The sequence below is a fragment of the Trachemys scripta genome, chromosome 8, assembly GCF_013100865.1.
Source record: "Trachemys scripta elegans isolate TJP31775 chromosome 8, CAS_Tse_1.0, whole genome shotgun sequence".
Classification (NCBI taxonomy): Eukaryota; Metazoa; Chordata; order Testudines; family Emydidae; genus Trachemys; species Trachemys scripta.
The window spans coordinates 45,701,360-45,773,240 of record NC_048305.1 but is presented as its reverse complement, the minus strand read 5'-3'; the positions used below and the strand labels follow the sequence as shown (position 1 = coordinate 45,773,240).

The 71,881-nt window shown below is 46.7% G+C and overlaps 1 protein-coding gene across 1 annotated transcript; it reads right to left on the bottom strand.

Moving 5' to 3' along the window:
* Positions 1-27,574: 27,574 nt before the first annotated feature.
* VAMP4 (vesicle associated membrane protein 4) lies at positions 27,575-61,231 on the bottom strand. Its single transcript, XM_034779390.1, has 8 exons — positions 61,098-61,231; positions 59,014-59,143; positions 53,684-53,730; positions 53,164-53,214; positions 40,397-40,497; positions 37,295-37,374; positions 36,590-36,641; positions 27,575-28,187 (listed from the first exon to the last, which is right to left on the bottom strand). The coding sequence occupies exons 2-8, from the start codon at positions 59,077-59,079 to the stop codon at positions 28,159-28,161; spliced, it is 426 nt and encodes a 141-aa protein (XP_034635281.1). The 5' UTR covers positions 59,080-59,143; positions 61,098-61,231; the 3' UTR covers positions 27,575-28,158.
* Between the last annotated feature and the right edge of the window lie 10,650 nt (positions 61,232-71,881).

The following is a 71,881-nucleotide window of genomic DNA, read 5'->3' as shown; positions in this document are numbered from 1 at the left end:
CCAGGGGGTGAAAAATCCACACCCTTGAGTGATGTAGTTCCAATCCAGTGCTTTGTCTACTAGACCACACCAGTAAACAGCAGAGACTAGAGACTTGTTTGCAGGAAATGTGGAAGCAATCAACACAAAAGTGTCCAACCATAGGTCTGCAGTATTGTACGTGCATTATAGACTCATAGACTTCATTGAGTCTGACCTCCTGTACATTGCAGGGCACAGAACTCTTCCACTCCTATAATAGATACTCCTGTGCCACTGCACATGCACAGAATATATGTCCTCCACAGATTTTTTGCTTTCCTGCAACAAAATTACTTTGACGGAGAAGCAAAGGGAAGCTACAAGAGTTGTCATGCCACCCTCCCCAGCAGTATATTTCAGGGGCCCAGGGTAGCCAGTAGAGCGGTAAATCACTGTGGGGCAGGAGGCGGGACTGGGGAAGACCCGGCTAGTGGCTCCTATCCTGCGCCAGGCTCAGCTTCTAGTCCCATATGGGCTGGAGAGGACGGGACTTCCTCTTCTCCTGCACAACGTCCAGAGCCGGGTCAGACCCACCAGCTGCAGGAAGCTCTGCAAACTCTCCCTGCCCCCTTCCTGCACCCATTGCTCCTCAGCTGCAGGGGGAGAGGTCCCTGTACAGATAGCTGCTCCCCCATTCACCCAACCCCCATGCATCCAGACCCTCCTGCCGAGCCTCACCCCCCCCACACTCAGAACCCCGCCCACGACTCCCACTCCTCCTGCACCTGGACCACCCAGACAAGCCACCAGCACCCAGATCCCCACCCCACTGAGCCCCAACCAGTTGCATCTGGACCCCCACTGAGCTCCCCCACACCAACCCCCCCAGCTGAGCTCTAGCTCCCCAGACTCCCCCCGCTGAGCCTCAACCACCTTCACCTGGACCCCCCTGCAGAGTCCCATCACTGTTTCACCCAGAACCCCCCAACAAGCCCCTGTGCATCCAGATTCCCCCCTGCACCCAGATCCCCCACTGAGCTGCCCACACCCAGATTGCCCCCCACAAAACCCTCTCCATTCACACCTGGATCCCCCCCACACTAAGCCTCTCCACACTTGGATCCTGCCTTGCTGAGCCTGCCTGCCCGCACCTGGCATGGAGAAGCCCTAGGGTGTTTCTGGGGCAGGCCCATCCTTGCACTGTGTCAGGGTTGGGTGCAGCCTCACTGCTGAGTCCATGTCCTGGGGGGTGGGAGCTGCACAGTGATCTCCTACCTCTGTGCAGCTGGTGGCCTGTGCTCCCCAATGCCATGCTGGAGCCTCCACATTTATTTGACAGATATAATTTGCAGAATTTTAAAGTAGCGTGTGCAGAATTTTTTTTTTTTTTTTGGCACAGAAGTAAATAGACCCCTAACCTGTGGTTGAATTAGCAAAGTCCTCAAATCATGGTTTAAAGACTTCAAGTTACAGAGAATCCACCATTTTCTCTAGTTTAAACCTGCAAGTGACCTGTGCCCCATGCTGCAGAGGAAGGCGAAACCCCCCCAGGGTCTCTGCCAATCTGATCTATGGGAAAATTCCTTCCGGACTCCAAATCTGGTGATCAGTTAGACCCTGAACACATTGGCAAAACCCACCGTCCAGACACCTGGGAAAGAAATCTCTGTAGTAACTCAGAGCCCTCCCCATCTAGTGTCCTGTCTCCAGCAGTTGGGGATTTTTGCTACTGGCAGTCGCCAAAGGGCCATTAAATGCAACCATATTGCAAAGGTGTGTTGCTTTGTATGCAAATTACAAATATATAGGTACCCCCATATAAAAGCATATAGTTAGAGAAGAAAGCAGTGATGCAGAAACAGAGCTCTTTGCTCGGTCACAGTACAGTTACACAGCCAAGTGGTGGTGTACAACAAATCGGTTTGATACTGGAAATAAATAAACACAGAGTGACTCTCCGAATAGATACTGGAGTTATAAATTAAAATAAATAAATAAAGGGCAATGTAAGCCCAGCAGGTGTGTGAAAGATGATTGACATCACAGCATTGTCTGGGAGATTGTAGTGGGGCGGATTGGCCGCCCACAGACCTGGAGGGGGAGGAGCCCTTCATTGAACCCTGGTGGGAGAGTCACGCCATGCTAAACCCTCCCGCCAGAAGTTAGTGAGCAGGAGCGGAAGTACAAAAGGCGGGCCGGAGAACTCAGTTGGGAGGTAGCCGCCGAAGAAGCCAGATGCCTCCTGTGAGCTCCTGAGCTGGGAGGCTGCTGCAGACCCCAAGGGAGCCAAGGACTGGCCAGGGCCATTTACAGATCCGAGCACGGAGGAGCTGCAAGCGCTGACAGAGGCCTTCTTCCCGGATGACCCTCTACAGAGCCAAGTACACCCTGAGGGGGAGTTAGGCAGTGGCCCCAGGGGAGCCGACCGCTGTCTGGCTGCAATGTTGACAGCAAGTGAGTCAGCGCATTGTAGTCAGGATCCCCGCTGACCCAGTGGCAGACCGCTCTGGCACTGCTAGGGGCCTGGGCCGGGATGCAGTGGAGTGGGTGGGCTGGTGTCCTCCCTGCCACCCCAATCCGTGGGTGGCAGTCTCCACATCTCTTAGGCGAGAAGCCTGCGCTTGTTGGCCCTCTGCCAGAATTAGGAGGCCCGACTGTTTGCCGCTCAGCCTGAGTGCAGGCCTGAGCCACAGACTCTTTGCTGCCCTGCCCTGACCAGGGGCTGGGACTCCGTAACTGTGTTTGTTGTTTGGCCCTGATCACAGGCCTGAGCTCACGTCTCCCATCGCCCCACTGATTCCCCATGTCAGGCGACCCCCCCCAGAGATGTAGTGGGGCAGCTTGGCTGCCCACAGACCCAGAGGGGGAGGAGCCACTCCCCCCAGCGGACTACAGAGATGTAGAGTCTACTTATGAGGAGAAGCCAGGCAAGTAAGTGTGGCTGAGACAGCTTGACTGAGTATGGGATGGGCATCCTTGTAAAGTAGGAGAGTTTAGTGGCCAGGGATCTGGGTTCAACTCTCAGATTAGCCAGCCCTCCAGTGTGACCACGGGCAAGTCACTTACATGGTCTTGTGCCTCATTGATTTAAGAACTGGGCAAACTCTAAGTTCTTAAGCAGCAATTCTCTTACTTTGCCTAGCTGTACATTTCAATTATTATTGATGGAAATATTTTTTGTTGGTTTGTGTGTGTGTGGGGAAACCAACACTCACTGACAAAAAACCTGCTCCTTCCAAGCCCACGTATGGCCAAAATATCGAAAACCTTCCATTCTTGTTCTTTACAGTATTGGAGCAACGTTCCTATGGGGGTTTATTAAGACTAGCTCCTTCCAAATTTGCAGTGACTATAGAGGTCACTCTTTGCCTGAGAGCAAGTCTACACTTAAAACACTGCCTTGGCACAGCTGCGCTGATGCAGCTGTAGTGCTTTAATGAAGACGCTCTAAGCCGACAGGAGAGAGCTCTCTTGTCGACATAGTTAATCCACCTCCCCAAGAGGCAGCACCTATGTTGATGGGAGAAGCTCTCCCGCTGACATAGCGCTGTCTACAGAGGAGGTTAGGTCGGTGTAACTACGTCGCTCAGAGGGGTGGGTAACTTGGTAAATGCCTGACGATAATGGTGCCAAAATATAGACTGGAAGCTCTTTGGGGCAGGGCCATCTTTTTGTTCTTTGTTTGTACAGCACTAACACAGTGGCATTGTGGTCCATGACTGCTGGAATTCAGAGAACATAGCAGAGACTGAAAGTATGTCTGCACGGTAATTATTGTGGTGGTTCATGTCGATACTCCTTGGGTCAGTGGTGTGCATCCTCACCAGGGACACTTCCACCGACCTAAGAGGGGCAGTGGGGCAGGGGGCGGCTGGGAGCCCAGTCTCTCAGCTCCGCCGGCAGCTCCCTGCCAGGAGCCTGGCTGCCCCACAGGCTCCTGGGCTAACAGTGGGCTGCCCCCGCTGCTCCCCATTGCCTGCAGGGAGTGGGGGGAAGCCACCCGGGGCTTATCGCCCCCCTCCCTCACTCCCGACTGCTCCCCACAGGGAACCGGCCAGCCTTGTCAATTTCACAGCTCAAGATTGCCTGGTTCCCGGCAGGGGGACTCTTGGGCTTCTCCAGGGGAGCCAGGGCGGGGTGGGGCTTTCTTGTCAATTCCACAGCTCCTGCGTCACCGTAACTACACCGATATAAGCCCTATGCCTCTCATGGAGGTGGAGTTTTTATGTCGGTGTAATAGGGCATTTACATCAGCGGGAGCAAGTCTGTAGGGGAGACACTGACATAGTTAGGTTGACATAACCTGCCTTACCTTGACCTAACTGTGTAGTGTAGACCAGCCCTGAGAGAGGATGATTAGGAGGGAAGTTGAATCAGTTGGTGTTAATCTGGTGTAAGGCATGAGCCAGAGGCAGTGACTGAGGAGCAGCACTGGTGTTCCCGCAGCCAGTCAGCTGGACGAGTGGTGCTGCATTAAAGCCCACACCCTGACGCCTCTGGAGAAGCTGCAGCACCAGCTGCATTGCCCTGCAGCACCAGCTTGGCTTTACAAGGTCTGCAGGCTTCAGCGATGTGTTCAAATCCCTTTTTCTGCATGGTGGGATGTCGAGACAACAGACTCGGTCCTATTGCTGGCACAGGGGCTCAGCCTGCAATCTCTCCAGAAATGCTGAGTCCACAGTCTCCCTTGGCAGTTCGTTCCATTGATTAACTGTTCTTATTTTCCTGCGCTCCAACCTATTAATATTTAATTTTCCCTTCTGCAGCGTAAGCTTATTTCTTCTTGTTCTGTTCTTAACAAGTGAATAATCTCTCCCTGCCCTTTTCATAACCTCCACCGATGTTCTCTGCAAATTATCCTCTCCCTCCTTTAGTTCTTTAGCCTCAACATACCCAACCTCTGACACCACATTCATTTTAGTGCCATTTTCTCTCCTGTGTGGACCATATTTTTTTTTTCATAATGTGCTCTCAAAAACTGATCTGATTGCTCTACCTAATTATAGCAGGATAATTACTTTGCTCATCTTGCACACCATCTCATTAATATCTCCCAGCAGCCGTATTGCCAACTCTCATGACTTTATTGCAAGACTCGTGATATTTGGTGGGGGATTGTTTTTTTTTCCTTAAAGCCCCAGGGGCAACAGGCTGACCCATTTTTTTTAAGGAAGTCTCTAGCTCTCACGGTTACGTGGAAATGTGACAATGTTCACACTAAAGAGTCAAGCCCAAAATTAAGTCAAATTCCTGATTTCTGGGGACCTGACCCATGACTTTTGAGTGCGGGAGGTTGACAATGTTGCAGCATGACATGGCATTTTGTCCCAAATGTCACATGTTTTAATGTTCATCCAGTTCATCTGGTGACGCCAATTCATACAATTTTCTCCATGGTACTGTCTAGGCCAAGCTAATGTTTCTGGGTTTTACCTTCTAGCAAACACTTGTATTTGGTCTCGCTGATTTTGGGGGCAAATTTTCCCAACCGTATGAAGGTGGTAGTGCCAGAGACTCCATGAAATCCACTAGTACCATAGTTATTGCTATGGATTTCACATGGAAGGTGCTCTGATACTATGGTACTGGGCAGCAGGATAAAACACTAACATCATTTTTGTTTGCTTGCTTTTTTTTTTTTTTTTAATATTCCCATTGGCCATTTCTATTAGGTGCCTACATGGTAGCTGAGCAGAGTAATCTTGGAAATCTAATCCTGCACTTCACAAGCTGTCAGATTCATATTTATAGATTGATATTCACAGATTTCCAGGCCAGAAAGAACCATTGTGATCATCTAGTCTGACCCCCTGTGTAACACAGGCCAGAGAACTGCCTCTAAATAATTTCTAGAGCAGATCTTTTAGAAAATCACCCAATTTTGGTTTAAAAATTGTCAGTGATGGAGAATCAACCCTTGGTAAATTACTCCAATGGCTAATTACTCTCACTGTTAAACATTTACACCTTATTTCCAATATGAATTTGTCTAGTTTCAACTTCCGGTCAGATTGTGTTAGATCTTTCTCTGGTAGATTGAAGAGCCCGTAATTAAATATTTGTTCCCTATGTAGATACTTTTAGACTGTGATCAAGTCACCCCTTAACCTCCTCTTTGGTAAACTAAATAGATTGAGCTCTTTGAGTCTAAGGCCTGGTCTACACTACGACTTTAATTCGGATTTATCAGCTTTAATTCGAATTAACCCTGTAACCGTCCACACAACGACGCCATTTAATTCGATGTAAAGGGCCCTTTAAATCGATTTCTGTACTCCACCCCAACGAGCGGAGTAGCGCCAAAATCGATTTTAGCAATTCGAATTAGGGTTAGTGTGGCCGCAATTCGATGGTATTGGCCTCCGGGAGCTATCCCACAGTGCATCATTGTGACCGCTCTGGACAGCAATCCGAACTCGGATGCACTGGCCAGGTAGACAGGAAAAGCCCCGCGAACATTTGAACTTCATTTCCTGTTTGCCCAGCGTGGAGAGCACAGGTGACCACAGATACCTCATCAGCACAGGTAACCATGCAGGCTGATAATCGAAAAAGAGCACCAGCATGGACCGTGAGGGAGGTACTGGATCTGATCGCTGTATGGGGAGAGGATTCAGTGCTTGCAGAACTTCGTTCTAAAAGACGAAATGCAAAAACTTTTGAAAAAATTTCCAAGGGCATGATGGAGAGAGGCCACAATAGGGACTCTGAGCAGTGCCGCGTGAAGGTCAAGGAGCTCAGACAAGCCTATCAAAAAACAAAGGAGGCAAACGGTCGCTCCGGGTCAGAGCCACGGACATGCCGCTACTACGCCGAGCTGCATGCAATTCTAGGGGGGGCTGCCACCACTACCCCACCTTTGTTCGTGGATTCTGGGTCGGGGATAGTCTCGACGCCTGAGGATTCTGCCGAGGGGGTAGAGGAGGAGGAGGAGGAGGATGAGCTTGCAGAGAGCACACAGCACTCCATTCTCCCCAACAGCCAGGATCTTTTTATCACCCTGACTGAAGTACCCTCCCAAGCCTCCCAAGCCAGTACCCAAGACTCTGACCCCATGGAAGGGACCTCAGGTGAGTTTACCTTTTAAAATATAAAACTTGTTTTAAAAGCAAACAGTTTTTAATGATTACTTTGCCTGACTTTGCATTCGCGGTCAGTTCAGCTACTGGAAAAGTCTGTAGCTACTGGAAAAGTCTGTTAACGTGTATGGGGATGGAGCGGAAATCCTCCAGGGACATCTCCATGAAGCTCTCCTGGAGGTACTCCGAAAGCCTTGCCAGAAGGTTTCTGGGCAGTGCATCCTTATTCCCTCCTCCATGGTAGGACACTTGACCACGCCATGCTTGCAGCAAGTAATCTGGTATCATTGCCTGACAAAGCCTGGCAGCGTATGGTCCCGGTGTTTGCTGGCATTCAAGCAACATCCGTTCTTTATCTTGTTGTGTAATCCTCAGGAGAGTGATATCACTCCTGGTAACCTGGTTGAAATACAGGAACTTAATTAAGGGGACAGAGGTGGCCGTTCCTACTGGGCTGTTTGCCTGTGGCGGAAAATAAATCCTTCCCTGCAGTTAGCCAAGCGCAGATGGGAAATTGGCCCTGAGTTTTTCGCGTTTGGCTAGCAGGGATCTTCCCTGTTACCAGCCACGCGGTGGGGGGAGGGTACCGTGATCATCCCAGAGAATTCATGGGGGGGGGGGGGGTCGGCGGCGGGGGGGTGGGTAGTTTGGTGCCTGCAGGGATCTTCCTGCAGGGTTAGTTTGTTTTCTGGTGCTGCTGAATGTTAACAGAAAAACCGCAGCACTCTACTTGCCTGAAGGGGCCCAGACAAGCACCACCACACTGCCCCCCCCCCCAACTGGCTGAGATTGGCCAGGCTTCTGCAGCACTCTACAAGCTATGCTTGGTATGTTGGAAAGCACGGACGGCGCTGAAGCTTACCATGGCCGCATGCAAGCCGAATTCTGTTGCCCAGACCTGTGATTGATCTCTAGCAGCAAAGCCACAGGCACTCAGCATTAAGAGGCAAAATGCGACCTTGCACAGAAATCACATGTGCTATGTAATGTGAACAGTGTTGGTCACCGTGAAAGAGTATAAGCATTGTTCTGCAAAATGTAGCTTTTAAAACAATTCTCTCTTTTTTCCCCTCCCTACAGCAGCTGCAAATTCCTCAAGCCTCCCTCCTCCATCCCGAAGGTTATCACAGATAAGGCGTCGTAAGAAGAAGACGCGGGAGGACATGTTTTCTGAAATTATGCAATCCAGCAGGAGTGACAGAGCTCATCTGAATGAGTGGAAGGAAACAGTTTCAAAGTATAGGAAAGAAGTCAGTGAACGTGAGGACAGGAGGGACCAACGTGAGGAGAGGAGGGACCAACGTGAGGAGAGGAGAGACGATCGAGATGAGAGATGGCGGCAGGAAGACCAGAGGATGAAGGATGCAACGCTGGGGCTGCTCCGGCGTCTGGTGGAGGTTCAGGAACGGCTGCTGGAAAACAGACTGCCGCTTCAGCCCCTGTTCCACCCTCCCCCCTCCCCATGTTCCGTATCCTCCTCACCCAGACGTGTAAGAACGCGGGGGGGGAGGCTCCGTACACCTTCCCATTCCACCCCAGTAGACAGCCCAAGCAAAAGGCTGTCATTTTTTTAACCTTTTCTTTGTGGCTTTTTCCTTCCCAGCAATCCTCCTCCCAAATACCACCCGGGTTCCCTCCCTCTTTTTCTAATCTATTAATAAAGAATAAATGATTTTTAAATGATAGTGACTTTATTTGGTTTGAAAGAAAGCTGGGGGAAGGGGCAGAGTGGGTTCCTTACAGAAAATCAGTCAGTAAAGGGGGAGGGTATTCATGAAGGAGAAACAAACAGATATTTCACACGGTAGCCTGGCCAGCCATGAAACTGGTTTTCAAAGCTTCTCTGATGCACAGCGCTTCATGGTGTGATCTTCTAATCGCCCTGGTGTCTGGCTGCGCGTAATCAGCAGCCAGGCGATTTGCCTCAGCCTCCCACCCCGCCATAAAGGTCTCCCCCTTACTTTCACAGAGATTGTGGAGCACACAGCAAGCAGAAATAACAATGGGGAGATTTCTTTGGCTGAGGTCAGAGCGAGTCAATAATGAACGCCAGCGGCCTTTTAAACGGCCAAATGCACATTCTACCACCATTCTGCACTTGCTTAGCCTGTAGTTAAACAGCTCCTGACTCCTGTCCAGGCTGCCTGTGTATGGCTTCATAAGCCATGGCATTAAGGGGTAGGCTGGGTCCCCAAGAATAACTATGGGCATTTCAACATCCCCAACGGTTATTTTCTGGTCCGGAAAGTAAGTCCCTTGCTGCAGCCCTTTAAACAGAGTAGTGTTCCTGAAGACGCGAGCGTCATGAACCCTTCCCGCCCAGCCCGCGTTGATGTTGGTGAAACGTCCCTTGTGATCCACAAGTGCTTGCAGCACCATTGAAAAGTACCCCTTGCGGTTTATGTACTCGGTGGCTTGGTGCTCCGGTGCCAAGATAGGGATATGGGTTCCGTCTATTGCCCCACCACAGTTAGGGAATCCCATTGCAGCAAAACCATCCACTATAGCCTGCACATTTCCCAGAGTCACTAACTTTCGTAGCAGCACCTGAGTGATTGCTTTGGCTACTTGCATCACAGCAGCCCCCACAGTAGATTTGCCCACTCCAAATTGATTCCCGACTGACCGGTAGCTGTCTGGCGTTGCAAGCTTCCACAGGGCTATCGCCACGCGCTTCTCAACTGTGAGGGCTGCTCTCATCTTGGTATTCTGGCGTTTCAGGGCAGGGGACAGCAAGTCACAAAGTTCCATGAAAGTGCCCTTACGCATGCGAAAGTTCCGCAGCCACTGGGAATCGTCCCAGACCTGCAACACTCTGCGGTCCCACCAGTCTGTGCTTGTTTCCCTTGCCCAGAATCGGCGTTCCATGGATAGAATCTGCCCCATTAACAACATGATCTCCAAAGCACCGGGGCCTGTGGTTTCACTGAATTCTGTATCCGTGTCTGTGTCCATGTCCTCATCATGCTGCCGCCGCCGCTGCCTCCTCTCCTCGTTTTTCTGGTCCTGGCTGAGCATAAACTCCACGAGAACGCGCGAGGTGTTTGCAATATTCATGAGTGCTGTCTTGACCTCAGCGGGCTCCATGCTTGCCGTGGTATGGAGTCTGCAGTGTTCACCCACCCAAGAAAAAAGGCGCGAAAATGGTTGTCTGCCGTCCGTTGCTTTCATGCAGGGAGGGAGGGAGGGAGGGAGGAAGTGAGACTGTACCCAGAACCACCTGCGACGATGTTTTTTGTCCCATCAGGCACTGGGATCTTAACCCACAATCCCAATGGGCGCGGGAGACTGCGGGAACTATGGGATAGCTATGGATTTGCTACCCACAGTGCAACGGTGCAGAAATCGACGCTAGCCCCGGTACTTGGACGCACACCACCGAATTACTGTGCTAGTGTGGCCGCACTCATTTCGACTTTATACAACCTGTATCTCAAATCCGAATTATCTAAATTCGGATTAATCCCGTAGTGTAGACATACCCCAAGGCACGTTTACTAATCCTCTAATCCTTTTATTTAACCCATGTGGAGACTGCGGAAGCTGAGTGAAGCATGATTTATTAATAAATACCCTGCATTTACCTAGCACTCAAAGCCTTTTAATAGGGGTGTGCGAGTAGCAGCAGCAGCATTGTAAAGATGAAGAAACTGACTTCCTCCAAGGCCATGCACCAATTCATTGCCAAACCCGTCCTCTCATCTGCATCTGCTAGTTGCACTCTGTGTTGAGTAAAGGACTCATGCTTCCCTTTGTCATCCTTGTGCATGTTAAACCTTATTACTAAGAAATACCATGGTTTTAAATCTGTTAAGGGTTTGTGTGCTTTAATCTCTTCATTTCCTCTCTGGCTAGCCCTATTGCACAGAGACCATCCCAACTCCTTGCAGAGGCGCCAGCTAAAGCCATGGGGAAGGTGCTGTGTGAGATTGACAGCACTTACATTAGCACAGCTGCTAGCAAAATTAATATTTTTTTAAAAATGCAATTAAATCTGCCTCATGAACCCAGGGGATGAGCGAGAGCTGGGGGGAGAGGACACATAGACAGCGACGGACATGTGCACGCTCACTACTGCAACCAGAGACTGCTTTGGCCCAGAGCAGTCAGCTAAGAATCTGAGCCAATGTAGCTAATGTCCGGCTCTGTACCCAGAGCAGCCCATCTGTAGCTACAGAACGTCATCAGCACACACACCCCACCTGCCTCTCCCTCGGGCGTATTTCTGGGCCCTCAGGTGCCTGCAGTGACAAACCCGGACGCATGCATCCCAAGCCACTCTGAGAAATAAAGTTCCCCAGACAGCTGAGACGCTGTGCCTCAGAGCCAAGTTACCCCAAGAGAAGGGGCTGTTGCTGGCTTGCTCCTTGGCACAGGGTGGGGTCTGAGAGGGCCAGTGGGTGGATATGAGCCACTGTTCAAGGGCGGCATGGCATGTCTACTCCTCATCTCTCAGCAGTTGGCTTAGGGGCCGTCATACTGGCTCTCTGTTTGGGATCTAACGTGGGTGGTGGGACCAGGGCCTGGGAAACTGATGGGATTCCCTTAACCCTTCCAAACTTTAACAGCCGGGGGCCTTTCAAAGGGGCAGGATCTGTAACAGTGCCAGGTTGGGGGGCACGCCAGTTGGACTCTGCTGAAGCGAATTCAGCTTTAACCCTTTCCAAGGCTGCTCTGGTTGGAAATTTGCCTGCCTTGTCACACGTTCCAAAGGTTTAAACTGGCTCGACAAGGCAGGCCCAAAGCCAGAGGTGGCGCTCTGTCACAGTGTGCAGATGGCCATGCTTACATACAGGAGCTGCATGGAGCAGCAAGGACTCAAGGCAGGACGACATGTGGTTACAGACAATGCTGCCCTGAGCTTGTCTGCAGTCCCCGCTGTATGCACAAGTAGCCTCACTTGTCTACGTCCTGCCTGGGTTTATGTACAATTTGCCTGCGGTGCATGTAGGACCCCATTAATGTACACAGATGTGCCTGTGTCTTGCCGATGCCACAGCAGGGCTCCAGCCCCACAGAGCTCCCTAGCTGCAAATATTTTTGTTTGGCAAAGAGAAAAGCATGGCCCCAGGTGGGAGGGGGTAGGGTTAGAAGGACCAGAGCTGCCGGGCTCTGCATTTGACAGGCAATCAATCTAAGCCTGGGCTCAGCATGTTATTCGTATGGCTTACACATCTTTGCCTGGAAGGGCTGGCATTCATGTGCAGTACACCAGGGCTGACGGTGGCCCAGATGGTCCATGTCACACAGGCTTTGTGTAATCACGCTCAGCTCCTACCACTCCTGCATGTCAACAGGACCCGTCTCAACCCCCAGTCCCTGGGCATTTCCATGCACATTCTCTGCTGCTAGGGATGTATTTGATCAGTGCTTTGGTGATGCAAATCAGTCTTGACCTGCAACCCTGCTCTTCCAGGCATTCCCCTACACAGCTCTGCTATGGTACCTCCTGCCTCACCCGTTATTCCAGCCCTGAGCCACGCCTGTGAATTGTGCCAAAATGGGGCATGGACCACTAGTCAGACAGCGACCCAGTGACTCCTGTCAAATGCATTTCACTTGGGGCCTGAGCAGTCTTTAGGGTCACACCCATAAATGTTAACGTGCTGGTGGCACCCTGCCCCACCCCATGCTGTAGGTCTTGTCATTTTGATTGTTTGGCGTGATCGATGTCAAGGCCAGAAGGGAGCCTTAGTGCATCTCATCTGACCTCTTGAATAACACAGGCCAGAGAACCTCACCCAATGACGCCTGTATGAAGCCCAATAATTTGGCTAAAGCAACTGCCACCAATTTGTCCGGTCTTGCATTGAAGACCAAGAAATGGAGATGTCACCACTTCCCTTGGTAGCTTGTGCCAAAGGTTAAACACCCTCATTGTTAAAACTGTGTTAGTTCTAATTAGAATGTGTCTGGCTTTAACTTCCAGCCATTACTGCTTGTTATGCTTTTTGCAGCTAGATTTAAAGAGCCCTTTAGAACTGCGTATATTCTCCCCTTAAAGGGACGCCTGCCCCATGGGTAAGTCATGTCTCAAGCTCATCAAGGCATCTTCTCCTTTCTCGTCTCGCTAGAAATGGCCACAGATGGCCTCATCCTACTGGCTAACCCAGCATGCAGCCACACCCCTTTCCTACCTTACTGCCACAGAAATCAATGTAGCTGTGTTTACATGGCTGTGAAGCAGTGACCAGGGTGCAAAAGCGGGAGCTGGGGCCTTTCTCACATGCTTTAGATAAGCAAAAATAAAAAAAAAAATAAATAAATAAAAAAAAAAGACTTCAAGAGGAGCATTTGCATCACCTCCCGTTCTCTTGTGCCAGTATTTATTTAAAATCCTCGATAGTGTTTCTTTCTTCCTTGTGGCTCAACGGTAGGGCTGGTCAAAGCTTTTCAGCTGGAAACTTGTCATGGAAAGGGTGGCTTGACACCACTACCATGTTTTCACACACATTTTGAGTTGGCCAAAATTTCTCATGACATTGCAACCCATGCACCAGGATACAAAGCCACTCCCTTCTATTTGCCCTGGTGGTCCCTCCCTCACGCTGGAGGGGTGGGGGCAGGCCAAATCTGAGCAAAACTGTGACCCCAAGTGGCAAGGTGACCTGCCTTGGGGAGCTGGGATGGAGGGAGGGGGGAACGTGGAGCCAGGGAGTGTAGGGGAGGCTGGAGAGCCGAGGGGGGGGCAGGTGAGAAGATTGGTACATAGGGGGCTGAATAGGGGGCCTGTGGAAGTGGCGGGGGGGTAGTTGCACAGGGAGCTAGGGGATCTCCTGGTTTGTGGGGGGAGTGGAGAATAATGTGGGTAGGCCAGATATGATGTATGGCGAGGTCCAGGGGACATGGGCGCTTGGGGACGCTGGTGGGGGCGTGATGCAGGAGGAGGATCCTGCAGCCTGGGGGAACATACAAATACATGGAGGGTCTGGGAGGGAGTCTATTTAAGAGCTAGGGCACAGCAGGGTGTGTGGGGGTAAGGGCCCTAAGCAGGGGAGTGCTCGGGGAAAACCTAGCCAGCCAAGGAGTCCTGGGAAGGGGATGGAACTGAGATAGATGAGGGATCCTAGCATATGTGGGGGGAGTTCATAGGAGTCCCGGGGGCAGGGGTTCCATGGGGGAACTAAGGATGTCTAAGGGGTTGGGGGATTATGGCTGGGGCTTCATAAGAGGCTGTGGATGTATGCAGGATTCTAGGGGTCAGGATTGTATGGGGCTGGGGTTGTGCTAGATTAGAAATGTGGTTGCAGATTAAGTCCATAACTTCTTGTCTTCTCGTCCATGGCCACAGAGACCAAATGATCATCATCTTCTTTACAACAACACTTAGCATAGTCAAAGACTCTTACCAGGTCCCCCCTCAGTCTTCTGTTCCCAAGACTAAACATGCCCAGTTTCTTTAACCTTTCCTCATAGGTCAGGTTTTCTAAACCTTCTAGCCATCATTTTTGTTGCTCTCCTCTGGACTCCCTCCAATTTGTCCACATCTTTCTTAAAGTGTGGCACCCAGAACTGGACACAATACGTGAGCTGAGGCCTCCGAAGTGCTGAGTAGAGCGGGACATTTACTTCCCTGGTTTTATGTACAACAGTCCCGCTAGTACACCCCAGAATGATGGTACCTTTTGGTTTTGCACCTACATCACACTGTTGCCTCATATTCAATTTGGAATCCCCAGAGCCTTTCCAGCAGTGCTGCTGCCCAGCCAGCTAGTCCTCATTTTGTAGCCGTGTGGAAAGGGAGCGTCGGGTGGAACTGGATTGGAACTCAGGAGGGATGTGTTTGCTTTCCAGCACTACCCCCAACGTGCTCTGTGATTGTGGGCAAATCCTGGGAGGTGCAATTTTCAAAGGGGCTCTGCTAACCAAAGTGGGTGCTGACCTCTTTTTGAAAATCTGGCCTTAATCACTGCGTGCCTCAGTTCCCCAGCTGTACACTGGGGATAACACCACTTCCTTCTGCCCACCCTTAGCTCTGTCCTGTTGCCTTAGATTAGAAATTCTTTGAGTCAGGAACTGTCTCACCATGCGCAAAGCAGAGCATAATGGGGTACTCATGCACTGCAGACATGGAACTCCCATGATGATAATAATAGATAGAGATATATCTATCTCATAGAGCTGAAAGGGACCTTGAAAGGTTATTGAGGCCAGCCCCCTGCCTTCACTAGCATGACCAAGTACTGATTTTGCCTCGGATCCTTAAGTGGCCCCCTCAAGGATTGAACTCACAAACCTGGGTTTAGCAGGCCAATGCTCAAACCACTGAGCTATCCCTCCCCAGGGTGGCTCAGCTAGAGGGCAGACCACAATGCATCATAGGAAATGTATGCCATGCAGGCAGCCCAGCACAGTCAAACTACAAATCCCATGAGGCACCGTGGCAGCTCAAGTTTGATTCCATTTTTCAAACAACATTTGGGGTTGACCTATTCTCCCCCTCCAGCCCCCAAAACCATCATTTCAGTTTGCCACTGGAAAAATTTTGGTCTAATCAACTTTTTTCTTTGGACCAATTTGATTGTCTGGAAATCCCATTTTCCACTGAAAAAATATTTTGACAGAAAAGACCAGCCAGCTCAAATATATAATCAAACCAAATGAGTGTAGGAAACAGGTACACCCTATTTGAAATAGCAGCCATTCCCACATGCTTACCATGCTGCAAGTTCTGTATAACGATAGGTCTGTAAACACGCTGCACCTGCATTGCAATGCCCTTGCTGGGGTCGGCACACAGTGAGGTGGCTTTTTATGAGATCTCCGCTTCTAAAGTGACTTCCTGTCCACAATAAGCCATTCAGTCCTTTAGCCCCCTTTCTAAATATTCCCCAAAGCCTGTAACTCATGATAAGCCGCCTTAGCCTTTAGCTGTGCAGGCCAGTTATGGGAGGATTTGTAGAGGCAGAAGGAAGCAATATGTTATAATGCCGATAAGTACCTCCTGGCTGGCCATGCTGGCTCTCCCTGAGCAGTCACCACACTGGCATCTTCTCCTGCCAGCATTAAAAGCAGACCGGCACTGAGCTCCATTACTGGCCATGCCTTTGTAATGACTGTATTGGTGAAGGCGCCCTTTGCACTTTATTGTGCGATGTCATTGCATAGAAAAATCCACCGGGCATTTGCTCTAATGGCATCGCCCCTCCCTAAATTCATATCACAGCTGTTTGAATGCTAAGCCTCCTGCAGAGACATAGCTGGAGCCTGTAGGATTGCTACATGATGTAGCGTTTATAGGGCTCTGGCCTGCCACTGCTAAACATTAACTAGCTGGATTTTGCCCTAATTATTCTTACAGCACTTTACAGCTGCCTTATCTAAATACCCCAGCGGGTGGTATTATTTCTGACTGAATGGGACAGAGACATCAATCAACCAAGCCCTCAGGTTTCAAGTGTCCATTAATTTTGATTTCCTCAACTTTTATAGTCGCCTAGGCCCCACTCCTCAAAGGTATGTGGGTGTCTCACTCTATTGAAATCATTGGGCATTAGGGGCCTAAACACTTGGAGGACTTGGGCCCTAGATGCTAGTTCTCAGGACTCCTTGATGCTGTCTGCTGCTCCTGGCAGAGAATGGGCATCACCACCACATATGGGTTCTGGGGCTTGTTTGTGAGGGCAGCAGAGCTGGGACTAGCACCTAGCTCTCCTGAGCCCTGTCTGCTGGCCTACACCACCTTGTTGGCTACTGTCCAGTCCTGTTATGTTTCGCCCTGGGCACCGTATTTCTGCAATGTGCTGCATGAAGGGCTAATGCAAAGCAGGTGCCATTCCCCTCCTCCCACAGCACAAGGCAAGATGCAGCAATGAGTCCTCTTAATGGCAGAAATGTGTCCAGTACCCGTGTTTCAAACAAACCCGTTATCCACAGAGCCTGCCTTTGGACGCTCTCTCAAGCCTATGTCTGCATGAGCCAGGCACTGGCAGGGCTGCAGTTGCCTGCGGCTGCTCTTCCATTCATGTCAACTGGTTGGCGCGATTTCGTGGGAATGTTTGTATTGCACTTGGTGGGAACAGCTCATGCACTTACACAAAACAGGCTTAGCTGAAACAACTCAACCCCCAGCCAACACGCTGGCTGGGATCATAACCTGCCCAGAGCAAAGCAGATCACTTGGCTGGGGCCTCAGTGGGCGCTGGGGAGGGAACTGTGACTTAACAATTCCTTGGCTCGTGTTGGTTGCTTCCAGCCTTCATGTGTTTCTAAAGCAATTTTGATTTGTATGTAATGGTCTGAGGCTGCTGGGTACACTGCAGGGCCGTTGGCTTATGCCTGCAGCCATGGGTGCGGGAGCAGCACTGGCTGAATAGTTTGGATTTTCCCTCTCCTTTCCAATCTTTGTCATCTGAAAATGTAATCAAAGCCAACCCCTCCCGGGTAGACCCACAGGGGGAGGGGGAGTTGTGAGTGCTGATTCTGTGTATCCCAATGGAGCCATCAGGCTGACAGAACTCCTCCAGCTTGACAAATTTTGGTCTCTAAAGGCAGCAGGTGTGTGAGGAGGGGAAGGAGGAGGAGACAATGGAGTGGCAGGTTTCTTATAGGTGATCAACTGGCACCTCCCTAGCTTTAATTCATTCCCCTGGAACATGCCAGTCAGGTCATGATTGGATGGAGGAAAAAAACCTCCGCAACTAAGCCAGTCAACACAAACAATGGCTTGCATGTCTGGGAAAAACAAAACAAGGTGCAAAAATTCAGTGCCAGCTTAATATAGAGAGAGGCCCAAATGCCAGCGGGAGGTTAGTGAGAGAGCAAAAATCCCATCTATCCTATTGTTTTATACTGCTGCCCATCACCGTGGTGTCTGATCACTTCCCCCCTAAAATAGATAGCAGTGAAGGCTCAAGTGGACTTCATGGCTCCCTGGCTCTGCTGGGGCTAGAGCTCTGCTTGGGGTCAGGTGGGATGGTTGCTGGCTGATTGTTTCATGTCAGAGGTGGTGTGTGGGCAGAAGTAGCTGCCAGTGCGGAGCGTCATTTTTGCTATGGGGACTTTTCTGAAGAGGGAGGAATCCCACCAGAATACTATCAGCTGAGAGGCACAATTACACACCTTTACTATCTCCCATCCACTGGAGCACTCCCTTCTGGACACGAAGCAACGAAAGCAAAGCTGTGACAGATGCTAGCGCTCAGTGTTGATCACCAGACTTCACAAAGCCACATCTGGAATAAAGGGCCTGCTGCCTGAGATCCCATGGCTACATAGCATTGCAGGTGAACAACAGGGGCAGTGCCCAGAAAGGCAGAGCACCCTGGGAGGACCCTGCCCTGACCATGGGTAAGAAGGGCTGACAGAAGGTGGCAGGAGCTGCAGTTAACTATGTAGATGGCACAACAGCCAGCATGGGATCTGCCACATGCTCCATCCTGCTACTCCCGTCCTTGGGGGTAGGGGTAGTCAAAATGTTTCACGGGCTCATGCAGAGCCACCAGTCTCAGTGAGGCGTTATGGAGTTTTTACAGCTGAAAACCCAGAAAGCTTCTTGATTGCTTCTTGGCCGGCTTATGAGATTTGAGCATCTCGCTAGCTGTATCCGGAGGCACTGAGCTCCTTATAGGATGACTCCATGGAAGGAGAGGGAGATGTTCTAATGGCTAGAGCACAGGACTTAGAATAAGAGCTGGGTTCCAATCCCTGTTTTGCCACTGATATGCTACACGACCATGGCAAAATCACTTGATCTCTGGGCATGTCTATGCTACAGGTCATTGGCAATCATTCAGCAGTCATTTAACGCATATTAAAATTTTAGTATAGACAAGTCCTCTATGTAAAACAGGGATAAATACTAGCCTCCTAGGAATGACATGGGGCTTAATTCAGGTGTGTTTGTAAAGTGGACTTGAGAACCTAGGCAGGAAGGTGCCCCTTAAACATGTTATCCTAAAGAAGAGAGAGAAATGGGGAAAGACTCCAGTCTGGTGAAGGTCTCTCTAAAGCCTATGAAGAAGCTGAAGGGCTGACCACTTTACAAGTAAAGGAGGCTGAATCTGTTTCCTTGTTCAGCTTCCAATAGATGGAAGGGGCAGCAAGAAGAGCATGAAGAAAAACCATGGAACCTTTACACAACCTGTGACTAATGAGGTGACTCTTCAATCTTTCAGTGAGTGGAACGAGGCAGTGATCTAAACTTTGGGGTTTGATTAGTGTTTTGATGGCCAACCCTGCCATAATCTTTGGCATGGTATATGGCAAATTGCTGGATAATCTACTGTGGTTTTCAATTATGCAGACAGATTTTCTGCAAATACTTGCCTGAATGAGTGTTTTTGATTTATTCACCAGATCCTCAAAGAGCCTTGAAATCAGTGGGAGTTAAGTGCCCATGTACTGTGATGTTGCAGTCTATATGGTTTTATAAAAATATGCTAATGAGTGAATATGATATAACTGGAATATGCTTCATGCAAAAGGTCTCTTGTAAGATATCATTACAAAGCTTATAATCTATTGAGTTTCAGAGTAGCAGCCATGTTAGTCTGTATCCACAAAAAGAATAGGAGTATTTGTGGCACCTTAGAAACTAACAAATGTATTTGAGCATAAGCTTTCATGGGCTACAGCCCACTTCTTCGGAAACCTACTGAGTGTGATCATCCTGTTTGTATAAATGTACCACTCTTGTATCTGAAACTAAAAATATGAAATATAACTCTGAGGACCTATTGTAATTATGCAAAGTGTGGGCTATTAATGGTGGTTTGGAATCTTGATGACTCCCATTAACCAGGACAATTGTCTGTAGATGGCTGTGTTTTACCTGTAAGTCTTCCTGTATACGTGTGTGCTGGCAAGTGGGCAATGAAGTCTTGCAGTGACATGTGATCATGTCACCTGAACTGGAATCCATCTTTAACTTGAAGTCTTTCCATTGAGGAGGGGGTGGGAACCCAGAGATGGACAAAGGATTCCCGCCTTATGCATCATGAAGAATCCCCTAGCTACCACCTGAGCTGGAACAAGAGCTGTACCAGGGGAAAGAATTGTGCCCAGGCCTGGAAGGTGTCCNTGAGCTGGAACAAGAGCTGTACCAGGGGAAAGAATTGTGCCCAGGCCTGGAAGGTGTCCAGTCTGAGGAAAAAACTTACTGAAGCATCTCTGAGGGTGAGATTATCTTTATTCAGTTTGATTGGACATAGATTTGTGCGTTCTATTTTATTTTGCTTGGTGACTTACTTTGTTCTGTCTGTTACTACTTGGAACCACTTAAATCCTACTTTCTGTATTTAATAAAATCACTTTTTACTTATTAATTGACCCAGAGTATGTGTTAATACCTGGGGGAGCAAACTGCAGTGCATATCTCTCTATCAGTGTTATAGAGGGTGAACAATTTATGAGTTTACCCTGCATAAGCTTTATACAGGGTAAAACAAATTTATTTGGGTTTAGACCCCACTGGGAGTTGGGCATCTGAGCGTTAAAGACCTGTTAGCTGCTTTCAGGTAAACCTGCAGCTTTGGGGCAAGTAATTCAGACCCTAGGTCTTCGTTGGAGCAGACGGGAGTGTCTGGCTCAGCAAGACAGGTGCTGGGGCCCCGAGCTGCCAGGGAAGTCAGGGGTAGTAGTAGTCTTGGCACATCAGTTGGCAGCTCTCAAGGGGGGTTCTGTGATCTAACCCATCAAACCCATGTACCTTTGAGGATCCAGGACTAGGTTTTTAACAATTTTTTTTATGAAATATGGGGTTCGATAACATGGAAAGGGATAACTACCAGCCAACATACACAACATAATGGAAATCTTTGACCCAAGGAACTGCCTGAAACTAAACTTGTAGGCTAGATCTAATGTAATTAACATGCTTTGCAATCCAGGCTACTCTTTTCGCTGATGCTTCCCTTGTGAAGTTAGGGAGACATTAGAAAATGAAGAAATTTATTTCTCCTGAATAATAATACAAGGCGAAATTTAAAGTTCTACAATTAAATGCAACACCAGAGCCAGAGGCCACTAAATATCTAAGGGCATTAAATTAAACACATGGTCTGCAAGGATTCCAGGAATGATCTCCATTCCATGTGTGGAACAAGGATTTAAATCATTCTAGAACTACAGGGATTGGATGAGACCTGCCTCGTGGCAGATTATTTTACATCTCCCTACTGCAGGGTTTCCCGCAGCTTTTCCCGAAGCATCTGATGCTAACAACAGTCAGAGACAGGATCCTGGACTTGCTGGAGCATGTGTCTGACCCAGTCTGGCCACCCCTATGTGAAGTTATCTAATTCAGAAGAGTTTTTCTGAATAATGGGCTACTGTGTTAACTGAAATGGGATCATATATTCCAAGGCCAGAAGGGTCCACTGTGATCATCTAACCTGACCTCCTGGACAACACAGGCCAGAGAACTGCCCCCAAAGTAACGCCTAGAGCAGATCCTGTAGGAAAACATCCAGTCTTGATTTACAAATTGCCAGGGATGGAGAATCCACCCTGACTCTTGGTAAATTGTTCCAGTGGTTAATTGCCCTCACTGTTAAAGCATGAATTGTTATTTTCAGCCTGAATTTGTCTAGCTTCAGCTTCCAGCCACTGGAGCTTGTGATACCTTTGTCTGCTAGACAGAGGAGCCCATTGCTAAAAATGTTTTCTCTATGTGGGCACTTAGACTGTCAACCAGTCACCTCTAAACCCTTCCTTTGTTAAGCACAATAGATTGTCCTTGAGTCTATTATTGTGAAGCACGTTTTCCTTTAAATCATTCTTGTAGCTCTTCTCTGACCCCTCACCAATTTATCATCATCCCCTTGAACTGTGGACACCAGACCTGGACACAGGCTTCCATTCACATCAGGGCCAAATAGAGGTAAAATAACCTCTTTTTTCATATTCAAGATTCCCCTGTTGATGCAGCCAAGGATTGCATGAGCCCAAGGGAGCGCATGTTCACTGATTATCGACCATGCCCCCGCAATCTTTTTCAGGAGTCAGTTTCCCAGGATAGAGTCTACCATCCTGCAAGTATGGCCTGCATTCTTTGATCCTAGATGTAGATATTTACATTTAGCCACATTAAAATGATAAAGGATGTATAACCTCCCCTTGCACAGGAAAGAGCCTCACTGAATGGGTCTCTTCCTCTCTCTAACACCAATGATTCTAAACATGTCACTGACTGTTGGTATCTTCCTCAACAGGGCTCTATGTATCATGTGACTGGCCCAGCCATTAGGGTGTCATTTCATGATGTTTCAATGGCAGGCTTTCTTCCAGCTGTGCCCATCTCCTCTCTGTGACCCACTGTACAGTTAAGGGGAAACTGAGGCACAAAGAGACTAAATGACTTGCCCAAGGTCACACAGGAAGTCTGTGGCAGAGCAGGGACTTGAACCTAAGCCTCCCCTGTCCAACCATCCTTCCTCCCCCACACACAGCAGGAAGCCAGTAGTAACTGAAATGCTAATAGGAAATTTGTTCCAGGAATGAGTTGCAGGCAAAGTTTTGCCAGACATAGAAATAATGAGCCTCTATATAACCAGCTTTGTATCCAGCTACCCCAGCCTGATGTACTGTCACTCCTTAGCTCAAAGGATTCTACTTAAGTGGAAAAAAAATTGTTTTTACAGGGAAACGATGTAAATTAAAACGGGAAAAGGACAAGAGTTTAGTGGAGGCCAATACAGAGACACAAGTTAGTTTTGTACACAGAAATAAATACTGACCTAATCCACCCAACTGCAAGACGAAGATTCGGTAGAGTGTGTGTTGACCCAGTAATGATGCCCTCCAACAGCTATGGACTGAGCAGGGCTCTCTCATTCCCATAAAAAAAGTTGCTGGTAGATTAGAGGTGAGTGGGCTTCCAGGTCCATACAGACTATGGCTGTATGTGGCTAAAACTGGCAGGAGGCAGGCAAAAGCTTCTAGACAAGAGCTGCCTTTAGGTAACTTACTTTCTTTGAACTACTGCACTTCAGAGCCAGATCAGTGACGTTTGCTGTAGCAATCACATAGGTGGCTCATTTTAGCAAGGATCTCTCTTTGCTAAAAGTACCAACGCTGACCATGTTGGAAAGCACGCTCTCACGTGAGCCCAATTCTGCTCTTATCTTCACCAACATAAAAATTCAAAATCACCCTCTGAGAACAACGGGCTACACTTACACAGGAAGTGAAAGGAGAAGTGGGTCCAGGACTGAACTCAGCAACCTAGGAAGAGGCCCTTTTCCAAGGCCACAAGCATGAAGGCAGCTATGGGCTGTGTAGATAATAGAGGGCTTTCTGTTCTCACACATTCCCCATCTGAATCCTGAGTTTGACTATGGACTAGGATTGTATATTAAACCTTAATCAGGTTACTGTAGCTCCAGGAACTAATGATTTTTAAAGGGAGGTTAATGTATAGCTAACTATACTTCCAAGAAGCAACAAAGAGTCCTGGGGCACCTTAAAGACTAACAGATGTATTGGAGCATAAGCTTTTGTGGGTGAATACCCACTTCATCAGATGCATGGGTCTGATGAAGTGGGTATTCACCCTTGAAAGCTTATGCTCCAATACATGTTAGTCTTTAAGGCGCCCCAGGACTCTTTGTTGCTTTTTACAGATCCAGACTAACACGGTTATCCCTCTGATACTATACTTGCAAGAATAATTCCTAAAAATTATTTTGGATCCTAAAGCATGCTAAAGCTTCACCCCCTGCACCCAGGCCCCATGCCGATGCCCACCTCCCCTGCATCCGGACCCCCACACCTGCATCCAGACCACCCCCCACCGAGCCCCCCCTACCCTGCATCCAGACCCCTCCCACTGAGCACCTCCCCCCACATCTGGACCCTTACCCCTGCACCCAGCCCATCCCCATTGAGCCCCCCACACTCAACCCCCCACACCCTGACAAGTTCCACCTCCCACACCTGGACCACCCCGATAAGGCTCCTACCCCAACCAGCTGCACCCAGACCCCCACCAAGCCCCATTCCCCCAGCATCTGGACCCCCTGCTGAGCCTCCCACACCCAGACCCCACTGCCAAGCCCCAACCCCCTGCACCCGGACCCCCCCCCCCAGCCCCTGTGCATCCAGAGCCCGTCCAAACCCAGACCCCCACTGAGCCGCCTGCACGCAGATTGCCCCACACACCCCACATCTGTATCTTGATTACACCTATGCAAACCCACTGAATAAACATTGCAGTTGCACGGATGCAGTGTAGGAATTGCTCAGACCCAAGGTCCATCTAATCCAGTTTTAATCTCAGATGCTTCAGCAGAAGCTAAAGGAATCTGGCAAAAGACAGATGTAGAATACTCTTCGCTCAGGAAGCTTTCATCTTAATCCTTACTAGAGGGAATGGCTGAAGCATGAGGTTTTTACTCCTTCCATTTCAAAGCAAGATTTCTGCTCCCAGGATCTCTGTAACTGTTTATGCATGAGAAGGGGAAAAACCCCAGCTTGACTTTCAGATCCCAGGCCAAGTTTGCAGGATTGGCAGTTTAAAAAAGCCATCTCTTTCTGTGTGACTTGAGCAAATGGGTTTTGTGATCAGATGTAACAGACCATGCCGTGTTATTTTTCATCGCTTTTGGGGAGTGAGCTGCTCTCTCATAGAGGCTGGAGTTGTGTGTGAGGAGTGGACAGCATTTTTGCTATTAATATGTGTTCTTATTTTTAGGCAGCACATTTTATTTGACTACCATCGTGTGACCCATCACAGTAATCTAGCACCGGATGTATGGTGTAGTGGGAGACTGGGAAAGTGAAACTTTTAATCCTTCCCCTGTAGTCTTGACCTCCTGGCTCTTGTTTCTCCATGATGTATCCTTTTCACTCCTGTTTGTATAAGTGCGTAGAGATACATCTGTCTGGCAAGCCCTGCTCTTTGAAATATCAAGATAGAGGAGTCAGCCTGAAGGGCAAATCTTCAGAGCTGTAGAAGGAAAAGCTATGAAGTACCTGAGAATAGGGGCTTATGAAAGTGCCTCCAACTAAAACTACAGTACTGGCATACAACAGTCTCTCCCAGGCTTAACAAGGACTGGTGTGGCATCTACTAGTGAAATCTCCTTATGTGCCAACCGGGATAGGATTGGCTATGAGACTTCCTACAATCATTTTTCTACCTTCCCAGAGGGACCAGCACCAGCTGGCACCGCAGGTTGGAGGAGAGCACTCTTGCTGCTGCCTCAGCTGATGGTCACAGTGGTGAGCCCATAGGGAGTCTGCAAGAATTACTATTTTAAATGCCCCACCCACACCTCCAACTCACCTGTGGCACAAACCATCCCTTAATGAGTGGGAAGCTTAGAGGCTGCCCATGCTTGCTCAAACCCTTCCCTGACTTGTTTCACAGGCTCTCCAGTCTCAATTAGCACATATGGCCCTGAATATTAAGATGACCTGTCCACACTGCACATAGGTTGTTTCTTTTGGCCTCACTCTCTCAGCATATGTGCAGGGTGCCCAGCCATTTGATAGCATCATCAGCCAGGTGGAGAGCCGGTAGCTTGCCAGCAAAATAAGTCAGTGGGCACTTGTCAAGGATATGCAACAGTCTGAAGTTGACCACATCTACATCGTGGATCATTAGAGAAACCCCATTTAAAGACACTGGCTGAAATCAGCCTCGTGTGAGACGAGTGACATCAGACAGGAGCATTGTACTCTGTGTTGAACAGCAGCAGAGGGCAAGGGCTGATGTGCTAAGTGTCCAGGTGCTTGCATCCCAGGTTGAGTCAGACAGTTTTTGGCATATATTGTTCGGAATGCCAACTTTGGCTGCTGTCTTCAAGTGGTTGTGGGACATCAACAGTATCCAAAGTCGGGTAGAGGTAAACCGGGTTTGGGTTGTCCTGCAGGCGTGGGCCGTTCAGGCTCAGCTGCAGGTGCCATTGACTACAGTAGCCTGCCGTGAGCTTGAGATCATCAGTCAGGACCTCGTCTCACTCATCTGTTATCAGTCCGAGCTGCTCAGCAGGAACGGGGATCTTGAACATCCTGGGCATTATTACCACTCTTGTGTGGAGGACGAGATGCGGCCCAGGAGCCTGTAGCAGGACTGCAGGTTTTCTGTCATGACAGCAGGGGCAGTCAGAGATCAGGCTTGGTCACTTCAGACATTCCCAACTTTCCTCGCTCACAATGCAGTCTGCCCATTATTTGCTGGGCCAGGCTTTTGCCAAGGACCATGTAGTGTTCTGCATTCCATGGTACATATACTGGAGGACCAGTTCCTGGCAGCAGCCAGGGGTCTGTGAAAGCCTGTTGGTCACAAACTCACTGCAGTCTGACAGCCTCACATACCTTAGGAGTTAGAGAATTAATATAGCAAAGCAACCCAGTGTTTGCCTCTGGGTAACTGCAGGTTGAAGAGGTGGTATAAAAAAAAAAGATCATAATTCAAGCAGTAGGGTCTTCCACAGCTTCAGTCCTCTGCTATGAAAACTCCATTGGACCAATAGCTGGCTCTTTCAGCTAAAGCCAGAGTCCTTTTCCTGCTGGAGTGGTTCTCTGAGTGTTTATCGGATAGTCCAACTGATGTGATTATCAATGGGTAGCTAAAATGCAGGAACGGGGAGAACACACATCTATAGCTTTGACAGCAGTAGGGGAGTGGAAGGACAATAGTGAGGGAAACACACAGCTCTTGTATACGGGCTGAGCTCTGCAGGTCCTAGCACCTGCTATGCACAGCCCTTATTGCCTAATCTACCCTTTTCAAATTTACATCCCTATGCATCTTACAGCTGCCCTTTCTCAACAGTGGCACTGGAGAACTAGCACGTTTCCTCTGAGCCCCTCCTACATTCAGCTTTCTATGTACACACTCCTCTGCCATTACACACCCATGTTTAAGATTTTTAGGGCGAGGAGGGGTGGCTGTGATTTTTGCATCCCTGTACAGATGCCACAGTGGGAAGGTAAATATGCACATTAGCTCTGAGAATCACAGCTAGTCACCTACTGAGCAGTTAAAGAGGCTTCGCATGTTTCCAAGCAGTGGTGCTGGAACTTTTAGAGTGGGGGTGACATGTGTTCACGCCCCCCGCTGCTCCCTAGAGCTGGGCCATGGCTCCGGGAGGGGGAGATGTGGACAGTGGTAAGGGGACCAAGGCTGGGGGTGGTTGTGGAGCTCTGGGTGCGAGGCTGGGAGCGGAGCCCTGCGTATAACCTCGGGTGTTGCAGTACCGCTCTCCCCCTCCCCACCGCATCTTTAGTTTCCACACCTATGTTCCCAAGAGGAGGATGTGTTCCTTCAGTCAAGTTAAAAGTAACACAAATGCAGGCACACTTCTAATGCAGTTCTTCAGTCATCAGGGCATCAAACTGATCATATTTAAAAATCATCGATCTAGCTTTGGTGTAATAAGACAGTGGAAAGCTGATCTCCTGTGGATTCCTGATAACCTATGAGCACTTTCAGTACTTAGACCCCCCCCCCCCTCCCCACTACGGACAGGAAACCAGCATGTTTTTCAAATATTCTCCTGCCTCCTGTCACGCTCTGGCATTCTGCAAATCAGAAGATGCATTCCCCCCCTCATAAAGCCACAAAAGATTCACCAGGAGTTCCACGCTTACAGTCAAAAATAGGTTTAGTGGAATGTCTTTAGTCACAGCTGTAAGCAGCAATACTGAAAACACTTAGCTTGCACATCTCCATGACAGTACAGAAAGTCTCTTGGTTTGTAGAACCTAATTTTTTTTAAAAAAACATGAGAAAGTGACATCCTGGCAATTATTCACAGAATGGTTAGATTCCCTTTAACATAATGCTACTTTCCTCCTCCTTCACTTGCATGAAACAACTGAGCTCCTACCTTCGGCAGCTGGCAGTAGGAAACTGTGTTTAAATTATAAATAACCTCATTACTACTTAACTATATATACAAATAAAATGTATTAGCAAGTAGCTAGTTCCAAACTGGGATTCCTGGAATATAGCAAAAAATAGGGTTTGGACATTCAACCTTGTTATAAATCAATGTATATGAAAAAGGGTCATTTGGCAGTTCTCAGAATGCCCTAGTTAGAACTGGCTACTTGCCTCTTTCACCATCTTGAAAAAAGTCACCTCAGCTATATACATATGTTTCATTTAAATTACACAGCAGCTTTTATCATCCCAGAGCCGCTTCCACAGAGATCTCCAGCCATCAAGTCAAGTGTGGTATTTCAGGATGATCGGTACTGTAAGAGAGGGAAAAAACAAAACAAGTCTTTAAAACCATACATACACAAACCTACTATCAGAGCTGCAGAAGAGAAAAAGAAAAGGTTACTCGCCTTGTGCAGCGACTGTGGTTCTTCGAGATATGTCCACCTATGGGTACTCCACTTCTGGTGTGCATGCGCCTCGCAAGCCCTTGATCAGAGATTTTCTGTTAACAATGTCTGTTCAGTCCACATATGCGCTCTATACAACCTTGTGCTCTGAAGGTTTATAGGGCTGCACAGGCAAACTACCCTCATTTCCTTCTGTATCCGAACGTCCAACAAAAACGGGGAGGAAGGAGGGCAGGAATGGAGCACAGATAGGGAAATGTCTCCAAAAACCACAGTTAATGCACAAGGTAATTAACCTTTTTATCTTCAAGTGGTGTCCCAATGGGTGCTCCATTAGGTAGCTCCCGAGCAGTATCCTCACCAGGATCAGGGAGCTTCAGAATCCAGTCCAAGACTGAAGACGGTACAGCAGAACCAAGCACTGCATCTGATCTGATGGCATGGACCAAGGCATAATGTTCAGAAGAGGCATGCACTAGGGTCCACTTAGCAGCTCTGCATATCTCAGACTCAGGAATGTTTCTGAGTAATGCTGTGGAAGTTGCTTGTGATATGGTAGTATTATCCTTTGGGGTGGCAAAACACAAGCTGCATCATAGCAAGCGGTAATACACCCAGAGATCATCTTGAAAGTCTCTGTAAAGAGATCTTGGACCTCTTTGATCTTTCTGCAATGAAGACAAGTATAGGTGATTTCCAAAGTTGCTTGGTTCAATCCAGATAAGAGGCCAATGCTCATTGTACATCTACTCTACGAAGGGAAGTCCCCCGCTCAGATTTATGTGGGTTAGGAAAAGGTACCAGTTGATGAATAGACTGGTTAAGATGGAAATCTAACAGCACTTTAGGTAAGAACTTTGGATGTGGTTGTAGGGAGACCTTGTCTTTGAAAAATATTGTAAATGCGGGGTCTGCCATCAAGGTTCCAGTTTCTCCAACCCTACGGGCTGATGCAATAGCTACTATAAAGGCCATCTTCATATATAAGTGAAACAAGGAGCAGGTTGCCATAAGTTCAAATGGAGGTCCCATAAGGTATCAGAGTACCAGATTAAGATCCCAAGTCACAGTAGGATCCTTAACCTGGGGATAAAGATTCCTTAGACCTTTAATAAATCTGAAGGACATAGGGTGCGCAAAAATAGAAACCCCCCTGGTGGGGAATGAAATGCTGATATCGCAGTGAGATGAACCTTTGAGATAAATTATAAACCCTATTTTTAAAATCCAGCAAATAATCCAAGATGGTTGACAGTGGAGACGATTCAGTGGAGATGCACAAGGGGAGTGATGGTGACACCAGTGGTTGAAACTTCTTCTGTTTCTGAAGATAAGTAATTTGAGTTGACTCCCTTCTACTGTTCAGAAGTAAAAAACAGTAGACTTCTACAGTACAATCAAAAAAGCTAACAATGTTAGGAACAATTGGGAGATAGATAATAAGAGAAAATATCATAATGCTACTATAGAAATCCATGGTATGCCCAAACCTTGTATACCACATACAGTTCTGGTTGCCCCATCTCAAAAAAACACATTAGAATTGAAAAAGTACAGAGAAGGGCAACAAAAATGATCTGGGGTGTAGAACAGCTTCCATACAAGGAGAGATTAAAAAGACTGGGACTGTTCATCTTAGAAAAGAGACAACTCAAGATACCATAGAAGTCTACAAAATCATGAATGGTATGGAGAAAATGAATAAGGAAGTGTTATTTACCCCCCTTCACAGAACCCAATGAAATTAATAGGCAGCAGGTTTAAAACAAACAAAAGGAAGTACTTCTTCACACAATGCACAGTCAACCTCTGGAATTCACTGCCAGGGGATGTTGTGAAGGCCAAAAGTATAACTGGATTCAAAAAGATTTAGGTAAGTTCCTGGAGCATAGGTCCATCAGTGGTTATTAGCCAAGATGGTCAGGGACGCAACCTCATGTTCTGGGTGTCCCTAAACCTCCAACTCCCAGAAGCTGAGACTGGACAACAGGAAATGGATCACTCAATAAATTGCCCTGTTCAACAGGATACAGAGCTAGATGGACCATTGGTCTGATCCAGTATGGCCATTCTTATGTTCTTATAATTAGTAATATGTATTCCTGTTCAGCAGGTGAATTCTAATCCCATGAACCATCTAGGAGACATGCTTGTTTACAAGCATCGTCCACCAGGGAATTAGGTGGGGGTTGGAAAACAAATTCCCAGTCCTTCGGGAAACATTTTATTTTTTAACCGCCCCCTTACAAGTTGACAGTATGGTAGAAGGAGTTTGCCACACATTTGCTGGATCCAAGAATGCTTCATTAATGAGTAGCGCAACCCAAGTGAGTGTTGCCAACTGCAGAACTTCCAGGAGCTTGTGATGTGAGTGTAACTTCCTTGAGAGGTATCTAGAGGGTGTCCACCACCCTCTTCACAAGGTTCTGGAATTGACTAATAGCGTCAGTCATCGATGGTGGAGGCACGTCTGTCTCAACAGGAGACAAAGAAAATAGGGGTCTGAGTGGTAGTCTTTTTGTTCGCCCTAGCCTCTTGTCATCAAAGGCCTCCTTGTGTGGGGGGTTTGGTGGAGGAGGCTGTGGGACTCTAGTTTTCTGGTGTGGTGGAGCCAGAGATCTGGCAAATTGCTGCTGATACACTGCCCAAGGATCCCACTACGGCTTGTTGGAGGCCCATATGGGAGAAGGGTTGGTACCCAGGACTGATCCCACCATCCCAGACATGGGCAAGGGGCTTTGTCAAAGTATGGGTTCCAGTAATGGAGACTCCTGCACTGATAAGGAGAAGACTGCATGTCTCCTTCATCCTCTGCAACGTCCTCCAGTGGGCCCAGTAGAAAAGGGTAGAGAATCCTGTGGTACCACGAAGCACTCATCATCCAGACTGGCATCTTGGTACTGAGAGTCATTTGGAACCCATAAGCAGCAGGGACTCTGGTTCATCTAAAACTGACATGTCGCTGAAGAAATGGAATTCCTGCCATACTGAGTGGGTCAGTGCTCACCTGTCCCCTTTAAACTAGGTTCGACGGGGACAGGTGAGCAAAGCCCACAGGTAAGTGGGGAACATGGAGACCGGGGAGATGGGTCGGAAACAAGAGGGAGTGTGGGCTATATTGGCAGAGAGAAAGGAGAGTCAGGACAAAACTGGGAGGAAAGATCAAACCAGTATCTTAGATGCCTATATACAAATGCAAGAAGCATGGGGAATAAGCAGGAAGAACTGGAAGTGCTAATAAATAAATACAACTATGACATTGTTGGCATCACTGAAACTTGGTGGGATAATACACATGATTGGAATGTTGGTGTGGATGGGTACAGCTTGCTCAGGAAGGATAGACAGGGGAAAAAGGGAGGAGGTGTTGCCTTATATATTAAAAATGTACACACTTGGACTGAGGTAGAGATGGACATAGGAGACGGAAGTGTTGAGAGTCTCTGGGTTAGGCTTAAAGGGGCAAAAAACAAGGGAGATGTCATGCTAGAAGTCTACTACAGGCCACCTAACCAGGTGGAAGAGGTGGATGAGGCTTTTTTCAAGCAACTAACAAAATCATCCAAAGCCCAAGATTTGGTGGCGATGGGGGACTTCAACTATCCGGATATATGTTGGGAAAATAACACAGCGGGGCACAGACTATCCAACAAATTCTTGGACTGCATTGGAGACAACTTTTTATTTCAGAAGGTTGAAAAAGCTACTGGGGGGGGAAGCTGTTCTAGACTTGATTTTAACAAATAGGGAGGAACTCGTTGAGAATGTAAAAGTAGAAGGCAGCCTGGGTGAAAGTGATCATGAAATCATAGAGTTTGCAATTCTAAGGAAGGGTAGAAGGGAGAACAGCAAAATAGAGACAATGGATTTCAGGAAGGCAGATTTTGGGAAGCTCAGAGAGCTGATAGGTAAGGTCCCATGGGAATCAAGACTGAGGGGAAAAACAACTGAGGAGAGTTGGCAGTTTTTCAAAGGGACACTATTAAGGGCCCAAAAGCAAGCTATTCCGCTGGTTAGGAAAGATAGAAAATGTGGCAAAAGACCACCTTGGCTTAACCACGAGATCTTGCACGATCTAAAAAATAAAAAGGAGTCATATAAAAAATGGAAACTAGGACAGATTACAAAGGATGAATATAGGCAAACAACACAGGAATGCAGGGGCAAGATTAGAAAGGCAAAGGCACAAAAAGAGCTCAAACTAGCTACGGGAATAAAAGGAAACAAGAAGACTTTTTATCAATACATTAGAAGCAAGAGGAAGACCAAAGACAGGGTAGGCCCACTGCTTAGTGAAGAGGGAGAAACAGTAACAGGAAACTTGGAAATGGCAGAGATGCTTAATGACTTCTTTGTTTTGGTCTTCACCGAGAAGTCTGAAGGAATGCCTAACATAGTGAATACTAATGGGAAGGGGGTAGGTTTAGCGGATAAAATAAAAAAAGAACAAGTTAAAAATCACTTAGAAAAGTTAGATGCCTGCAAGTCACCCGGGCCTGATGAAATGCATCCTAGAATACTCAAGGAGCTAATAGAGGAGGTATCTGAGCCTCTAGCTATTATCTTTGGAAAGTCATGGGAGACGGGAGAGATTCCAGAAGACTGGAAAAGGGCAAATATAGTGCCCATCTATAAAAAGGGAAATAAAAACAACCCAGGTAACTACAGACCAGTTAGTTTAACTTCTGTGCCAGGGAAGATAATGGAGCAAGTAATTAAGGAAATCATCTGCAAACACTTGGAAGGTGGTAAGGTGAAAGGGAACAGCCAGCATGGATTTGTGAAGAACAAATCATGTCAAACCAATCTGATAGCTTTCTTTGATAGGATAACGAGCCTTGTGGATAAGGGTGAAGCGGTGGATGTGGTATACCTAGACTTTAGTAAGGCATTTGATACGGTCTTGCATGATATTCTTATCGATAAACTAGGCAAATACAAATTAGATGGGGCTACTATAAGGTGGGTGCATAACTGGCTGGATAACCGTACTCAGAGAGTTGTTATTAATGGTTCCCAATCCTGCTGGAAAGGCGTAACGAGTGGGGTACCGCAGGGGTCTGTTTTGGGACCGGCTCTGTTCAATATCTTCATCAACGACTTAGATATTGGCATAGAAAGTACGCTTATTAAGTTTGCGGATGATACCAAACTGGGAGGGATTGCAACTACTTTGGAGGACAGGGTCATAATTCAAAATGATCTGGACAAATTGGAGAAATGGTCTGAGTTAAACAGGATGAAGTTTAACAAAGACAAATGCAAAGTGCTCCACTTAGGAAGGAAAAATCAATTTCACACATACAGAATGGGAAAAGACTGTCTAGGAAGGAGTACGGCAGAAAGAGATCTAGGGGTTATAGTGGACCACAAGCTAAATATGAGTCAACAGTGTGATGCTGTTGCAAAAAAAGCAAACATGATTCTGGAATGCATTAACAGGTGTGTTGTGAGCAAGACACGAGAAGTCATTCTTCCACTCTACTCTGCTCTGGTTAGGCCTCAGCTGGAGTATTGTGTCCAGTTCTGGGCGCCGCATTTTAAAATAGATGTGGAGAAATTGGAAAGGGTCCAAAGAAGAGCAACAAGAATGATTAAAGGTCTTGAGAACATGACCTATGAAGGAAGGCTGAAAGAACTGGGTTTGTTTAGTTTGGAAAAGAGAAGACTGAGAGGGGACATGATAGCAGTTTTCAGGTATCTAAAAGGGTGTCATAAGGAGGAGGGAGAGAACTTGTTCACCTTAGCCTCTAAAGATAGAACCAGAAACAATGGGTTTAAACTGCAGCAAGGGAGGTCTAGGTTGGACATTAGGAAAAAGTTCCTAACTGTCAGGGTGGTTAAACACTGGAACAAATTGCCTAGGGAGGTTGTGGAGTCTCCGTCTCTGGAGATATTTAAGAGTAGGTTAGATAAATGTCTATCAGGGATGGTCTAGACAGTATTTGGTCCTGCCATGCGGGCAGGGGACTGGACTCGATGACCTCTCGAGGTCCCTTCCAGTCCTATAATCTATGAATCTATGAATCTATGCAGCAGTTGGCTTGGGCGGTACTGTAGGTTTGCGGCAGGTAGGCACCAGGGCTGAAGATGTGTACTTTGATTTTGTCAGTACCAACAGAGCCAAATGGGAAGGCACCACTGGCAAGTTTGAAATAGACAGTGCTGATCTGGAAGCAGATGATACTGGGGCCTTGCCGGTGCCGTGTTTCTCTGAAGTGATCTGGAATGTCCCTGCTCCACTCGTACCACACGAGGAATCTTTCACCTCCATGGTACTGAGTCGAGACCTCAGACACTGTAGACCTAGCACAAGATCAGGACTTCTTGGGAGCTGGCTGTTTGGTGGGAGACCAAGCTCCTTCCTCTTCAGAGCCTTCCCTGAAATCTTCCCCCTCTTAGGCAATCCATTAGTTGAAGTAAAAGGGACACTGGATCTGTCTGGAGACAGATGTATGGGGCAGATGTCTCCAGACTTGACTTGGAAGTGAGTCAAAGGGAGCACTCCACCAGTAGAAGCTTCAGTTTGGTTCCCCATTCTTCTGAGCTTTAGATTTTAGAGCCAGGTGACAGTTACACCTTTGGGAGATGTGGGATTCTCCCAAGCAACAGATACATTTAGAGAGGCTGTCGCTGATCAGGATAGCCTACTGACAAGAGAGGCAGTGTTTGAAACCTGGTGAGCCAGGCATGCCCCCAGCCAGGCCAAATAAGTTCCCCAGAAAAAATGGGAGAGGAAAAACTGAAACCTCTCACAGCTATCTAACTAATTCTGTACTAACAGCAACTAACCCTAACTAGGAACACTACATTAACTAAACCACTTCAAAACACACTGAGACAGGCACGAGATGGATATGCTAGGGCTCTTTGTCAGGCCAAGGCAGCCAGAGTGGTGCCCCCACGCAGCCCTATATACCCTTGGCATGCAGCACAAAGTTGTCCGTTTGGCATGTGTGAGCCAAACGGACACTGCTAACAGAAAACCTCTGATCCAGGACTAGGGAGGTGCATGTGCACCTCAAGTGTAATACCCACACAAACAGTACTTGCAGAAGAACCAGATTTCCTTAGTCAACCAAGGGACCGCAAGTAAAAATATATTTCCTTGTTCAAATGGATGAAAATGGCACAGGGTCTTGTCCCTGTAGCATTTGCGCAGGATGCAAACTGAATCCATTTCCAACTCCCCAAACCAAACCTGATGGGATTGTCCATCAACGTCACTCCAGTCGCTACCATTCCAGCTGTTGGCTCTAACTCTTTCACTTCCTGACTGCATTTCAGCAGGATGAGATAGTCCCTAAGGATATTAGGTTTTTGCTCACTGCCAAGGCAGGGCCTTGCATAAAGCTACGCCTGTACCACTGCTCCTACATGGATGGGAGAATTTTCTCCCAAGGTCAGTAGCAAGGAAGGGCCTTGCTGTTGTGCTGGCCTCCTGGGGTTCCTTGTTAAAACTCGGCCATCCATCTCAAAGGATGGGTGGAATGACTTCTCTGCCTCAGAGCAGCACTCTCTCTGGTTATTGTTTATGTCACTGTAGTGCCTAGAGCTCCCATTGCACTAGGTGCTATAGAAAACACACAGGACAGGGAGTTTACACTCTAAATAGACACGACAGGCTAAGAGTGGGAGGGGAAACAAAGGCATGGAGAGGGAAGTGACTTGCCCAAGGTCACACAGCAAGGCTGGTGGCAAGGTTTGGAATAGAACCCAGCTCTGAGTCCCAAGCGTATACTCAAGCCACTGGCCCACACTGCCTGCCAGAGATTATTATATAAGCCCCTTTTGAAGGGAGCTTTGTCTCAGAATAGACAAATTGCCATAGATTACAGGTATTTTCAAACATTTTCTGAGAGAAGGTACCTCAGACCCTTTGGGTCTTCAGTCCATCTCCCTTCAGACTTTGCAAGCTGATCACGGTGCTACGTGCTGAGTTTCCAGGAATAGGGTCTCTCTTGTTGAGAAAGTGCAACTCCATCTCCTGCCTTGGTAATGGTTATTAGAAGGTCTTTGTTTAAACGAGAAGAAATTTCCCACACATGCCTGTAATCCCAGCATGGCAGGGGTTCAGCACAGGCAAGGGGAGCCCTTGGTTAAAATATTGGCTGCATGTGACTGAACATCCCTAAGGAGCAAGACTTGGGGTCACTGGCAATTTCTGCTCAAGTGCTACTGATCAGGTCATATGTGGATGGCAAGGAAGTTCTAAGTGTCAATTTTAACATTATTTACAGCAAACAAAATGTTTCAATGTAAAAATAAAACCACCAACCATGCAGGGAAGGGTTGTCAATACTTACTGATGATCACTAGCAAGAGGATGACAGCAACCAAAGCTACAAGGGCCTTCATCTGCAAGAAGAGCGCAAAGAGAGGGAGGAATTACCTTCCTGACATGAGACCACATGTTTGGCTTGTTCTAAATTAAATGAGTCACCTCCCTGTTTAGATCCAGGACAAGGTATCTGTTCCCCTATCCCAGAATACTGTTGATGCCACTCCACAGACCAGATGGAAGGGAGTGTATTTCAAACAAATCACTTTAGCTGACACCAATTCCTAAACCAGCTCTCTGGTGTCTCTTGGTTTAGAAAGCAGAAAATAGAGGGGAGTTTGGGGTAAGCTGCATACCTGATTTGGAAAAAAACACCCCAATATATCAACACAAGAGTGTGTATAGATGTGATCATATACAACATCTATCAGCACTAGAAAAATGTTCCCTGATACCTCAAACGCCGAGACCAAAAATTTTCAAGCCTAGGTACCTAAAGTAAGACTCTCCCAAGTAACAGTATCCTGACAGAGCAATGCATGATGGTACTCATGGTCTCTGCTGGCCTCAGCTCTGGATTCAAGATAAGAGTGGCTGCAATATGCCCCATTTTCATACAAGCTAGATACAAATCTCAGATTCTGGCAATCTTCCCACGTTACTCTTAATAGGACCAAATTTTTAGAACGTGCATTAAGAAATCCACTCCTTCCCCTCTCCATTTACTCACCTTGCACCCTCGCCACCACATCTGTCTTCGAAGCTGTTTGGATCGGTTGCTGAACGCTGTTGCATTGTCTGATAAACTTTCTGCATCACATGGAGAGAGAAAAGAATTAAAGGCATAGCAGCATGGGCACATCTAGAAGCACAAACACACCAGAAAAAAAGGCCTCCGGTTCTGCAAATTCACTTATTCTTAAACCATAAACTAGGCAACAATCGCCAAGTGCTTCTGCATAATTATATTGAAATTCAGCATGCTGTGTCTCATCAATGTGCTGAATTTCACTAGCAACACAGTAGAACTTTGCCAACACAAACTAATGACTAGGAGACCTATTATAAATGGTGAATGTATTTTACAAATTGTAAGTGAACAGACAAGAAAAAAAAATGGTCTTTGTCAGTTTGCATAAGAGTAGTTTAATTGTGGCAACACCATAAGTATACTAGAAACTATAAAAGTTATGGAAATCAGCATTACAAGACTTGATTATAGTGTTCTGCAATTAAGCCTTTCTCCTGAAACACAAGGTGAAATTCCCAAGCATTTACGGTAATGAGAATTTTCAGCTCTGCAGAATAGCAGAACAAGAATGAGTGAGGTTCCACGGTAACTTGTAAGGGTCCCAAATACATTATAGCATATAAAGTCAAGTCTTTTATAAGTGGACCCTTCAGGTTAAAAACACAAAAGGCTGAAAGAGGGAGAATTAAATTTAAGTTGAAATATCCAGTAGGACTACTAAAAAAAAAAAAAGCAAAATGCTGCTGCAAGTGACCAGCTCAAGCCAGCAACAGATGAGGGGTATAGAAATCTAGAAGGTATGTGAAGAGAACAGCCATGACATGATGGAGACTTACCCCTAGCTGGGAATGATACTAACTGGGGAGGTGATGCAAACATCAGTGAGGTCAGAAAAACTATACAAAAGGGACCTACAGAGGTTAAACATCTAGACAGCAAATAAAATGAAGTTTAAGCTGGCAAAATGCAAAGCCAATACATCGGAGGAATACTAATCTGAAATGCAGCTATTCGGGGGAGGGAGGATCTCTTTCAAGACTCCTGCCTCCCCAGAGAAAGGGTAGGGGCAGAGAGCCGGTAAACAAGAACTTACAGTTCCAATTTAAGGGCAATGAAAGTCAATGCAGAGGTATCAAGGGCAGATTTACAAAGGTATTTAGGCACCTTGCTGCATCTTTAGGCACCTAAATATCTTAGTAAATCTGGTCCCAAGTCATGACCCAAGTTAATAACAGTGTTTTATATAGGACTCTGGTGAGATCGCATATGGAGCACAGCACACAGGCTGAATACCAGCAGGCTGCCAAGTCTTTACTCCTGGGAGAATTCTGCGCCACTGCGCATGTGCAAAATTCATGTCCCCCACAGATTTCTTTGTTCCCCAGCAGCAAAATGACTCTCTGACGGGTAAGCAAAGGGAAGACAACAGCGGTCATGCGACCCTCCCCCGGAGTATGTTTTGGGTGCCCAGGACAGCCAGCAGAGAAGTAAATCACTGTGGGGCAGGGGGCGGGACTGGGGAAGGCCTAGTTGGTGGCTCCTACCCTGCGTCAGGCTCAGCTGCTAGTCCTGGCTGGGTGGGGGAGGACAGGACATTCTCTTTCCCTGCATGGCATCCAGGGCTGGGTCAGACCCACCCCCAGATTTCTCCCCAGGCTGCAGGAAGCTCTGCAAACTCCCTCGCCACCCCCTCTCCCTGCACCCATCACTCCTCAGGTACAGGGGGAGGAATCACTGTACGGGGAACTGCTCCCGCATCTGCCCAACCCCCTGCATTGAGACCCCCCCATACCCAGACCCTCCCACCGAGCCTCAGCCCCCCAGAATCCCACCTACTGAGCCCCACTCCCCCTGCACCTGGACCACCCTGATGAGTCACCTGCACCCCCACACCACTGTGCTCCAACCAGCTGCACTTGAATCCCCACCCCACTGAGCCCCACTCCCCCCGCCCCCGGACCCCCCCCCACCCCCACCCCCCCCTCCCACGCTCTCTCTCTCTCTCACACACACACACACCCCTGCTGAGCTCCAACCACCTTCACATGGACCCCCTTGCAGAATCCCATTACCATTGTACCCAGAACCTCCCAACAAACCTCCATTGCTGAATCCATGTCCTGGGGGAAGCTGCAGAGTGATCTTCCACCTCTGTGCAGCCAATGGCCTATGCTCCACAATGCCATGCTGGAGCCTCCACATTTATTTGACAAATAAAATTTGCAGAATTTTAAAACATTGTGCACAGAATTGTTTATTTTTTGGCGCAAAATCCCCTCAGGAGTAACAAGTGGAGGGAACATAAAGAGCAACTACCCCAAGTAAGGGGATGGAAGGAGCGATGGATGAGGAATATTTAGAGAACTATTCCTGGGCTGTAAAGAGATGAAGTCGGGGGAGGAAAATGCAATTTAAGGGCAATGAAAGTCAATGCAGAGATATCAAGGGCAGATTTACAAAGGTATTTAGGCACCTTGCTGCATCTTTAGGCACCTAAATATCTTAGTAAATCTGGTCCCAAGTCATGACCCAAGTTGATAACAGTATCCAGGAGATAGGTGGGTTCTCTCCATAGCGGCAAGTTATAAGCACCAAGGGAAAGAAAACGTTTAAGGAGGCTCAAGGAAGTACAGGGATGAAAGTGGAAAAGGGGACACTTGGCTTCCCAACAGACAGACAGTAAGATCGGCAGTCTCAGGCTGGAAACAGCCTCCCAATGGAAGTGGTGTATCCATGGAGACACTTCAAATAGAGGTTTGTCCAGATTAGGATATTGTAGGAAACACTCATGCCCTGGGCCCATGAGAAAATGTGCTTCAGCAGGTTATCGTCTCGTTCTGATTTCCAGAATCTGCTGTCATGAAATGGAATCAATCTAACACCATTGCCCAGCAGAGAGGGATGAGGTGTACAGCAAAATAGCCACAATCACCAGGGGAAAGAAGAGGACTTTCAATCCCTTCATTAAGCTTATTCACAGTGGTGTTTTAAAGCTGCCTAGAGGAGCATGCTGTTCCCCAGGACTCACGTGAGGGAGGGGAGGTAGGAAGAGAGTTCTAGAATATTATTAAGTATTCCCACCTGATTTATCCTGTAAGTCATCCAGTCTCTCTCCTCTTTCAATCACCTTGGTGATGTTCTCCTGCATGACGTCAATGACTTCATCCACCTGGTTCTGGACACTAGAGGAAAGTAAAGCCATTAGAAATGGCACAGGCCTAACAGTAGCAGGTGTTACGGACTCTATATTCCATTACCGGTGCTTCGGTGAAAGCTGTTTGCACTGAAAGAATGAGCAGCAGTTCACCAATGATACAGACAGACCCAATAGCGGAAAGGTCATTGCGACATTTGAGAAAGCCTGTGGTGGCCAGGATTAACCCTGTGTCATGATGTTCCAGGAGATAGGTGGGTTCTCTCCATAGCATCATTTACTCTGCAACACTTTCTCATCCTCACCCCATGCTCAGGCCAACTACCTGGAAAGTTGGAGCAATATGTTTATAGATGAGGAATAGTCTTGGTCCATGAACTCAAGGGTGATTTTTCCTGGCTAAGGATATTAGCACTTTGTTCTCCGAGGAAAAGGAAGGAGCTTTAATAGCATTTTGTTGCTCTTGCAGTTCCTGCCATATTGTACTGTTTGACTTTTCTAATCCACCTTCAGATCTCTCAACATCAAGAGTTTGCGCTAGAACCTAGCTCTGGTTTCCCTGCATTACCCTCCAGGTCTCCTTCAGGACTCACTCCACACTGCAGAGGGGTATGGAAGTGACTCAGTCTCTTAGATTGGGATTTTTAAAAAGGGGTTTACGGAACTATGTACCCAGCTCGCTGAAAGTCAGTGTGAGTTGAGTGTCCATCTGCCTTTATCTTCCTATCAAAAGGAGAGCAATGAAATGGAAGATCTGAAAGCATTCTCAATACCAGAGTCACTTTTTCAAACAATGTTGGGAGAATTAATTAAATCTCTTCTATCTTTGCTATTGTTGGGGTGCTGTGATTTGGCAGGGTCTGAGGACGTCTGTTAGTTAAGTGTGGCCTTTTAAAGATCTTATCAAAGATGCGGAGAGCTTGGAATGGAGGCTCTTTTGTTGCAGGGTAGTACGTTTCTTTTGTTTTATACACTTCAGTCACTATGTCCTTTCTGGAGTGCTAAACCTCAACACAGGGTTGTTAAATAGCCTGGGGATGAAAGCATCAGGAGGGTGTTTCCCCAAGGAAGTCTGCAATTGTATTTGAAGAATCAGTTGCATTTGCCCAAAATGTGTTCAAACAAATTTCAAAGGAACAGATCAAGTAAATTAAGATGAACTATCATATCCCAGCTTCTGAATTCCATATCAGAGGTTAGTCAACAATACAGGTAGTTATTTTGCTGCACAGTAACCAGGTTCAAATCCCTAAGGCTACTGCAAATTCAGAAGTTAACGGACAATGCCATAAAATAACACAAAAGCCACATATAACAAAAGTACTTGACTACATTTTGGAGATAATGCACGTTTGTCTTTACTGGAGATGGAAATCAGAAACAGCGTAGGGCCCCTGCAATATAATAAGAACGGCTATACTAGGTCAGACCAAAGGTGCATCTAGACCAGTATCCTGTCTATCAATAGTGGCCAATGCCAGGTGCCCCAGAGGGAGTGAACCTAACAGGTAATGATCAAGTGATCTCTCTCCTGCCATCCATCTCCAGCCTCTGACAAACAGAGGCTAGGGACACCATTCCTTACCCATCCTGGCTAATAGCCATTAATGGACTTAAACTCCATGAATTTATCTAGTTCTCTTTTAAACCCTGTTATAGTCCTAGCCTTCACAACCTCCTCAGGCAAGGAGTTCCACAGGTTGACTGTGCGCTGTGTGAAGAAGTCATATGAAATGTACTGGCCTCATGGGACAATGGCAAGAACAGTTGTCTCTGAGGCACTAAAAGCTAAGCATTGGACAAAACCACCGTTTTCTTCAATGCAAGTAGGTTCTAGGCTCTTACTCTGGTAAGATTATTTTGTTCAGTTTCTTCAACTCATAAAATGCATGGATTGAATATATATTAAATGCGTATACTGAATCTGCATAGTTTGAAAAGCTGATGTAAACACGAGAAGGAGAAAAACTCTAGCCATTCCCACATATTCTTGGATATACGTGTCATGTACTAATGGAAAAGGTCCAATGCTTTCCCTAGGGCAAAAGATACATCAAAGAACATTTCCAATAGCTAATAATTCACGCTTCCTTAGCAACTACAATCTGAGGATCTCAAAACACCTACCACCAATGATTTCATCCCTGAAACACGGCCATGGGATAGGAAAGTATTATCCCTCCCCATTTCACAGATGGAGAAACTCAGAAAAGTGACTTGCCTCAAGTCGCAGAGCCAGGAATAGGCCTAATAATAATGATACCACCTAGCTAGCATGTATACAGTGCTTTCCATCAGTAGAGCTCAAAAACATTTTACAAAAGAGTTATCATCATCCCCACTTTGCAGTTGGGGAAACTGAGGCATGGAGAGGTGAAGTGACATGCTCATGGTCACCGAGAAGACCAGTGGCAGAGCCAAAAAACAGAATCCAGGTCTCCCAAATCCCAGTCCAGTGGTCTTTCTGATAGCCCACTCTGCCGCTAGTTCTCACACACCTAATTTTTCTGTCTCCTGAGACCATATGTTCCTCTCATCAAAGCAGAAGATATTATGTGGACAGTTATGCATGGAGCATGTATAAGAACTCCTATTATAATAAACCGCAGATTTGAAAAAAAATCAGGGTTCAAAATAAATGAGGAAAGAGCTTTGGGGGTCTGCAGCTCAAGCAGTCTTACAATCTGAAAGGGATTTAAAATATACAGCATACCGATAGAGAAGCTGTCATCAAAACTGCTCCAGATGCGAAAGGCCTAGAGATGCAACTGCAACTATTAAATCGGAAGTTCCAAACATTTCTAAATGAATAGCGAAAGCCAACCCATCACCACAACAATTGTAGGGCTGATCTTCAAAGGCACAAATGTCCCCTGGGTGCCACACTTCTGGGGGCTTTCAATAGGAACTGGGCAGCTAATTGCCTTTTGTGCCTTTGAAAATCTCCCGCTACACGTGCTCATTGCTCCAAAACAGAAAAGAGGGAATTCAGTAAAAAACAGAATAGCAGCACTTGGCTTTTCAAACTTCTATTAATAAAAAAACTGGAAACACGGCAGCATAGCCATCTGAAGAAGTGAGGTTCTGACCCACGAAAGCTTATGCTCCCAGTACTTCTGTTAGTCTCAAAGGTGCCACAGGACCCTCTGTTGCTAATTAAATAGAGAGGGCTACGCGTCTGTCTTGGCATTTCATGCCAGGCTTCGCAAACCACTGCAGCCATACTTTTGTAGTTCCCGTCATCAGCAGACCCCTCTGAAGCAAACTGCTGGCTTAACATTGAGCTGGAGAGGCTGTATTTTTATATGGACGAAAACCAGGCACAAAATATTATTCTACTGTTGCACAAAAAATAAACTAGCCCTTTCCTGCAGCATATCATAAATTCAGCATGAATTGTTCTGCTACAGGTAGAAGTCTGACTCCCCACAGCTGCTTGAAATCTTCCGCTACAGAAGGGCAGGAAGAGCTGCTAAATCTATTGTTTGTCAACCATTCCCTATTTTGATGAAACAGGCCTGGATACTCACCCAGTGTTTCATCAGCTGCCTCTTAAATAAAGAAAACAATATATGACTCATGACCAAGGCAATCTTAACAGACTTTTTTTTTTTTTTTTTTTTTAAACTTCACATTCCTAAATGAAACATGGTAGTAGAAGAAGTGCCAGCTATTCCAAACAGACCATCTTCAAATACCGGATCTACTAAACACATCAGAATCACTTCCAGCGAATTCATTTTCTTCCTTTATCATGACGTGCTGAGACTACCCAGGGGCCAGCAGATGCACTCGTTTTACACTGGATGCACACACCCAAATACCCATATAATTAAAACAGTGATTCACGACGAGCACCTAAACAAAAAGGAGTCATGTTGTCACAAAGCATAGGCAGTAGGACTTCTGGTGTCACTATAAGCCCTGGACAAACTTGGGTGACTCACAGGCAATTACTGCTTCCAAGCATAAGATGGGTGATGAGAGAAGAAAAACAATCACTGGAAAATTAAAAATGAAGGGGCCGATCCCGCTAGCCCTCTGTTTACCAAACTCTCACAGTTTGGCATGCGGAGGGCGAGCAGACTCAGGGCTAACATTTGAGACGCATTTACTTTGCTTCACAGTATGTGGATGTTCTTAAAATTATTCATTGGCTTTAAAGTAATGAAAAGTCCTCCCAATGACAGGTCTGTAACCAAATTCTCTTGGTTCAAACCACCAGCAGGAATGTATAAGGGATGCAAGCGATGTTACATTAGAGTCAGAAAGGAGAGGATCCAACTTGAGGGAAGGTGTTCAAGGAAATCCGTGCTATGTACAAGACTCAAAGCATCAGTCATACACATCGACCTCTGAAAAAGGTCTGTATTAAATGACTATGCAGCTCCAGAGGACTAAAAGTTGGACACTTCAAATCTCAGCATCCCAGTGTCCTCTGATTGCAGATAAAAGCTATGCATAGAGTGCTCCAGATCATTATTTATTTTATAGTTACGTCTCAAGGCTCCAATCGTCATCAAGCCACCATTGTGCTAAGCATGGTACACATGCATGGTCAGAGAGAGCCCTTGCCCCAAGGAACAATCTATATAGACAAGACAAAGTGCAGTAGAAAGGAAGGATTATTTATCCCCATTTTACAGACAGGAAATGGAAACACAGATTAAAGGGCTGTCTATGCCACAAGCCAAGGGATGATTGTAGCCCAGGGAGGCATACCCATGCTAGCTTTAATCTAGCTAGCACAGGGAACCGCTGAAGACAACATAGTGGCACCGTCTGGGAACTAGATGACACACCTGCCAGGGACCATGGTTACCTTCTCTGGTTCCTCACCTGTGCTAAAGCCCATGCCACCACATCTTCATTACTATTATTACCTGTACTAGCTAGATTAAAACTAGCCCAATTATGCCTACATTCATTTGCAGGGTACATCTATCTTAAGTGACTAACCTAAGGTCACACAGAGAGTCTGGGACCTGACCCGGGAATTAAACCCAGATCTTGAACCCCACTCCAGTCCCTTAACCATAAGACCAACCTTTCTCACTGCCAGCCAAAGAGGCCTCTCTAGTACGGGAGTTAAAGATCACAAAGGTCTATTCACAGTGCAATTTTGGAGCAAATTTACCATTTTCAACTAGTTCTATCTGCTTGAGGTTGGAAATTCAAGCAATATTGAAAACAAAACATTTTTCATTTTATCAGAGTCCACTCCCCTGCCAAGTAAGAAATGTATTTACAGGGAGAGAACTACTGGCTTTTCAATAATTTTGCTCCTGGGTCTGTATCCTGCCAGGTTTCCAAGTGGAAAAAATTGAATTCATCCTTGCCAGGAAAGTGAGTAAAACAAAACCATACACGTCTCCCATGGCCCCACTTTAGACTAATGACTACAAAGATGCTGGTTTTAAGAAGGACAGAACATCACGCAAACCAGAACACCAGCAATAAGATCACTCTCAGCTTAATTCCATTTAGTGTCTGCTTTAATGATCTACCAAGTTCTGAAGGAAAGGAACCTATCTTTCCCTTTTAGATCCACTGGGCTATGAACTGACTAATATTAGGTGCAATTCATACTGCCAGGCTAAAAAAAGGTGTCACATTCTTCAAGTGGCAGAGACGAGTGACAAAGGCACCATGCTACCAATGTGACCTGGGCGGCCTCTCCATGCCTGTTTTGGGGAATAGTCAGTTTACCAGCAGGCAGCATTGGCTGCACGTCTCCTCCTACTCTCAGTGATGTGTTGTACACCTGGATGTTATCACTGAGGTCCCATGTACTCCGTGGCACATTAGACCTCTGATGCAGCCACTTGGAAGGCAGGGAATGAATATGAAACAGTTATGCCATTAACAAAGCAGACGCCTTTTATGCATTTTGACATTATGTCATTTTGCACAGCCTCCAATATGGCTCACATTTTCATATTGACAACGCAAAACTACACTGCAGAAGTCGTTGGGGGCGGAAGGAATATGACTGGAGGGTTTCTAGAGCTAAGAAAGGGGCAGTTGGAACCTTAGAGCGCTAGGGGGTGGGGGGATGTATGGCCCATTTGGGGTTGCAGGAGAAACATATTTTGCTGCATGCTTCTGAAAAAATGATCAGTAGTGAAACAGTTCGTGTTGATCATTGAATGGCCATTCTCAGGTTTCAGAATCAACACAATTGCAATCAGTGAGGCAATTTGCACCTCTCTTTAGGCCTGGAGACACTAGAAAGGTTAACACCCATATTACAGCAATGGTGCTTTTGCACAGTTGGTTGCAATAACAGAAAGGAATCAAAGGCCTGGTCCCCACTAAGCCCCCACTTCGGACTAAGGTACGCAAATTCAGCTATGTTAATAACGTAGCTGAATTCGAAGTACCTTAGTCCGAACTTACTGCGGGACCAGACGCGGCAGGGAGGCTCCCCCGTCGATGCCGTGTACTCCTCTCGGCGAGCTGGAGTACCGGCATCGACGGCGAGCACTTCCGGGATCAATCCGGGATCGATTTATCGCGTCTTAACCAGACGCGATAAATCGATCCCAGAACATCGATTGCCTGCCGCCGGACCCTCTGGTAAGTGAAGACGTACCCAAAGAGTCAAGGTGGGAGAGGTAATATCTTTTACTGCACCAACTTCTGTTGGTGAGAGAGACCAGCTTTCCAGCTCTTCTTCAGGTCAAGGGCTCTGTGCAGCTGGAAAGCACGTCTCTCTCACCAAGAGAAGTTGGTCCAATAAAAGCTATTACCTCCCCCACCTTGTCTCTCTAATACCCTGGGAGCAACATGGCTACAACATTGCAAACAGAAAAGACTCAGGTGATTTTACCCCTGCGTCATAAAAACCTGCCTTGAACAATTTTTTCATGATCCATTGATAAATGACTGAGTCCTCTTTACAGTAGTAGTCAAACACTGGTAGAGCTCTGCTATGGCTGTAATATGGGTGCTAAAGTTCCTACTGCAGATGCACTCTACTCTAGGAGCAATTGTTTCAAACTTTGCATATTCAGAAAGACAAATGCTACACTGGTTTCTGTTCAATTTAAATTTTTAAGGTCAGCTTCACAAGGCTAGAGTCAGTCATTGTCTCAATGAAAGCCTCGATTCTGGAGCACAATTTGGCAGCAATCTCCAGAGCTGCAGAATCCACTGGGCCGAGCTCATTAGCATAACTAAGAAATCTGCTTAATGTCAACTTCTGTGAGTGAACTGTAGAGAGGTACTGTGAAAGGTGAAACAGCCACAAGTGTGATACAACATTTATAGTCAGTGGCGATAAATGTAGCACATTGGGGGAGGTTTTCTAAAGTACCTAAGGGATTTAGGATCACATCTCATTGCCTTAAATGGGACTTCTGCTCCTAACTCCCTTAAGTGCTTTTTAAAATCCCACACAGCTCAAGTATCTCATGGGCTTAGCCTTGGATTATTCCAGTAAACCAAATTCTAAGTAATATCAATAACCCTCCTGCCCCCCAAAATGGTTGGAAGGCTAGCCTTAAACACATATGCTTCCAGCTTGTCTACCATCAAGCGGCAGTAGGTACCTGCAAACACTGGTGCATAGGATCCAATACCTAACTGAGATAACTGACTGACATTCCCCCCCCCCCCCCCCCATGTAAACCTGTTTTAATGTTTAATACTGGTGAGAAGTGCCAATCTCAGAGCCCTGGATTCCAGTGCCATTTCTGCAGAACAGGTATGGTACAAGGGCAGTGGTACATGCTTCCCCACCCATTCATCAATGCACCTGAAAAGGTGACTTGCAAAAGGGAACATAGCGTTTGGGTTATACCCTTTTTAGCTTCTGTTGATGTAGAAAGGCAACATGAAAAGTTTGGGGTTTGTCCAATTCTGCTCGTTCTCTACAATCAGTGACCGTCTCCCAAAAAAAGAAGTACCAAAAGTGCATTCCAGCACTATCACTTCTAAGTGATAGTACCCGAAGGACTAAAACACCCAGATAAATGCTTTAAGAGCATTCTGCAACGTTTCAGCACGACTCAAGCCCTGGTTACATTAGATATTCATCCCTTCTCTAGCTAGAAGATGCTCTTATGATTTGAGAGTTAGCACAATGACGACATCATGAGGGCCCAGGCCCTAGGGTAAACCACATTTATTTATTGGAACAAATGGTTGTGCAGTGTCTAGCCTAGTCTTCATAATTGTGTTGTTAACTTGAATTAAATTAGTGACCAAATAACTCAAGTTAAAGCAGGAGCATAAACTCTAGTCTAGTCTCTAAGACTTTCTTTCTAAAGCGAGAGCTAAGCAATGGAGAGGGGAAGGGATTTTTAGTCAGACCACTCAAAAGTTTTTTTAAATGCCAATGACTCAACCTTGCTCCTTCAGCTCAGGCATTAAGAGCTCACAGTAGTCACTCCAAGACCACCCAAAAGTCCTCCAAGCAAAACTAGGGAAACTAGACATTCCTGATATTTCTGAGGTTCAAAATACCTTCCAGGCCTCCTTCACAAGTACATCATAAATATCGGTAAAAGGGCACAAACCCAATTTAAAAATAATCCTGTGCCAGTCACCTTGAACCCTGAGCACTAGGGGCAAGAGCATAGCTTAGGCTATGCAGCCCATTCCACCTTCACCTTTCTGCCAAAACCACCAGTTAGAGGCAAACATGAAGTGGACACCTGCCTACTAGCATCAGTCAGATTCACCAACTCACTGAACAACAGTGAGAAGCCAATGATTTCCATGCAGTTTTTTTCCAGAACTACTAGGAATGTGCTGAATACAAAGGAGCAAATAGTTACGTAAGGAGCAGCAAACCCACAGACCTACAGGAGGAAATTCCTTTGGTCCACCCCACAAACGCAGGCAGATATCCGAGAGAGTGTAAGAGGCCCAACTGGGCTGTTTCCCAGTGTAAAGGGTATGAACTCCCCCTCAGCAAGTTGGAAACTGGGCTGGGAAGAAGTGACTTTACCAGCCGCTTCTTATTGTAAAGCATGACCTCGAACGCGCCCATGCTGCACCTGGGTGAGCAGACGCCCTAAATCTGTCCTTTACCCTACACCTGACAACATATTTATGCCTTTGACGTCCCTCACCTCAACTAATAGGACCCCCCTGCCCCTCTGCTCTACCTTACAGGCCACTGCTAGAGTCTCCTTCCCCTCTTTGAGAACCCTCACCAATTCCCCTTACCTCTCACGTTCAAGGCCCTCCACAACCTTTTTCCATTTCTGCTTCGACTCCCCCATTATTCCTCCTTACCTATTCCCTTTGCATCCTTCTATCATTTTCTTTCACTCTGCCCCTTTTATCTCCACAGACTCTCCCGTGTGCCCAACAGCCACCATCTGTTCATCCTTAAAAAATCTCTCTTGCAGCCTTTCAACAACAATTGAACACCCACTTCCCTCCCCCCACAAAAAAACAACCAAGAGAAATCTGCACCATTGTAAGCTTGTACCTTCCTCTGGCCAGCAGGTACAATATGCATCTAAACCGTTCTGGTGGAACAGTGACTGTTCAAAGATCATAGATTCCAAGGCCAGCAGGGACTATTGTGATCATCTCATCTGACCTCCTGTATAACACAGGCCAGAGAACTGCCCCAAAATAATTCCCAGAGCAGATCTTTCAGAAAAACTTCTAAATTTGATTTTAAAATTGCCAGTAATGGAGAATCCACTACAACCCTTGGCAAACTGTCCCAGTGGTTAATTACTCTCAGTTAAAACTTTACACCTTATTTCCAGTCTGAACTTGGGTCACTTCAACTTCCAGCCACTGGATCGTGATATACAATATCTGTTCTCCATGTAGGTACTGTACATATAGAGCATAATCAAGTCACCCCTTAATTCTCCCTTTATGTTCCAGACAGCACCGGCACTTACTAAATAAAACAGTACAAATAGAAATGGTGTTCCACTGGAGAATGAAGGGTGGACTACAGATACACAGCAAGCTGCCTAGTATAAGAATATAGATAGACACAACAACTAGCTTGTCTGTGGGAAGCACCATTGAGAGAGAGAGACAGGTTGAGAAGAGACATTATGTTTGCCAAGTAGATCACCCCACTGGGATCACATCTCTGGCACTGGCCAAATCTCAAATCTGATGCATATTGGACATTAACCATTCCACAGAGGTACAAATGTATTGTTTGATGCACAAACATTATAGACTTTTCCCAGTTTCATTTTTCTTCCCATCACAACCTCTGCCTTTATCCTCCATCTCCCACGGAATGCCTCAAAGGAGATTCCTGCCAGGGAGAACAGATTTGATACCCCCTGGCTCCTGTCTGGCTCAACACCCATTCCTGACCAGCTGTTAAAGATACCAGGAAGAGAACAATTCCTGGTTCCCTTGCCTCTAGAGACTACTGATGATCTGGTGCTACTTCCCTTTGGGCTGGTCTACACTGGGGGGCGGGGGGGGAGGTGTCTATTCGCGTAGCTGAAGTTGCGTATCTTGGATCGAATTACCTGGGGTCCACTTGGCGCGGGATCGACGGCCGCGGCTCCCCCGTCGACTGCGCTACCACTGCTCGCTCTGGTGGAGTTCCGGAGTCGACAGTGAGCGCGTTCTTAAAGAAACGCGATATATCGATCCCGGCTAAATCAATTGCTACCCGCCGATATGGCGGGTAGTGAAGACATACCCTCAGTCACAGAAGCACTCTCTTTACTAACACTTGCCACTTTCCAGACACTAGGACTTTCATGAAAGAGGACAACAGATGATGTTCTTTTAATTTAATAATCAGAGACTGTAGGAATGCATAGCTCCCGAATCGCCAGCCCACGGGCGCGGCAAACTGCTCCCATGGCAACGAGGCAGGAGTGACCTTCAATCCAGCGTTTGTGTTTGGGAAACTTATTTGGCTGATTTGTTTGTTTCCTCGCAGCTGGCATTCACGCGCTCAAGAGATGGGTTCGTTATCTTATGTGCATGTATACTGCCTGGCTTTTCTAGGCGCAGGAATGTAACCACTAAGAAGTGTTGTAAACAAAGTAAGGAGAGAAATAAAAACCCCAGGAAAAGTTTTCCTGGAGGCTTTTTGCTTGAGGCTTTTAAAGCTCTCTGGCTACCACAAACCTGGTGTTCTATTTCCTTTCCTGTGTCGTCGCCACAAGAGACAGCACTGGCAGAGAAGGTAAGATCTCAGTTATTATATTTAGTGACATTAGCTTGTTGCAATGACTATAATCTTCTACCCTGGCCATACAAACTTGTCTGCCCAGATGATGGTAACTGAAGACTGGCAATTGGGTGAATCTATCTACTTATTTAGTTCTAATTGACTAGCCCAAAGTAATTAGCACTATGGAACATCATGTCACCTTTCCCAATAGCCTGCAAGTAGAATAGCTCATAAGGAGAATAATTTCAAATGCACAATGGAGCCAACTTCACAGTATCTATCTATAGCTCTTAATCTGAACCATGTCCCATCAAAATTTCTATGCTGTGCAGGTGTATGACTCGGGTCTGGCCAGAACTGCTTTTAACCACATGGGATCAATATAGACTAATCTCAGAGAGGCACTGGCTTTTCCTCACATAAAACTAAAGAAGAATAGAGATTCTGAAGCCACAAACTAGATGATTGAATCTGGTTTACACAAAGCTGATTGCCATCTAGATTTCCCCTGTGAAATTTCTATTCTAGCTCTCAAGAGTGAAATGTACAGGAAACACAAATATATTTCAACAAACCGATGGTCCATTTATGACACACATTCTCCAGCTGCGGCCAACCTTTCCCCTCGGTCACTGTGCAACAAATGCTACCATTATAGAGTCGAATAAGCTGGGACTCGCAGTAAACAGAGGCACTGAAACCATTGCCAGGAAATTACTCTAAGAGAAGGGATCTAGTTTTGTTAGTTTCTTCGCTTTTGTTCTGTATAATTGGTGGTTAGAATCCAAATTTTAATTGTTTCCTGTTTGTTCAGCTGTTTTGATCCTATTAAATCTTTCCAGGTCTCCAAAAGGTCACATGCATCTGCTCCCTGTATGATAAACTGAAGTCCAAAGGACTGCCAGGTGCATGAGAAGTCTGGGTAGCACTGTACTCCTGAGCAAAAGGATCTACTTGGAACACCAAGGGGGCAGACAGGAGAGGGATAATAAGGCAAAAGATGTGACAAGATTGGATGGGAAAGGCAACAGCAGTGGAGGCACAATAGTGGCTCAAACTGAAAACACTATCTTTACTATTCTGTAAGGAAGTTTTGTTATGAATGTTAAATGGTTCCCCAGCAAATGTAACAACAGTTTTCGATAGCGCATCAGGCTATAGTGCTACAAACCAATTTGTGCACCCATGCTAGACCACGATTAACTGTTTGATAACTTGGGAGTTGAATTTCCTCTGCTTGAAGGCAGATGGGCTAGGAAATACCGGTGAGAAAAGATTAAGTAGGAGTTGCATTCCCATTGTAAGACTAAAGAGAAACATGTTGGTAACTAGGGGTGACCAGATGGCAAGTGTGAAAAGTCGGGACACTTTTTCAGGGGGGGAGGGATGTGGGGGGGATGGGCGGGAGAAATAGTTGCATATATAAGACAAAGCCCCTAATATTGGGACAGTCCCAATAATATCTGGACATCTGGTCACCCTACTGGTAACAAGGCAGCACAATTCAAAAATACACACATATAATGGTATCTGGACTATGGATCCAAACTCTAAGAAACTTACTGCCTGATCTTGTCATTCCTGGGTCCAAACCTTGGTCCTGCAGGTCCTCTCCTGCCAGCACAGAACAGACAGAGTGATCATGAATCCAATACACACAGGAAAGTCTATCTGAACCAAATGGTTTGGTCTTTCATAGGGTTCACAAAGAGGTGACATTTCAAATTAGGTCAAAGCACGTGCAACAGGAAATGATCCTCCATCAGCAAGGAACTGAACAAGATCCCAACCAGAGGGCCTCTTCCACCCCTAACTGGTGAGCTGCCCCAATTTTATTTGCTTAATCTTAATTTATATTCATTGCTAGTGCTCCCCCTGATCTCACAGCTGCTGAATCAATCATTCCACAGGAATCAGAAACAGATGGCAATGTTTCATTCCAATCAGTTCTACCCATTAGTAAGAAGGAGCTGCCTTATATTTTCAATTTCCCCAGTTCTGGTTTGAACAGCGATTTGGCCCATGATATATCGTATCCCCCCACTTACTCCAACACCCACACAATACCCATATAGCTACTCACAAGAAAAAGTCCTCCTCCTCATCAGAATCTTCTTCTAAAAGGTTTCTCTGCAAACATAGAAAAAATGTTAGCTTCAATCACTTAGAAACCAGAGTTTCTCTCTCTCATATATCCACCATCCTTCTCACCACCGGCTGTACATGACTTTGGAACACATCAATGCTCTTTGTTAAATGACCAGAAGGGGTATTCTTCTCAACCGCAACCCCACCTCCCAGAGGTGGAACTGAAAGTCTCTACATGATTACCAGTAAACAAGAGACATTTGCCAGTTCAGTAAATTACAGAGAACTGCTACTAAGCCACTGGGTCAGCTCTCTTGTAGCCAGTTTTAATGGTGAAAATTAAGTCAGTTACAATGGATTTCTATCAATTCCTGTTTCTCTATGTAACGAACCGTCAAAATTCACTTTAAAATAAGACTAAATAAAATGCCTAGGTACTCCAGTCCTTAAAGCACTGCCATATACAGATTAAATCCCAATCAGTTCCCAAAGGGCCCATCTGTAAAACATTACATTCAAACCACACTACCTACTAAAGTCTTTCGAAATCTTATACCTCATGTAATTACCCTATATACTCGTTCATAAGCCGAATTTTTTTAGTAAAAAAGGGAAGCACCAGAGAAGGTGGTCTGCTTATGAAGGGTATAGAGAGGCAGAAGTGGGACACTGCCCCTCCCCCCAACAGAGGGAGCAAGGAGAGGCAGCAGAGCCAGAAGGGAAGAGGCGGGGCCAGAGTCTTTCTCCCCTGAGCCTCCGAAGCAGCTGCAGCTCTGGGGCTGGCAAGCTGCAGCCCTGCCGCTCAGCTCCACCCCCCAGAGCAGGCTGTGGCCATGCCACCCAGCCCTCTGGAGCACGCTGCAGCCGTGCCGCCCGGCCCAGCCCGCTGGAACATGCGGCAGCAGCACCGCCCGGTCTGGCCCACCGGAGCAGGCTGCCCAGCCTGCCGGAGCAGCTCCAGCCAGTCCAGAGGCATCCTCCCCAGATAAGGTGGGAAGGGATGGGATGGGAAGGGAAGAGTGTGGGGGTCCCGGGCTAGGGGTGGGGTAATGGGGGGGTGGTCACAGGGGTTACTCCCCTGACTCCCAGCTTCTCCCCCCACAAAAAATTCCCAACCAGTTGCTGTCCTGGCCCATCAGGGTAAGCAGCTGGCACGCTGGGACACTTTGTTTAGTTAGGTTTACCTCTGTGCCTGCAGACGCTGGAGGTGAACAAACCATCTTGGCCCACCAGCAGCTTATCCTGATGGCCCGGGAGCCAAAGTTTGCTGATCCCTGAATTATAGGGTCGGCTTACGAATGGGTTATAAACATTTTCCATTTTTACTTATCCATCTGGGGGGGGGGGGGGGTCAGCTTATAAACGAACCAGCTTATGATAGAGTATAAAAGGTACTTTGTTTTGTCCTACCCACATGGAAGACCATATGCATTTCCATCTCAGAAGATGCTGTGGTTTTTAAATAAACTGTCACCTGATGATATAAAGAATGGAAATGAGGATTAAATTTAATGGATCCTCTCTCCCACCCCACCAGCAGAGGGGGTTTGGCTGTTAACAGAGAGGATGAATCTTTCCAATTTTCACATTGGAGTTAAGGTTATTAGTGGGTTTTATGACTAGAATGCTTTGCACTGAGTGACAAGTTCCTATAGTATCCCATACTGTGACTGCCACAAAGATGCACAGGGTGGAGTTGAATTTGACATCTGGATTTTCCTCTTGTTCAGCAACAGGGTCTTGGAGAGGGGAGTACATTCTGGTACTGGGGTTATTTTCACACTCTCTTATGTTACATGTTGCACAGTTACCACAACACTCTTTAGTAATGCTTTTTGGCCTCCATTACAAATCAGTGGATGATCCTCAGACTGACCTAAGTCAGTCTTGAAAAAATCCTACTGTACCGAAAGTTCATTTGACAGGTAAAATATCATTAGATTTTATCATCATAGTAAGGAGAGTCAAGTAGATTGGGCACCTGCACTGAATATTTTCATGACAATCTTGTAAGGTTACTTTAAATATAAGACATTGGCTTGGTTCTTCTTTTAAATAAATATAAATATCTCCTTTTAGAGGCTGTTGGCATGCTTTATCTCCATAACAGATGCTCCAACTCTACAAGTCTATATCCTTTTTGAGAGTTAAAAAAATAGTTGAGAAGGAAAAAATTCTTTGGGGTTCTCTGTCCCGCACTGGACTGTCAGGTCTCACCCCATCCTCACGATGCTTAGAGATGCTGTTCCCCTTGTGTTTGGTTTTAAATTCCCATATTACGAGTGTTGAGGCCCATCTACACTACAGCTTAAACTGCATTTGCTGAACCAGTTTAAACAGAGTCTAGAAATTGTGTTCTAGCCTAGGTATGGACTTATGTGGTGCAAAAGCACTTCCCCTTGCAGCCAAGTTGTCAATCATCTCACTAGGAGCTATTATGAGCTAAGATAAGCTGTATTTGAGGCTAGAGCCTGGCTTCCAGACTTGGTTTAAACACTGTTTGACCCCCTGCACTGTGGCTAGACAAATCATGTTCAAATCCACTTAATATGTAATAATGATTTAAACAAGTTCAGCAAATATATTTCCAAGCCCAGCATAGAGGGGTCTTCGATACAGAAAGTAAATTCCACTGCGACGTATAATACACAAAGTATAACTTTACAGGAACATTTTAGACATCATATTTGGGCATGAGTAATTGCAACACAGCCAGTACAAGATTTGCCTAAGCAGCGTTTCTCAAATGCAGCCACCGCAGTCGCAGGCGGCCACCAGGGGTTTTTCTTGTGACCACAGCCTCCTGGGCAGTGATTTTTTGGGGTGGGTGGGGCCACAAAGCATTCACCCCCTCCCTGGGGTCACCAGTAGGGGTTGGGCCCTGCCCCCCTCTGGAGCCATAAACACCAGAGGGAGCAGATAGCTAGTGCGGGCCTCTGGCTCACCATCCTACCATTCTAGTCCCCGCCTTCACCAACCCTCCATTGCCCCTGGCCCCCACTGCCTCCCTACCCACCTCTCCATTCAGAGAATAATTTGTCCTCTGGTTTGCCAAGGCTGAGTAAGTTTGCTGTGAAAGGCGATATTAACAAATATCAGTTTTCCCAGGAGCAGACTTACTAGCTAGCAAGTCTTTTATTAAAAAAAAAAAACAGCAACCAAAAAAATCAAAAGAAACTACTACAAAAAGAAGAACTTGCAAAGCACCTTATTTTGTTTCTATTCTGTTTAGGTCCTGTAAAGAATAGAGACAACTGTACATGATTTTTATTACTGAGTCTGCAAAAAAACCCTTATGTGTCACTTTTTACAGCCTAGATTAACTGAACAGAGAATGCATAAATTACAAGACTCATTTAAAAACAAAGCTATATCAGAGTCTCTTATCTTAAGGACCTATGCGATTAGGATGCTACAGATAAGAAAGCTGCAATTTACCCTTCCCATGGCTTATGTCATTAATTCCCAGCCTAGTTATATCAGTTACCCTAGTGCTCATTTAGAATGTAAGTGCCCAGAAGAAAAGAAATCTGCATGCAAATTACAAATAAATTACACAAGAAAATGTGCAAGTTGAGAATCCTGTAGTATAGCGATTCCACTGCACACAGAGAAATGTAATAAAAAGCACTGCTGAACACCCTGCCTTGAACTAGTCTAATGCTACACTTCATGGTGAGGGGTCAGGGGTGAAAGTAGAAATAGTGACTTACTGGTATGGGACTGGGTTGGGGCTGGCTCTGGCCCCCGGAAGGGGTGGGGATTGGGGGGGGGTCAGAGCCCTGCACCGGTAAGTGCCCTCTCCCCCGCCCCCAGGGTAGCAGCGGCAGCTGGGGGCTCTGGCAGCAGTTTAAAGGGCCCAGCCGCTGCTACCGCCCCAAGCCCTTTAAACCGCTGCCGGAGCCCCCAGCTGCCGCTGCCACCCAAGAGCTCCGACAGCAGGGCTCCGGGGGCTGCCCCAACGGCGCGGGGCTCCCCTGCCTCTACCGCCCTGGGCCCTTTAAATAGCCGCTGGAGCCTGCCGGAGCAGCAGTGGGGCTCCGGTGACTATTTAAAGGGCCGGGGCTGTAGAGGCAGCGGGAACCCTGTCCCTTTAAATAGCCCCCGGAGCCCCATTGCCACTACCCCAGGGCTTCGGCAGCGGGGCTCTAGCGGCAATTTAAAGGGCCTGGGGCTCCAGCCGCTGCTGGGAGCCCCAGGCCCTTTAAATTGCCGCCTGGGGAAGCCAGGCCGCGCTGGTACGCCATACCGGCTTACTTTCACCTCTGTGAGGGGTGCAAATACCTTTGCTGCTGCAATACAGCAGTTCTCTGCACAATCAAATAATCGATGACTGGGACATTCTGATATTAAGCTCTTTTTCCCACTCCCCATCTGTAAAGAGCCACTCACACCTATAGCACTATGTAAGTAATAGATGCAGCTAATCTGTTTAAAAGTAAGAACCACCCTACAATCTTTGTTATGTATTATTTATATCTAATATTTCCTCCAAAGTAAGCAGTCTACACCAGGTGACCTGAAAATAAAAATAAATCAAGTTACTTCACCAAGTGTACTGAATGTTCTCCATCTGCCAGGCTAAGAGGAGGTATTCAGCGTATCTAAAAATAATGTCACTTCATTAATTCCCTTTATATCTCACCAGCCAGGTCCATGAAGCTGTGGAGCCCTAGAATATATCACTGTGTTACACCACAGTTACAAGAGAACCCTAATGGAACATGAAACAGCCTTTGAGGATGGGGAAGAAAATCAATTCAATCCCTTTTCTGTAGACAGTGCAGTTATCAATTTCTGGCATTTAAATCTTTGTTGTGTCTCCTCAACACAAACACTGACACACACATCATTTACAAAATGGAAAATACTTAGCATGCACACACAGCACTCTGTCCCAAGCTGGCTCCATGTTCCAATGGAGTTGTTCAATAGCTGTGAAGTCACGGAGTGATGCATTCTACGGAATTAGGATTGAGTGGAGCTAGACAGAAGAATTCAATGGGTCCTCCCACCATGCTTTTTGAAAAGGTGCCTTTTCAGCTAACACACTGACTGCCCCACTTAGGCTGTTGGTGGGGCTACTCAGCATTGGTGGATTTCATCCATTTGCGGTCCACTTTAATCATCCCCTCCACTGTTTCAATGGCATTGAAGTCATCAGCGATGAAGCTGTGTGGTTAGGCTCACTCAAAGATGGGTCTCAGGCCTCCAGGGAGTGCAGAGTTAGCAAATACTCATCCCTCTTAATTAAGGTAAAACAAGGGGGGCTGGGTACAAAACATTAATAAATGCAAACAAGACTACTGGCTGTGAGGCACTCACCCTTTCGCTTTTCACCGAGCCGGTGACATCGTCGTCATTTAGGTGACGCTTGAATTTTGGAGGCATGTTTTCTACTCACAGAAATGGTCTTGATCTTCCTGTACAAGGAGGTGGCAGAGAAATACACTGCCTAGATGGGAGAGTGGAACAAACATCTCTGAGATCTAATTGTGTTGCATACAATTTTCTATCAGATCATGCAAGGAGTTAGTCACTCTCTCCCCTTCTCCAGTGCCCAGGAAAACACAGACAAGTTAAACAGAATCCACCTACAAATGCCATAGACAAGAGAATGAAAAAATCAATGAACAACCACAGCAACGTTATGCTTTCATGGACCCAAAAACCCTTCTTTAATGGAACAGATCATTTAGTTTAGTCTAATTTCTTAGGCCTTGATCCTGGAAACACTTAAAGGTACATGCTTATCTTTGAGCCTGTGACTGAGTGCCACATGTGAGTGTCTGTATGATCAGGGCCTTAGCCTTTAAACTCTATGGGGCAGGGACTGTGTTTTTCTACATCTTTGTACAGCACCTGGCACATAGCTGGATGGTTTCAGAAAGTCCTTTGGTACAAAACCCAACAGAAACCAATTTTATAAAAATAAAAAAATAATAAAAAAAAAAAAACCCACAAGAGTAACTAAAACAGGAAAGAAAAGAACTTTGGCCCAATAACTGAGAGGTCAAAGGTTCTGGATCCAACCAGCAGTAGTTCCCTGAGCCACCCAGCTCCACCCTAAGCTACTTTCCATCCCAAGTGTGGCTTTGCTGGTTTGACCACCACCACATTCCCCGACCCGGGGAGTCAGTGGAGATTAAGAGTTAAAATCCCAGGGACCCTCCACCCTGGAGAGGGCATGTGGAAAACTGCACAGATACCAATAGGGCTGTGACAATACAACAAATGCAGGAAATTTAGCAAACGGCCCAGCAAAATGAGCATTGTCTGCTCTCCTTAACATAGCCTGTCATAGGGCAACAGGGCAAGACATCTCCTCATTTAGTGATTCACAACCAGAAGGATGGGATTGCTAATACAGGTAAACAATAACATTCCAGACCCAGGAGCACAACAGGAACAAACTACGGATTCTAGGTGAAGTCACCCAGCCAGCTGTCAGGAACCAGTGAGTACAATGGTCATAGGCTAGGGGTGTGTGGCGGGGGGGAGGGGGGGTCACCCAGCTGGTTGGGACAGAAGCAGGGACCACAACAGACACAGGCTGGCTATCAGGGAAGCAAGGAATACCATGGGCCAGGCCAGGGGTTATCGGGGGAGTCATGTGGCCATTATCAGAGGAGAAGCAAGTGCAATGGACACAGACTGGAGAAAGTTATATGTTTGTGGAGATCCCTCAGTGCAAGGAAACTGCTTTCCCCCATGCTTCTCTTAGGGAAACTTGCCCCCCCCCCAGGTTAACCCCACCATGTAAAATACAGAGCCTGGGAGCAGAGGAAGGAGCCGCTTCATACAGCAGACCCTAATACCAGCTCGGGTGCAGAGTGAACGTATGCAGCGCCACCAGACTACAGCAGAAAGGGAGAATAGCTCTGCAGCCAAACCTATCTGGGGGCCCCTAAAGCCCCTCCCCCACATAACCTGCTCCCCCGCACAGATCCCCCTCCCCAGGGCCCCCAAACTTGCTCCCATCACAGAACCCCTCCCCAGGCCCCCCAAACCCTGTCCCCCATAGCCCTCCCACAGAACCCCTCCCCAAGGGCCCCCAAACCCTGTCCCCTATAGCNCCCCCCCCACAGAACCCCTCCCCAAGGGCCCCCAAACCCTGTCCCCTATAGCCCCCCCCACAGAACCCCTCCCCAAGGGCCCCCAAACCCTGTCCCCTATAGCCCCCCCCACAGAACCCCTCCCCAAGGGCCCCCAAACCCTGTCCCCCATAGCCCTCCCCCAGGACCCCTCCCCAAGGGCCCCCAAACCCTGTCCCCCACAGCGCCCCCCCCAGAACCCCTCCCCAGGGCCCCCAAACCCTGGCCCCCATAGCCCCTCCCCAGGGCCTCCCGCTCCATGTAGCGGCCCCTCCGCGCGGGGGACACGCTACGCTCCCCCGCGTCCCCGCTCACCGCTCCGGGCCAGCTGGGAAATGACCGGGGCTGCGCGGAGGGGCCCAGCAGCGAGTCAGCTGCTCTATCGAGCACTCGGCGCTTCCAGCAGAGGCGAGGGCGAGCGCCGAGTCATCGATTCCCAGCGTGTTGAGTCCTACCGGCTTCCGTCCCAGCTGGCATTGAGCGGAGGAGAGTGAGAGTCCGGGGGCACAGCCCTGGCTGGCTGGAGAGGGGGAGGGGACGGAGCCGATGGAGCGGGAACGGAGCCCTGGGGAGCGAGAGGGTGGATGGGGAGGGGAGCTGGCTGGGAAGAGGACGGGATACTTAAGTTAAATACACGTGTAAAAGTTTACAAGCTTGAGGCCTTAGCTTTTATCCTGTGGACCCATCAGTGCAGGCCAAAGAGAGGCCCCTGCCACCAGGAAGTCTTTCTTACACGATAATATAGAAGTTGAGTTGCTTTACACCGGAGAAAGCAGTCCTTCTGTTTGAACCCTAAATAAGCAAGTAGCTACAATCCTGAAGGGTACAGGAGCTATCCCTCCTGGGGGAAGGGATAGCTCGGTGGTTTGAGCATTGGGCTGCTAAACCCTGGATTGTGAGTTCAATCCTTGAGGGGGCCACTTAGGGATCTGGGGCAAAATCAGTACTTGGTCCTGCTAGTGAAGGCAGGGGGTTGGACTCAGTGACCTTTCAGGGTCCCATCCAGTTCTAGGAGATGGGATATCTCCATTAATTTTAAAAAATTCAAAGTGTCTCATCCTACAGCAAAGACAGAGGAGGTCTCAAACGTGTGTCCTACAGACCAGGCTTTGAATAAAAGTTGGTCATGCATTCCTGATGTCTGATTTGTGTCCATTTAGCCTTTTTCGTAGAGATTGTCTGGTTTGGCCAATGTACATGGCAGAGGGGCATTACTGGCACATGATGGCATATATCATGTTAGTAGATGGGCAGGTGAATGAGCCTCTGATGGTGTGATTGGGTCCTATAATGGTGTCGCTAGAGTAGATATGGGGACAGAGAAGGCAACGGGGTTTGTTACAGGGATTGGTTCCTGGGTTAGTGTTTCTGTGGTGTGTAGTTAATAATAATTAATAATTAATGGAGATAGTTGCTGATGAGTATTTGCTTTAGGTTGGGGGGCTGTCTGTAAGCGAGGACTGGCCTGCCTCCCAAGGCCTGTGAGAGTGAGGGATCATTTTCCAGGATAGGTTGTAGATCGTTGATGATGCGCTGGAGAGGTTTTAGCTGGGGGCTGTATGTAATGGCTGGTGGTGTTCTGTTATTTTCCTTGTTGGGCCTGTCCTGTAGTAGGTGACTTCTGGGTACCCATCTCGCTCTGTCAATCTGTTTCCTCACTTCTCCAGGTGCATATTGTAGTTTTAAGAATGCTTAATAGAGATCTTGTAGGTGTTTGTAGGTGAGGGATTAGAGCAAATGTGGTTGTATCTTAGGGCTTGGCTGTAGACAGTGGATCGTGTGATGTGTCTTGGATGGAAGCTGGAGGCATGTAGGTAAGTATAGCAGTCAGTAGGTTTCCGGTATAGGGTGGTATTTTTGTGACCGTCACTTACTTGCATTGTAGTGTCCAGGAAGTGGATCTCTTGTGTGGACTGGTACAGGCTGAGGTTGATGGTGGGGTGGAAATTGTTGAAATCCAGGTGGAATTCTTCAAGGGCCTCCTTCCCGTAGGTCCATATGATGAAGATGTCATCAATGTAGCGTAAGTAGAGGAGGGGTGCTAGGGGACGAGAGCTGAGGAAGCGTTGGTTCCAAGTCAGCCATAAAAATATTGGCATACTGTGGGGCCAATGTTTCAATGTTTTTATTTTCCTTACAGTCAGACACCCTGTTTATGATAGTGTTATTATCAGGAAAATAAATTGGATTTGAACAAGCTGAATTTGAAACCATGCTATGTTTTCTACCTACAGTAACAGAATTGTCAAGACTTTTATTGTTGCATCTATAAGCGGAATCTGTCCTTTTCCCTCTCCAAATTAATTGGAGGATGAACTTTGACATAGAGGAAGAAATTTGTTTCTCTTGCCTGCTTACACTGAGGAGGACTAACCGGCTGAGTTTTCATTCCAAGCAATGATTTCATGTTTTTAATTTTTATTTTGTGCCTTTGAGACTAAAATATTAAAAGGCTAATCTAACACCCAGAGGAGCAATGGGATTCTTCTTATTACTTTCAGTGGTTTTGAATAAGGCTAAAAATGTTTACACAACCACATGCACCATATGGTTTAAAAATAAGGGGTGCTATGAGCCAGTTTCTGGCCATGGATACATATACAACTTGCATTGAAATTAATAGAAGGTGGGGGTGTATATGATACATGACGTCCAACAGCAGAATTAAACACTACCAACTTCCTTATGACCCTAATGGATGTAGAATCACCAAGTGAAGCAAGAGAAAACAGACCACAGTGAGGGCAGGTCTACACTACCCATTTATATCAGTGCGGCTGAGCTGCTGTAGCACGTCTGGTGAAGACGCTCTAAATTGACAGGAGAGAGCTCTCCCATTGACTTAATAACTCCATGTCCAGGAAAGACGGTAGCTATGTCAGTGGGAGAAGCTCTTCTACTGACATAGTGCTGTCTACCCAAGGGGTTACGGTCGGTATAACTATGTTGCTCAGGGCTGTGGATTTTTCACACCCCTGAGTGACTTAGTTATATCAAAGTAAGTATGTAGTGTGGACCAATCCTAAATTTGCACTTCACAGCCTGAAGAAAAAGTAAAAAGCAATTGTTTACATTAAGTGGGTGTTTTGAAATGCTTCTTAGGCCCAGATCCTCAAAGGTATTTAGGTGCTTGACTCCCATTGAAATCAAAGGGAATTAGGTGCCTAAATACCTTTGAAGATCTGGATTTTCAGGCTTTTATCAGTGAGACCCCAATCCATATTAATAGACTCAAAAGATTTTAAGCCCAGAAACAATCATTAGATCATTCTAGTGTAGGGGTGGGTAAACATTTTGGCCCTAGGGCCATATTGGGGAATAGAAATTGTATGGCAGGCCATGAATGCTCACAAAATTGAGGTTGGGGTGCAGAAGGGAGTGCAGGCTCTGGGGTGGGGTTGGGGATGAGGAGTTTGGGGTATAGGAGGGTGCTCCGGGCTGGGCCGGAGGGGTTTGGAGAACAGGAGGGGGATCAGGGCTAGGGCTGGTGCAGGGGGTTGGGGAGAGGCTCAGGAGGTGCAGGCTCCGAGCAGCACTTACCTCAAGCAGCTCCCAGAAGCAGTGGCATGTCCCTTCTCCAGCTCCTATGCAGAGGCGTGGCCAGGCAGCTCTGCACGCTGTCCCATCCACAGGCACTGCCCCTGCAGCTCCATTGGAGCGTGTAGGAGCCAGAGTGGGGCCATGCCATGGCTTCTAGTAACCACGTGGTGCGGCCCCTGACCCTGCACCCCGGCTGGAGTGCCAGAGCAGGGCTGAGCCGTATGGTGTGGCCCCAACCCTGCACTCTGTCTGGAACGCTGGAGTGGGGCCGAGCCGCTGGTGCGGCCCCCCCGACTCAGCACCCCGGCCGGAGCAGGGCCAAGCTGCGTGGTCCGTCCCCTGACCCAGCGCCCTGTCCGGAGTGGGGCTGAGCCACGTGGTGCAGCTTGAAGGCTGACTTAAAACAGCTCACAGGCCAGATCCAGCCCGCGGGCCGTAGTTTTCCCACCCCTGTTCTAATGTGACCTGTATAACATGCCAGAGAATTTCATCCAGTTACACCTGTATTGAGCCTACTAACTTGTATCTGACTCAAGTACATCTTCCAGAAAGGCTCCAGTCTTGCTCAATAGGCACCGACTCCATGGGTGTTCTGGGGCAGGAGCACCCATGGGGAAAAAATGGTGGGTTCTGAGCACCCACCAGCAGCCCCACGGATCAGCACCTGTCCCTCCCCACAGCGCCTCCCACCCACTGGCAGACCCGCCAATTAGCACCTCCCGCCCACCACGATCAGCTGTTCCATGGCGTGCAGGAGGTACTGGGGGCGAGGGGGGAACAGGGTTGGGAAGAGGCAGGGCGGAGCGAGGGCAGGAAGAGGCAGGGGGCTTGAGGGAAGGGGTGGAGATAGGGCGGGGCCCAGGGCAGAGTGGGGGTTGAGCACCCCCCGGAAACCAAAAAGTATTTTTATCTATCCCTTTCTTAATGATTCCCAACATTCTGTTTGCTTTTTTGACATCCGCTGTACATTGGATGTTTTCAGAGAACTATGCACAATGACTCCAAGATCTCTTTCTTGAATGGTAACAACTAATTTAGACCACATAATTTTATATGTATAGTTGGGATTATGTTTTCCAATGTGCATTACTTTGCATTTATCAACACTGAATTTCATCTGCCATTTTGTTGCCCAGTCACTCAGTTTTGAGAGATGCTTTTGTAGCTCTTCGCAGTCTGCCTGGGACTTAACTACCTTGAGTATCTTGCATATTTTGTATTGTCTGCAAATTTTGCCACCTCACTGTTTACCCCTTTTTCCAGATCATTTATGAATATGTTGAATAGGACTGGTCCCAGAACAGACCCCTGGGGGACACCACTGTTTACCTCTCTCCATTCTGAAAAATAACCATTTATTCTAACCCTTTGTTTCCTATCTTTTAACCAGTTACCAATCTATGAGAGGACCTTCCCTCTTATCTTATGACTGCTTACTTTGCTTAATAACCTTTGGTGAGGGCCCTTGTCAAAGGCTTTCTGAAAATCTAAATACACTATGTCCACTGGATCCTCCTTGTCCACATGCTTGTTGATCCTCTCCACGAATTCTAGTAGATGGGTGAGGCATGATTTCCCTTTACAAAAACCATGTTGACTATTCCCCGACAAATTATGTTCATCTATGTGTCTGACAATTTTGTTCTTTACTATAGTTTCAACCAGTTTGCCTGGTACTAAAGTCAGGCTTACTGGTCTGTAATTGCCAGCATCACCTCTGGAACCCTTTTTAAAAATTGGCGTCACATTAGCTATCCTCCAGTCATTTGGTACAGAAGCTGATTTAAATAATAGGTTACAGACTACAGTTAGTAGTCCTGTAATTTCACATGTGAGTTCCTTCAGAACTCTTAGGTGAATACCATCTGCTCCTGGTGACTTATTACTCTTTAGTTTATGAATTTGTTCCAAAACCTCCTCTAATGACACCTCATTCTGGGACAGTTCCTCACCTAAAAAGTGTCACCTAAAAAGAATGGCTCAGGTTTGGGAATCTCCCTCACATCCTCAACCGTGAAGACCGATGCAAAGAATTCATTTAATTTCTCCGCAATGGCCTTATCATCCTTGAGTGGCCCTTTAGCATCTCGATCGTCCAGTGGCCCCACTGGTTGTTTAGCAGGCTTCCTGCTTCTGATGTACTTAAAAAAATGTTTGCTGTTATTTTTTGAGTCTTTGGCTAACTGTTCTTCACATTCTTTTTTGGCCTTCTTAATTATATTTTTACACTTCATTTGCCAGTGTTTATGCTCCTTTCTATTTTCCTCACTAGGATTTAACTTCCACTTTTTAAAGGATGCCTTTTTGCATCTCACTGCTTCTTTTACTTTGTTGTTTAGCCACGGTGGCTCCTTTTTGGTTCTCGTACTATGTTTTTTAATTTGGGGAATACATTTAAGTTGAGCCTCTATTATGGTATCTTTAAAAAGTTTCCATGCAGCTTGCAGGTATTTTACTTTTGATGCCGTACCTTTTAATTTCTGTTTAACTAACCTCCTCATTTTTGTGTAGTCTCCCCTTTCTGAAATTAAATGCTACAGTGTTGGGCTGCTGTGGTGTTTTCCCCACTACAGGGATGTTAAATTTAATTATATTATAGTCACTATTGCCTAGTGGTCCAGCTATATTCACCTCTTGGACCTGATCCTGTGCTCCACTTAGGACTAAATCAAGAATTGTCTCTCCTCTTTGAGTTCCAGGACTAACTGTTCCAAGAAGCAGTCATTTAAGGTGTCAAGAAACTTTATCTCTGCATCCCGTCCTGAGGTGACATGTACCCAATCAATGTGGGGATAGTTGAAATCCCCCATTATTATTGATTTTTTTATTTTAATAGCCTCTCTAATCTCCCTGAGCATTTCACAGTCACTATCACCCTCCTGGTCAGGTGGTCGGTAATATATCCCTACTGCTATATTCTTATTATTTGAGCATGGAATTACTATCCATAGAGATTCTATAGTACAGTTTGGTTCATTTAAGATTTTTACTTCATTTGATTCTACACTTTCTTTCACATACCATGCCACTCCCCCACCAGCACGACCCGTTCTGTCCTTCCGATATATTTTGTACTCTGGTATTACTGTGTCCTATTGATTATCCTCATTCCACCAAGTTTCTGTGATGCCTATTATATCAATATCCTCATTTAACATGAGGCACTGTCGTTCACCCATCTAATTATTTAGACTTCTAGCATTGGTATATAAGCATTTTAAGTGCCAGCAATCTAGCAATCTGGTTCCATTTTGGTTTAGGTGGAGCCCATCCTTCCAGTATAGGCTCCCTCTTTCCCAAAAGTTTCCCCAGTTCCTAATGAATCTAACCCCCTTTGTAAGTCTCCCACTATAAGGCCTTTTTTCTAGCCCTTGATCCTGCATTGTGATCTGTGCAGGTGATGTGCTGTGTTTAAATGGAATTCCATGGATTTCAATGGGGATCCACGTTGGCACAGCAGTCCATCTGCATGGGTGGCTATTGTAGGAGGAGGGTTCCAGTAGTTTTTGTTTGTATTTTAACTCTGTAGATCACATTTAAGAAGCCTGTATCTTCTTCCTCACTTACCCACACAGGGCTGTTCTCCAAAAAGTTATCCCGCAGCATTGTACTGCCCCTTCCAGCAATCACTTTATTTGTCTTTAGAAAATGGAGATTGAAGCATTTCCTCTTTGGAGAAAAAATGCACACACGTATGACAAATCCATGAACTTTGCAAAATGATACCTGCTAAAAGGAAAGTCCAATGTGGGGCTTCCTGACTTAGAGGGATGTGTTTAAAGAACTGCAGTTTTCAGAGCCAGTTTCAGTCATGCTGGAAAGCAGGATGCCTTGGGCATACTTACAACAACCTCCCACAATCGATCTGCCTCTAACTGCAGTCATTGTTATAAGTCTGCTTTTTGAAAATACGCTTTTGAGATTCTGATTAGTTGGGCTGTTATTATTGAAGCAGGAAACAAGCCTAACATGAATCTACTGAAAGATTTTTTTTTTTTTTTGCAGGCAACAGCATTAATGCCATAAAATAATTCTCCATCTGTTATTTTGTCAAGTATATGAGCTTCTCTCTGATCAGTATATGCTGAGTGTCTGTTTATGCCAATGTAATTATAAAGCACCCTTTCCCTCTGTTTTCAGTAAACTGCAGTTGAACATTTGGCTAGTGTCAGAATGTGTGAATAACATGGGCCAGATCCTCAACCGGTGTAAATCCATCAATGGATATGCTGATTCGGATCTGGCCGCATCTCTTCTGAACAGATATTTTTGGCAGAGGCATTAGTGTAGCCTATAAGATGGTTCAGGTTAAGAAGTAAGTAGAAGTTAAGTTTGGGGGCTAAGTTAGCCTAAATGTAGAGGAGGATGGGAAATTGAAGTTACGAACATGAGAAAAGCCAAAGAGAAGTTGGAGACAGAGTGTTATGGGAAAGTAGAAGTGAGCAAGGCCGTGACCCAAGGTTATATTACCATTATGTTTCGGTTATAACTGGTTTGAGCAAAGTTTGTAATGGGTGTTTTTGAGAATTGTGAATGTTTTATTAAAATGCTAGTTTGTATTGATAGTATGGGAAGGACATTGGTGCAGATGTTAATTTAAATAATGTGTAATATAAAGAGCCAATGAGAAGGTGGTGGAAATATAATTATGGTAAAGGCAGTTTAATGTTAATTAGTGTTATAATGGAGCATAAAAGGAGTAGTTTTGCTAAATTGTGAAAGAGCTCCAATAAACATCCAAAGGATACTGGTAGGTTCCATGATTATAAAGCTCTACTCTCTTGTCAGTGGACTGATCACCTACTGATACACCATTTCATTTTTGAATGTGAGTATAATAGTAGCATGTATTTAAAAAGCAATTGCATGCTGTTTGCTTAACTAATCATTTTTCTTTGTAATTACATATTAATTGGGAACATATCAACAGAAAGGTTACAAAAGATTACACTAACTTCCCTGTGCTTTTATATATTACAAAACAATTTAAAATCATCATTGAAATATAGCCTCAAGACAACCCATTGTGTAGTACTTTTAATGGTTTATTTTTGTGTAACTATGCTGACATTTTAATTCATTTCTTTCACCCTAGTTTCCGAGAGTACTGTATCAATAATGGCAAACCAAGGCACACCGAGATTAAGTGACTTGCCTAAGGTCACATATCAGATGAGTGTAGGAGTCAGGAACAGATGCCAAGAGTCATGACTCACAGACCTCTGTTCTAACCACTAGACTGTACTCCCACACTTTCATCAGTGGGAAGCATTTTCTTTTACTCAATGTACATAAATATACAACTTAAGCATTGCAGTTCCTGCAAGTGTTTAGTGGGGAGATTGTTTCTGAATAACCTGAGTTTGGTGGACCCATAGTATTACCTGAACCTTGTATTTTTGGTCCAGATCCTCAAGGTATTTAGGTGCCTAGCTCCCAAGAGACCTTTGAGAATCTGAGCCTTGTAAATTCCCAGTCCTTGGAGAGATTTACAAATGTTAGACAAACGAGTCAGGGTTAGTTTAGAGTCTTAGACACAACAAATCCTGCATCTTGGCGGGGGGATGGACTAGATCAGTGGTTCTCAGCCAGGGGTCCAGGCCCACTAGGGGGCCACAAGCAGGTTTCAGGGGGTCCGCCAAGCAGGCCAGCATTGGATTTGGCTGGGCCTCAGGGCAGAAAGCTGAAGCCCCACCGCATGGGGCTGAAGTCCGGGGCCCTGAGCCCCGAGCCACACCACCTGGGACTTAAGACAAAGCCTGAGCAATGTAGCTTCATGAGGGACCCCCGGTAGTGTGGGGCCCCAGGCAATTGCCTTGCTTGCTACCCCCTAACGCCAATCGTGTCTTTTATATGCAGAAAATCAGTTATTGTGATACAGGTGAGCCATGGAGTTTTTAATAACATGGGGGTGCCTCAAAAAGAAAAACGTTGAGAACCTCTGGACTAGATGACCCTTGTGGTCCCTTCTAACCCTACAGTTCTTTGATTTCTAGGATATTCTTGAGAACCCTCTATTGACACCCTACCTATTAACACACAATTTCCATATATACAGACATCTCTCTTTCACAGAGTACTTCCATTAACACTGCTTCTAAGGGCACGTCTTCACTACCCGCCGGATCAGCGGGTAGTGATCGATCTATCGGGGATCGATTTTATCGCGTCTAGTGTAGATGCGATAAAATCGATCCCCGATTGCTCTGCCGTCGACTCCGGAACCCCACCGCAGCGAGAGGCGGAAGCAGAGTCGGCGGGGGAGCGGCGGCGGTCGACTCGCCGCCGTCCTCACAGCCAGGTAAGTCGACCTAAAATACGCAACTTCAGCTACGCTATTCGCGTAGCTGAAGTTGCGTATCTTAGGTCGACACCCCCCCACCCCGTAGTGTAGACCTAGCCTAAGCCCCATTTTACTCACCCTGAATAGAGTAACCAACACCAAAGGCTACAAATTGAATGGAGCCAGATGATTCCACTAGACAGCCTTTTTTTCTCTTTTCCTTTGCTTCCATCTTTCATCCAGAGAAGGCTTTGAAAACAAGCTGTGAGTGTGCAAACTTCCAGAGGCCTGTGCTGTTTTGGTAGGCAATTTCTCCAAATGCCTGAGGTTTTTAAAGATGGGGGAGCTCTGAATTTTCCACTCCTGAGTTCTAAGAAGAATTCATTTTGTTCTAATAATGGGAAATCTTCCAGTAATGACCCAATACATTGCATATGCCTACTCAACAAAGCTGAAAGGAATAAACTTGTGGTTAATTTCCTTCCCATCCCAAATTTAGCATCAGTTTGATTGAACCTTGCTCATTTGCACAGGGGCGAATTCCACCCTGTACACCTCGGACCAGTACCATTTGGACAGCTCAGATTCCATCCAGGAAAGGGCAGTGAGATGCAGCCAATGCTGCAGATCTAACAAAGGAGGGGGGCTGAGGGGAGAGGGCAACACAAGAGAGGTGTTCATTTGCCACCAACAGTGTGATCCTGGGTGCCTGGGGTAGCCCTCACTGGACAGTGTATTCCTGAGGTACAAGGCTGGGAGCTGGAGGGATTTGGCTCTGGTGCCTTTCTCTCTGTGATTCACGAGTTGCTCTGGGAGCATTCATGCAATATAGCTGGGTGTGGGGCTCAACATGCTGTTGTGCTGAGTGATAACAGTGCCTGGAGGGGTTTACTGCTTGTCACTAGCAAAGCATTGTGAGAGACAGCCCAGGCTGGAGAGTTAAGGGGGCACAGCGGTCCCACAGTCCCAGGCTGCACCCCATCACATATAAAAATCCCACTTGAGCAGACAACCTGTCTTGAATCAATTTACAGTCATAAAAGCATCATCCTCTACCACTTGAACTAAAGGGGTAAATCCATTAGCTGGCCATTATAGTAGACACTTATCCTTTTATGTGGACCAATCACTAGTGGGGGACATCCCCTCCCTCCCCCACACGTATAGCATGGGTTATATAAATGCCCAGGAGGGAGAGAAATTAGTCAGAGTGCCAAGTCAGGTGGTATGGACTGGGAGCAATCGCATGAAATTGAACAAGGGAAAATGTGAGCTG

What these genes read in the sequence shown, in the direction of transcription:
- VAMP4 (XM_034779390.1), bottom strand. Translation starts at nt 59,079, where the DNA reads ATGCCTCCAAAATTCAAGCGTCACCTAAATGACGACGATGTCACCGGC. An exon ending in GCTCGGTGAAAAGCGAAAGG is followed by an intron (nt 53,731 to 59,013) that starts GTGAGTGCCTCA and finishes CTATGTTTGCAG; the next exon opens with AGAAACCTTTTAGAAGAAGA. An exon ending in AGGAATGACAAGATCAGGCA is followed by an intron (nt 40,498 to 53,163) that starts GTAAGTTTCTTA and finishes ACTTTCCTCTAG; the next exon opens with TGTCCAGAACCAGGTGGATG.